This window comes from Hyperolius riggenbachi, chromosome 1 (genome assembly GCF_040937935.1).
Source record: "Hyperolius riggenbachi isolate aHypRig1 chromosome 1, aHypRig1.pri, whole genome shotgun sequence".
NCBI classification, from domain to species: Eukaryota; Metazoa; Chordata; class Amphibia; order Anura; family Hyperoliidae; genus Hyperolius; species Hyperolius riggenbachi.
Window position 1 is genome coordinate 348,176,680 of NC_090646.1, and position 72,089 is coordinate 348,248,768.

The window sequence follows — 72,089 nt, forward strand, 5'->3', positions numbered from 1 at the left end:
CGCGCAGCCGCCGCACGTCATCATACGCGACGCCGCGCAGACGTCTGTGTGAACCAGCCCTAAATGTGACCTACCTTGATGACCCCCGAGTCTTCCTTGATGAGAGCAACGCAATGTGCACAAACTTACAACGCCGCAGCTCTGCTCCCTCCTATTCTCTCTGCAGCGCGCATCAGCTTTCCTCCATAAAGCCCCGTGGCAAAGTCCATAGGGAACCTGTCGCTGGTTGCAATAAGTTTGTAAAAATGTGCAACTGTTCATGTACAATGTCCAAATTGTTGTGTACATACTGTCTGTTCCTCGCATTTTGCAGATCCAATTGAAGTAAATTTAATGTTTGTGTAACGCTACGTTCACAGTGGTGTGTTGCAATGCAGCATAACAGCCTAAAGCGACATTTACTGTGCGAATGCCATGGTCAAATGGCATCTCGTCTGCATTGCGTTACGACCCGTTTCTACTATTTCCAAATCTGCAGCAATTTTGACCAGCATACCGAAGTTTCCTGCGGCATGCACCTGAATCGCTATAGCCATGCATGGCATGGCTAAGCGATTTGGGCTGCAGCTTTTGCAGTAGCATGGGTGCTGCAGCCAAAATGGAAACAGCCGTGGCATCTAGTGGAAATAAGCCCTTACTGCAAAACATGTGCATTAGTAGACACGGGCACATATGCAATTCGGTTTTTCTCCTGAGTGTTCTTCTAGGTGATATTTTCACAGCTTGTCAATAAAATACCTTTTCAACCACAAGCAAGAAAATACTCAAAATAATTTTGATAGTACTTTTTCACCTACTTTTTCAATTGCAAAATGTTGAAAATTATCTCCTAGGAGAAAACTCAGGAGAAGAAATGAATTGCATAAGGGCCACAGCGTAGTATGCTTTCATTGACTGTTGTGTACAGCAAAGGGGGGAAAGTGGCCCTCAGGGTATGATAATACTGTGTTAAAAACAGCTATAGTGAAAAAAAATGAGGTGGTTTATCTCAAGGATGACAAATTTGAATGGTAAACAATGAACTTTAATATGCAATGCATTTCATGGGTCTCAGTCCACTTCCTCAGGCTGAATAAAGTGCCAGAGAGATGAAAGCCAGAGCAAACGCCTTTTTATTTACCTCCAGGGCATTTTCTGTTCACCCTACCCACCTCTGTATTGTACAGTGCCACAGAATATGTTGGTGCTTTTTAAATCAATTATAATAATTGACTGTAAACTTCACTATATGCAATACGTGGATAACGTGTGGTGTGACTTTCCCAATTTTTTTTGCGTTCCTGTTTCCACAGGGAATTACCCGCCATGGACCTACCTAGCCATAAAGCATAATCATTTCACCAGAAACAGGGGAATAAAGTTTAGAGTCAATTAAACACATTTTTTGTAGAGAAATACATATAAAGATGGACAAAGTCCTGAAAGAGGGACAGATGAGGAGGAAAGAGGAACAGAGGAACAGAGGTACAAGGCTCACAAAGAGGGACTGTCCCTCCAAAAGAGGGACAGTTGGGAGCTTTGAATTAATTTTTCGCCCAGTCCGCTTCAAGCTCAAACTAAAGAAAGAATATAGATAATAATAGTACTGAGAAGAAGACATTTCTTCCACTGATATGCCGTAGGTGTTTCTTGGGAATGGGAATTGGGAAGGTTAATAGAAACAGGGGCGTGTCCGGCAGCGTCACGTGATGGGTGGGTTCCCCGAATCCCAGTGGGCGGGATTGTTTCAGTCAGTCTGGTCCCGAAGTTCGGACCGGAGCGGGCTGGCGGAGGATGTTGCCCGGCCGGAGAAACGTGTATGTGCTGCTAGACGTGCTGTGCGTGTGTGTCGGTAAGTCATATGGGGGGGAAACCCAGGGACAGTGTTCTCCCAGTGTGATAGCTGTGCGCTGCTGCTGCCTCCCCAGCGCTCACCTTTCCCCACCTGAATAGTCCGCTCCATTGCTGACCGTATGCGCTGCTTGCCTTTGTGTGACTACAGCGTCCACGTAACTTCTCCCCTGTGCGGCTCCCCTGTTGCTGCTTCTTCCCCCACCAGCAGCAGCTCTCTCCCCATATCTGCTGCCACCACATACTTTCCCTGTTCGCGTATCGTGCGCGCTCGGCTCCCCGTCCAGTGCCCCGTCTGCATGTTGCTCCTCCCTGTGCTTCGCTTGCCTTGCTGGATCGCTGGCTTTCCTATATACTCTTTCCTTGCTGCTCCCTTCTATTTACATACACTGCAGCCTGTTCTTTGTTGTGGTTTCTGACGGTGTCCATGGTGCAACCGAGGTCTCTCCCCATAACAACCCCCGTGGTGCAAGCTTTCCATAGCAAACACCCCCTCCTCCCTGGTGCAGCAGCAGCAGCACTACACCCTGCCCCAGGCATGCAGCCCGCTCCCAGCAGCACCACCACCATACCTGTTGTTGCACTACCTCTTACCAGAACTAGTGACTACTAGCACTTACCTTTTGTTAGTGTAATCTTGTGTCCAGTAAAGAAAGCACTTTATTCAGATTTTGTTTGTTCCACAGTTACAGGAATGATCAGGACCAGAGCTTGGCATAGGACTAAAAAGAGATCAGTTAAAGAGAATCTGTATTGTTAAAATCGCACAAAAGTAAACATACCAGTGTGTTAGGGGACATCTCCTATTCCCCTCTATCACAATTTCACCGCTCCCCGCCGCATTAAAAGTGGTTAAAAACTGTTTTGAAAAGTTTGTTTATAAACAAACAAAATGGCCACCAAAACAGGAAGTAGGTTGATGTACAGCATGTCCACACATAGAAAATACATCCATACACAAGCAGGCTGTATACAGCCTTCCTTTTGAATCTCAAGAGATCATTTGTGTGTTTCTTTCCCCCCTGAGGGGGGAGTTCATAGCAGAACCACAACACTGAAGAACTTGGCAGCCTTCCAGACACAGGCTGACAAGTCTGACAAGGGAAAGATACATTGATTTATTACAGAGACTGTGATAGTACAAAGTGCTGCAGTAAGCCAGAACACATTAGAATAGCTTTTGGAACTTGTAGGATGATAAAAAAACAGGATGCAATTTTTGTTACGGAGTCTCTTTAAGGTGCCCAAACTATTAACTTGGCTGCTGATTGACAATCTAATTTGGTAATTAATGATTTGTATGAAAGTCTGTGCCACCAAGTGCATGCCCGATCCACCATGTGACCATTCTCAGACCAAACCTCCTGCGCTGTCCCGTAATGTCCAATGTGCCCAGTGCAGTATACATTACCTGCCTGTGTCTACCGCTGGCACAATCCTCCTTCCATACATGTGCCCCACATGGTTGCCAAAGTACATGTATACTGTACTGCACTGGGCATATGGGGGGGGGGGGGCACATTGGACATAAAGGGTGACAACAAGGTGGCTCATGCAGTGTCACAAGGCCAATTCCAAATTGATTTGATCATGAATTTGACTGGGAATTGGTCTAGACTGTATGGGCAGCTGACAGATCTCTCTCTACACAGATTCACTTAGTGAGAGTTTTGTCTCTAGATGTATGGCTACCTTTAATGTTGTTTTCTAAAGATATATAAAATTAGTTTGTGTGCATGTGTACACACATATAACACATATTTTTCCAATAGCCTTCCTTCTGAAATCTATTGAAAACGCATGTGCATTGTTTGGTATGATATGATACCCGCTTTGCAAAATGCTGCAGTAAATTGCGGGCAAGTTTTTTTTTACCATGTGCGTTTCTGCAGTTTTTCTTGCTTTTGCCTATTTTCATGCATTTCCGTTTTGAGATTTTTAATATTTACATTTAACAATTGAAAAGGATACATTTTCAGATTTTTTTTTGTGGGGGGAGGGGGGCCCCAAGCACATGGGTTTTTGAATTCCCATAGAGCTAGCATTGTATGTGTATCGCATGCGATGTGCATGCAGTATGTCTGAACAAGTAACTTGCTGTGCAATTTTAAACCGCACATAAAATCACATTTGTTGGTCCTGATTTTTGTGCGAACCATAGGCTTACTTGTATGATTTCACGTGTTTTCCGGTGTGCTGTAAATACGCCAATCAAACAGGTCTCAGTTACACTGGGGTGGTTTTTTTTACATTCCCGTGGCTTCTTCCAACCCCTGATCCGGCCCTCGCGATCCTCCTCCGTTGCCTGGTTCCTCCGCAATGGCACCTTGTAACTTCGGGAGTCTGGGTTTATTGCACATGCGTAGCTTCCCTGTTGTGCTCCCGGTCATTGGAGCGTGCTGATGGAGCGTGCGCTGACGCACTGACTGGCTGAAGCTTCGGGGGGGGGGGGGCTACAGAGGAGGTATAGGAGAACGGCGAGGGAGCGATGAGCCTGAAGGGGGCTTTGAGGAAACCTCAGGTATATCTCAGGTACATTTTAGGGAAAGTAGCACACTTGGGGGCTCCTAAGTTAAAGTTGGCAAGGAAAAAAAAAGTTACATACTTGCCTAAGAAGAGGGGAGCCTATGGATTCTCCAAAGGTTTCTAACTTACTCCTTGATCCCATTGCCACTGGCCAGGACCCTTCTTTAGTTGCGGCAGTAGTGTGGAGCTCGTCCACAGACAGGCAAGATGTAGTCCCGTATATGAATGGGGAGCTATGCACCCCTGTAGGTAAGTGAATGCTTGCGGGCCCCCCTACAGCACACACACTGTTTGCAGCTGATCCTTTCCTTGCCAGCCATCAGTTAGGTGCCTGGTTGTGTCTGGTCGAAACAGATGCCCCAATCTATGTATTTATAGTCTTCTAGATTACGTATGTTCTCTTGTAAAGATATATTCTTTTACTTTGTAAAGGCCTGATGAAGGGTTAACAACCCAAAGCGGACTAGTGTCGTTGCCTGAAATGTACTGTTTCATCAAGCAAAGCACATACTGTCTGCTGTCTTGTCTAAACAGAATGACCTTCTACATTTATATTATGAAGAATTTTTACTGACCGTTTTTTTTTTTTTTTTTTTTTCATTTTTGAAAAATGTTTTTGGATATAATAAATTGTGATATTGAACTTTGGAATCAAAATACTGTCTTGTCGTTTCATCACATATATAGATCCTCCTAGACAGAAACCTGATACTACTTTGAGAATGGTGGTGTGCTCTAGTGTGGATCACTTTGTATGTTTTACTTTGAGGGCCCTCTCTTTTTTTCTGGACTTATTCCCAATAATATCGAAATATGACCACCTACAAACCCACACCATTTACAAACCTCCCGTCGGGGGAAGTTTGAACTACTTTTACAAACCGATGAAACAAACTACTTGTACACACCTGGCAAACCTGCAAGATAGTTGTGCAGGTTGATCTCTCGGAAGGTAAACCGCCTGTTATCAGTTGGTCGTCTTGTTTGCTGTCTGTGCACGCGCCGAACTATCTTTCATCAGACCAATTCCATGCCTGGTACACACAATGAGATTTTCTGGCAGGTTTACTGTCAGATTGATTCTTTCCAACATGTCAGATCTGATTTCCAATCGATTTTCCGTTCACTTCTATGGAAGATTGATCGGAAATCAGATCGGACGTGTTGGAAATAGTCGATCTGGAAGTAAATATGCCAGGAAATCTTGTGTGTACCAGGCATTAGAGGATAGTTGGGCAGATTGTTAGGACATGTGTACGAGCCTTTACTGATGATGATTATTCACTCCCATATCATTAGCTCTATATTGATAGTCTTGTTCAGTCCTCTGTTGGTTCAACTCCTGCAGATATTTCATTTCCTGTAGATGAAAAATTAGTATTTAGTTGAATTAAGTTCTAATCTCTAGTGTTGAGTAGATGCCTCCAGTAAAACCAGAATTTGTTTTGGGAAGAACTTATGCACCGTTTTTGGTAAAGGCAACAGATTGAATGGCATTCTGCACTAGTGATCACCTGAGTTAACTGGTAAATAAGTGCTTTGGAACGCTTACCTGTTCCCTGGATGTTCACTTGTCTTTTTTTTTTTCTGTTTTTGTTTTTGCATTTGGATGTAAAGCCTTGTACATTCATACAAACTTTTGACTTGTCACTATTTGCTTATGATTGCACAAGATAAGTGTTTGCTTTTGTTTTAGGAAGGGCTTATGCACAGTAAAAAGGGGCCCATACACTCAGCCGATTTTCTGACCGATCGATCAAAATCGATCGATTGCAAGTCGGTTGGCCAATCGACCGATCGACGTCCGATTTCGATCGATTTCGATGGATTTCCATCGAACTGGCAGGGTGGAAAACTAGGTCGATCTGATGAGATTGCTTATCATTTTGCATTGGCCATAATGGAAATCTGATGGCAAAAAAATGCCATCAGATCGAATTTCAATAGATTTCAAATTGAAATCTATTGGAATTCTATCCTGGTAAAAAATTTTCTAAAAACACATCAGATAGATAAGAAATGCATCTGATGATCTATCTGCTGCTAATCTGACGAGTGTATGGGCACCTATAGGGAAAGGCAACAGATCAAATGAGATTCCGCCCTAGTGATTCCCTAAAGGTGGTCATACATCAGGCGAGTTGGTGGTTGATCGACCATCTGATTCGATTATTATAATTGGAATCAGATGAAAATCTGTGCTGCCAAGTGCATGCCCAATTGACGGTGCGACCAATTTTGGGCCGAAATTGGTCGCATTAATTGGTTGGACATACTGCAAGATGTAGGGCCGACTTGCTCAATCATGTGCACGACCGTAACGGCAAGTGATATTGGGATAAGTGACGAGGCCTTTGATGCTGTCCCCCCTAATGTGTAATGTACCCCCGGTGCCCAGTGCACATTACCTGTCCGTGGCTACCCCTTGCCCTCCTCTGTCCCCTCGCCTCGCCCAATACACCCGCCCCACGCGGTTGCTGGAGTACAGGACACGTTGGTAACATCACTCGTGTACAACAGCAGCCATGCGGGGTGTGTGTTTGGATGGGTTGGGGGTATTACACATTAGGGGGGCGGCGAGGTGGCGCACAAGGCCGATTCTGGATCAATCTGCCTGTGGTGGATGGGCAGCTGACAGATCTTTCTCTAATCAGATTAGATTAATTTGTCTCTTGGTCGAATCTGCCCATCACCAGGTGTATGGCTAACTGGTAAATAAGTGCTTTGATGCTCTTAGCAGTTCACTGGACGCTCTGTGCAAAGCCTTGTGCATTTACACAAACTTTTGACTTGCCAATGCCTATGATCACACAAGATGAGTGTTTGCGTGGTAAAAACAATTTCTTATCTGCTAGAATAGGAATGAGTGGGGGCTGGATGAGCTTCCAAATCAGATTAGTTCAACGCAGTTTCAGTTCAGCCCTTGCTAAGTATGGTTCTTTGATTAAAAAAAAAGTGAGGTGAAACCTGTAATGATTTATCTTTAGTGGCATTCTGAAGTTTGTGCAGGTGTCCTCTGTACCAGCCCTGTTGGTGGGAGGAGGAAGAGCAGTTTATTGGATTTTTAGGCTAGGTTCACAGTGGTCGGTTGCACAATTCACACGTGATGAGTGTGAACTGCAATGGAGAATGGACATAGACTTTAATACAAAGTCTGCATGCATTGAGTTAGAATAATGCGATCAGTTACAACACAGTACTGTGAACAGGCCCATATAATTATATTGGGCTGTTCTCAAGCAGTATGAGTTCATATGCAATTATTCTGCAATGCAACTGAACACTGTCAACTAGCACTGAATTCAAGTTCTGTGTCTTATCTGCAGAAAGTGTCCCCATGTTTTTCGTCCAGCTCTTTTTGATATAGTTAACCATAATACTAATAAGACAAGCTTGGATTGCATATCTACATAGCTTTCATCTGCATGCTTTACAACAGTTAGTGTTTTGCATTGCTTATTACTTAATGGGCCATATACAAATCAAGGTGAGAAGGGGTTCTTTGTGTGAGCTTCTTATCACCTGACATTGCTCAGGAATTACCAGCAAATTCTATTGCTGGCTTCACCTAAAGCATGTCGAAGCATCAGAGATGTTCCCACTAGTGCGGATGCAAAATGGACACCGTGAGCGCATCCACTAAGCAGATGTGCTTCATCCATTTTGCATCCGCTCTGCGTCTACCTACCGCCCGAAGTGATCGCCACTCACCTTTCACGTCGCCGCCGCTCGGTCCTGCTCTAAAAAAAAACCTGGAGGCCAGCATAAGCATGGAGTTCTCCATAGGCTGCATTAGGCCAATTCTCCCAAGCAACAGGGAGGATGTTCATTGGTTCACCGTGAACCTATGAGAATTCTTACTGTTTCTGAGGATTTCCATCTGCGTACCTATGAAATCGCAGATGGGAGACTTGGGCGCACAATACAGCCAATATACAGCTTACCCTGCTCCTGCACAAGTCCTGGCAGCGTTAATTACTGTTCTCCCTCCAGGTCGACGTGGATAGTGGGGAATGATGCAATTCGGCTTCCAGATATTGCTGGCGGCTGAATGACAGTGTTTTAAAAGTAACTTCAGCACAGTCTTCTGACGGCCCCGAAGTTGCTCACTGTGCACTGCTATAGCCGTAATTACTATTGCACCCAAATCTCCTGCGCTGTGTTCAACGTGTTCATTCCCACTGGTCTTTTGCAGCCCATTGGGGATCCCCATGCATCCCTGCATAAAGGGGTCGAGCAGCAGCGATTTGCGTAGCCCTGGGCAGATGCAGACGCATCCACCTGTCCTGGATTATAGCGGATTGCACAGAAAAGTTATCCACTTACTGCAACGAACAGATCCGCGTGAATGGCTCTTATATATAACTTGGAACCATTCACTGCCCAGTTTCCAATGAGCGAAGAACAGACAAAAAAAGTCCGTTCTCTGCTCTAATGTGCACAGAGCCTAAAGAGCATGCATAATGTGCAATGCCAAGTGATGTGAGGTATTTGTGCAGTGGTACTGTCTCTCTTCCCTGGGAGATGCGTGTGCACCTTTCGTTGTCATAGACATCTGTATGTAGGCTCCTGGGCACTTACCGAACCAGTGCTGCCGTATGCCACCATGTCCCCCCCCCCCTAGGAAACTCCCTTTAAAGTGGACCTGTCTCATTCCCCCTCATCTGTGACTCGTCGCAAGTTGTAATTTGATCACTCAGCTGTGTCGGCTGACTGCCACGGCAGGGGCCTAATTGGTAAACACAGGATGTTAACAATGTCTGCTTCAATGGAAGCAGGAAGTAGACACCCTGCAAGATTTGTATCAGCTGTAAGGCTCTGTTCCCACTTGTCTTCCGCATCACATGCCAGTGGGAGCGACAGCCCAATGTCTACACTGATGCAGCTGGAACCCGGGCAGATGTGCTCCCCCACAGGCTATTTGGGGGAATGCATCAGTTTGGCCCGAGATTATCGCAGACAGCACAGAAATGTAGCCCGCTTACTGCCACGGATCCCGCAGATCCGTGGCAGCGTGACAAGTGTGAATGGTTCCTATGTACAACATAGGAGCCGTTCACTCCTCTTAGCAATGAGCGGAGAATGGACAAGTTCTCTGCTCTAGTGGGAACAGTTTAACCAAGGAATGTCTGTTAGGCAGGGAACGCACTTCTTGTGCACTGTCACAGGACAAAAGCAACTTGCTAAGGATCCGCTCATGTTTCAGGCTGGGAGCACACTAGGCAGTGTGGTTTTCATTTTTTGGTGCATTTTTATTTTTTTTGCGTTTCGTGCGTGCATTTTTACGCATTTTTGGTGCGTTTCACAATGTGTTTTATTGATTTACCTAAATGTTCCATTTTTTTTTAAGCAGTGTATTTTCCTATCCTACTGAGCTCTTGGCTTCAGCTGTTTTGGAGTCACACCTGAAACAAGCATAAACCGTAATTACTGTTAACCTCATTACTTGTGGCCGTGTATTTTCTGTCCATTTCTTTGTATTTTCTGTCCATTAATATTGATTTTCTGTGCATAATACACTGTGACCAAAAATTAGACTCCCTCTTAAGCCTCATATACACACTCAGCAAAAGTCTTTTAAATGCACAATTATCAAACAACTTGAAGAAGTTGGACAACTTTTGTCAAGTAAAATATCACTGAGAAGAGGCGACCAACAACTGATAAGACGCAGCTTGAGTCAATCCAACTGTTCAATTGACTTAAGCTGTGCCTTATCTGTCGTTGGTTGCCTCTTATCAGTGATATTTTATTTGACAAAAGTTGTCCAACTTCTTCAGGTTGTTTAATAATTGTGCATTTAAAAGACTTTTTTTGAGCGTGTGTATGATGCCTAAAGTGGATCCGAGATGAAAAACTAACTATACCAAGTAACTTGTCTATAAATCTTATCTAAAGTTTACTCAGCAAATCCTAGCTGCAAACAGGTTCAACAGTTTGATTATTTTTTCCTGTGATACAATGAGGGCAGCCATGTCCTGTTTGTCACTTTACACACATTCCCTCCAGCCCTCAGCCTGTGAAAACTTCACTCCCCTCTCCTATTCCCTCCTCCCCTCTCCCTATGAAATATCTGGCTAGTAACCTCCTCCTTTTCCTACAGCTGAGAGTGCCAAGGCTCTCTGGAGAAGCTGTGGGCGAGGCTTGTTTAGTTTATAGGGAATTAGAGTATCAAAACAAAACAAAAAAAGTATTTGGCTTGAGGAATGCCCAATAAACTATATGAAAGGAACGCAATTATGCAATGAGTAAAAGTTTATCTCGGATCCACTTTAATAACGAGTTGGTCCACCTTTAGCTCTGATCACAGCTGATATTTTTCTTGACATGGACAACCAGATGCTGGTAACATTGCTGAGGAGTGTTGGCACATGCTCACATGATGGCAGCTTTAAGTTGTAACGGATTGGATGGTGGCGTTTCCAAGCTTTAGGCTACTTTCCCACGAGGACGTTGCATTTTAGGGGACGTTATGGTCTCATAACGTGCCCCTAACGCAACGCCTTGTGGTGCTGGATGTTGACGTCAGACTGAGCCGCGTTGTGCAGCTCACTCTAGCGTCCGTGATGCGTACTCTTGGACGCATGCGCCATCACGTGGTCCCGCCAGCCAATCGCCGCAGAGAGCGGCCGCTCCAGGAAGTAAACACTGCACGTCACACCGTGCAGTGAATATTAATTAGCCATGTGCCTGGCCGCTCTCTTCTTCTCCCCAACATTACTGAGCATGTGCAAGCAGTCTAACGCGGCTTAGCCGCATATAAAGTACTGCATGCAGTACGTTATCTTGAGGTGCAGCGTTACAATGTTAGGCAACGTGGGCACTGTGAACAGCCCGTTGATTGTTCATTACTGTGCGGTGTGGTGCGTTACAGGCTGCTCTAACGTGCACCTGTAACGTCCCACTGTGAAAGCAGCCTTAACCACTTGAGGACCTAGGGCTTTCTACCCCTTAAGGACCGGCCACTTTTTTTCCATTCAGACCACTGCAGCTTTCACGGTTTATTGCTCGCTCATACAACCTACCACCTAAATGAATTTTGGCTCCTTTTCTTGTCACTAATAAAGCTTTCTTTTGGTGCTATTTGATTGCTCCTGCGATTTTTACTTTTTATTATATTCATCAAAAAAGACATGAATTTTGGCAAAAAAATGATTTTTTTAACTTTCTGTGCTGACATTTTTCAAATAAAGTAAAATTTCTGTATACATGCAGCGCGAAAAATGTGGACAAACATGTTTTTGATTAAAAAAAAACCCATTCAGTGTATATTTATTGGTTTGGGTAAAAGTTATAGCGTTTACAAACTATGGTGCAAAAAGTGAATTTTCCCATTTTCAAGCATCTCTGACTTTTCTGACCCCCTGTCATGTTTCATGAGGGGCTAGAATTCCAGGATAGTATAAATACCCCCCAAATGACCCCATTTTGGAAAGAAGACATCCCAAAGTATTCACTGAGAGGCATAGTGAGTTCATAGAAGATATTATTTTTTGTCACAAGTAAGCGGAAAATGACACTTTGTGAGAAAAAAAAAAAAAAAAAAGTTTCCATTTCTTCTAACTTGCGACAAAAAAAAATGAAATCTGCCACGGACTCACCATGCCCCTCTCTGAATACCTTGAAGGGTCTACTTTCCAAAATGGGATCATTTGTGGGGTGTGTTTACTGTCCTGACATTTTGGGGGGTGCTAAATTGTAAGCACCCCTGTAAAGCCTAAAGGTGCTCATTGGACTTTGGACCCCTTAGCGCAGTTAGGCTGCAAAAAAGTGCCACACATGTGGTATTGCCGTACTCAGGAGAAGTAGTATAATGTGTTTTGGGGTGTATTTTTACACATACCCATGCTGGGTGGGAGAAATATCTCTGTAAATGACAATTTGTTAATTTTTTTTACACACAATTGTCCATTTACAGAGATATTTCTCCCACTCAGCATGGGTATGTGTAAAAAATACACCACAAAACACATTATACTACTTCTCCTGAGTACGGCGATACCACATGTGTGGCACTTTTTTGCACCCTAACTGCGCTAAAGGGCCCAAAGTCCAATGAGTACCTTTAGGATTTCACAGGTCATTTTTGTTTCAAGACTACTCCTCACGGTTTAGGGCCCCTAAAATGCCAGGGCAGTATAGGAACCCCACTAATGACCCCATTTTAGAAAGAAGACACCCCAAGGTATTCCGTTAGGAGTATGGTGAGTTCATAGAAGTTTTTATTTTTTTGTCACAAGTTAGCGGAAATTGATTTTAATAGTTTTTTTTCACAAAGTGTCATTTTCCGCTAACTTGTGACAAAAAATAAAATCTTCTATGAACTCACCATACTCCGTACGGAATACCTTTGGGTGTCTTCTTTCTAGAATGGGGTCATTTGTGGGGTTCCTATACTGCCCTGGCATTTTAGGGGCCCTAAACCGTGAGGAGTAGTCTTGAAACCAAATGTCGCAAAATGACCTGTGAAATCCTAAAGGTACTCATTGGACTTTGGGCCCCTTAGCGTACTTAGGGTGTAAAAAAGTGCCACACATGTGGTACCGCTGTACTCAGGAGTAGTATAATGCGTTTTGGGGTGTATTTTTACACATACCCATGCTAAGTGGGAGAAATATCTCTGTAAATGACAATTGTTTGATTTTTTTTACACACAATTGTCCATTTACATAGAAATTTCTCCCACCCAGCATGGGTATGTGTAAAAATACACCCCAAAACACATTATACTACTTTTCCTGAGTACGGCGGTACCACATGTGTGACACTTTTTTGCAGCCTAGGTGCGCTAAGGGGCCCAACGTCCTATTCACAGGTCATTTTGAAGCATTTGTTTTCTAGACTACTCCTCGCAGTTTAGGGCCCCTAAAATGCCAGGGCAGTATAGGAACCCCACAAGTGACCCCATTTTAGAAAGAAGACACCCCAAGGTATTCCGTTAGGTGTATGGCGAGTTCATAGAAGATTTTATTTTTTGTCACAAGTTAGTGAAAAATGACACTTTGTGAAAAAAAACCAATAAAAATTAATTTCCGCTAACTTTTGACAAAAAATAAAATCTTCTATGAACTCGTCATACACCTAACAGAATACCTTGGGGTGTCTTTTTTTTTCTAAAATGGGGTCACTTGTGGGGTTCCTATACCGCCCTGGCATTTTACAGGCCCAAAACCGTGAGTAGTCTGGAAACCAAATGTCTCAAAATGACTGTTCAGGGGTATAAGCATCTGCAAATTTTGATGACAGGTGGTCTATGAGGGGGCGAATTTTGTGGATCCGGTCATAAGCAGGGTGGCCTTTTAGATGACAGGTTGTATTGGGCCTGATCTGATGGATAGGAGTGCTAGGGGGGTGACAGGAGGTGATTGATGGGTGTCTCAGGGGGTGGTTAGAGGGGAAAATAGATGCAATCAATGCACTGGGGAGGTGATCGGAAGGGGGTCTGAGGGTTTGGCCGAGTGATCAGGAGCCCACACGGGGCAAATTGGGGCCTGATCTGATGGGTAGGTGTGCTAGGGGGTGACAGGAGGTGATTGATGGGTGTTTCAAGGTGTGATTAGAGGGGGGAATAGATGCAAGCAATGCACTGGCGAGGTGATCAGGGCTGGGGTCTGAGGGCATTCTGAGGGTGTGGGCGGGTGATTGAGTGCCCTAGCGGCAGATAGGGGTCTAATCTGATAGGTAGCAGCGACAGGGGGTGATTGATGGGTAATTAGTGGGTGTTTAGGGTAGAGAATAGATGGAAACACTGCGCTTGGGTGGTGATCTGATGTCGGATCTGCGGGCGATCTATTGGTGTGGGTGGGTGATCAGTTTGCCCGCAAGGGGCAGGTTAGGGGCTGATTGTTGGGTGGCAGTGACAGGGGGTGATTGATGGGTGATAGGTGATTGGCAGGTGATTGACAGGTGATCAGTGGGTTATTACAGGGAAGGACAGATGTAAATATTGCACTGGCGAATTGATAAGGGGGGGGGTCTGAGGGCAATCTGAGCGTGTAGGCGGGTGATTGGGTGCCCGCAAGGGGCAGATTAGGGTCTGATCTGATAGGTAACAGTGACAGGTGGTGATAGGGAGTGATTGATGGGTGATTGATGGGTAATTAGTGGGTGTTTAGAGGAGAGAATAGATGTAAACGCTGCGCTTGGGTGGTGATCTGATGTCGGATCTGCGGGCGATCTATTGGTGTGGGTGGGTGATCAGATTGCCCGCAAGAGGCAGGTTAGGGGCTGATTGTTGGGTGGCAGTGACAGGGGGTGATTGATGGGTGATAGGTGATTGGCAGGTGATTGACAGGTGATCAGTGGGTTATTACAGGGAAGGACAGATGTAATTAATGCACTGGCGAATTGATAAGGGGGGGTCTGAGGGCAATCTGAGCGTGTGGGCGGGTGATTGGGTGCCCGCAAGGGGCAGATTAGGGTCTGATCTGATAGGTAACAGTGACAGGTGGTGATAGGGGGTGATTGATGGGTAATTAGTGGGTGTTTAGAGAAGATAACAGATGTAAACGATACATTTGGGAGGTAATCTGACGGCGGGTTTGCGGGCGATCTAATGGTGTGGGTGGGTGATCAGATTGCCCGCAAGGGGCAGGTTAGGGGCTGATTGATGGGTGGCAGTGACAGGGGGTAATTGATGGGTGATAGGTGATTGGCAGGTGATTGACAGGTGATCAGTGGGTTATTACAGGGAAGAACAGACGTAATTAATGCACTGGTGAATTGATAAGGGGGGGTCAGAGGGCAATCTGAGCGTGTGGGCGGGTGATTGGGTGCCCGCAAGGGGCAGATTAGGGTCTGATCTGATAGGTAAAAGTGATTGGGGGGTGATTGATGGGTGATTGATGGGTAATTAGTGGGTGTTTAGAGGAGAGAATAGATGTAAACAATGGATTTGGGAGGTGTTCTGATGTCGGATCTGTGGGCGATCTATTGGTGTGGGGGGGGGTGATCAGATTGCCCGCAAGGGGGAGGTTAGGGGCTGATTGATGGGTGGCAGTGACAGGGGGTGATTGACGGGTGATTGACGGGTGATCAGGGGGATTGACGGGTGATCAGGGGGATAGATGCATACAGTAAACAGGGGGGGGTGGTCTGGGGGGGGGGGTCTGGGGAGAATCTGAGGGGTGGAGGGTGATCAGGAGGGGGCAGGGAGCAGGGGGGGGGATAAAAAAAAAATAGCGTTGACAGATAGTGACAGGGAGTGATTGATGGGTGATTAGGGGTGTGATTGGGTGCAAACAGGGGTCTGGGGGGTGGGCAGGGGGGGGGGTCTGATGGGTGCTGTGAGCGATCTGGGGCAGGGGGGGGGGGAAATCAGTGTGCTTGGGTGCAGACTAGGGTGGCTGCAGCCTGCCCTGGTGGTCCCTCGGACACTGGGACCACCAGGGCAGGAGGCAGCCTGTATAATACACTTTGTAAACATTACAAAGTGTATTATACACTTTGTATGCGGCGATCGCGGGGTTAACATCCCGCCGGCGCTTCCGTATAGCCGGTGGGATGTTGCGGCGAGCAAGCGGTGACAGGCGCCGGCGGAGGATCGCGTCACGGATGACGCGATCGCTCCGCCCATGCCCTTAAATGGACCGCCGCCTCTGTGGGTGAGCCGGTCCTTAAGGGCTCCACTTCCCGGCCGCCTCTGTGCGTTAGGCGGTCGGGAAGTGGTTAAAGTGATGTTTTGACTTTGTCCCACAAATGTTCAATAGTATTGAGGTCAAGGCACTGAGCTGGCTATGGAAGCAGCTTAAACTCTGCTATTTCTCAAACCAATTTGAGACCGATCGAGCACGGTGACAAGGTGCATGGTCGTCAATCCTGGACCCACAGGCGTCTCTTCCTATTTTTCTGTGATACCAAATGCACTTTTGATGGTCTCCATCTGCTAAAGCTCATCCTTAGCAAAGTCCATCTTGTTGTTGTGCATTGGGATATGCATTGTGATGAACCTGCATTGAATTCAGCTGTAATTTGTTGTGTTGTTGCCCTTCTGTTGCAGCTACTCTCCTTTCACCTCTCTTGTTCACCAGTCTCTTTCAAATAGAATAGTCATTAACTCTTGCCGTTTTTTGTTTTGTTTTTTTGTTTCCCCTCAACTGCTACTTTAAATACCTGAGCTACTGTTGGGCGAGAAAAACCTAAAAGAGTCATCTTTCAGAGATACTAGCACCAGCTCTTCTTGCACTGACCATCACCCCTCATTCAAAGTCACTTAACCTCCCTGGCGTTCTATTAAGATCGCCAGGGCGGCTGCGGGAGGTTTTTTTTTTTTTTTAATAAAAAAAAAAATCTATTACATGCAGCCAACTGTAATGTTAGCTGCATGAAAGCCCACTAGAGGGCGCTCCTGACGCGTACTTCTGATCGCCGGAGGCGATCAGAAGTAACAAGAGAGGCCGCGATGAGTGGCCTTCCTTGTTTCGCTTTCCTCGTCGCCATGGCGACGAGCGGAGTGACGTCATGGACGTCAGCCGCCTCCGATCCAGCCCTTAGCGCTGTCGGAACTGATTGGTCCGGCTGCGCAGGGCTCGGGCGGCTGGGGGGACCCTCTTTCGCAAAGCGGCGGCGATCAGGTAGCTTACGTGGCTAGCAAAGTGCCGGCTGCGTGTGCACCTTTTTTATTTGTAGCATATCGGCCTAGCAGGGTCTGAGCGGCACCCTCCAGCGGTAATGGACGAGCTGAGCCCGTCCAGACCGCTAAGGAGGTTAAAGGAAATTAAAGTCAACCTAAAAAAATCAGTTTAACTTACCTGGGAATTCTTGCAGCCCCCTGGAGTTGTGTGCTCACAACGGCTGCCCACGCCCCTCTAGGAAGCAGCGGCAACCCCTGCAAAGCTGTCCAGCCACGCTCCTCCTCATCAAAAGATTTTATCAAGTTTTGGCAGTAACTAGTTCCTTTTAAGCGCCGTCTACACGGAGCGATGTTCCTTATCAATCGAGCCGCTGATGCGGCTCGATTGATAAGATCCGTCAGGTCCGATTTTGCCACCGCCGATTCCCTGCTCGTTCCCCATGAGGGGACAATGGTAGGGAATCGAGCGGAAGATAAGCGGCGCGGGGACAAGGGCGGATTGAATCTGGCGAGCGAGGATGCGGCGGGTACGCACGGGGATGCGGACGAGGCTTTATTCTGCAATGGTTTCTAGATTTATTGCAACTGTTTTCCTCTTCATCCCCAGGGGTTTAATTAAATGCAGTTATGGAACTATGGGACGGTTTTTAGCTCAATGTAGGCAGCCTAGTGGGTTCTGCGTGACGACCCCGCATTTAAGTACAACTGGTCTGTTCTGCCCTTCAATTCCTGAATGTGAACATTTCTGGGGCTATTAGTGTTTCTGTAATACCTGTTCAGTGAGTTGCATTAATAGAAAGGTAGGGCTTCTTGACAGAGAAGATATTATCTTGTTGGAAAGCTCATTTTGACCTGTTGCACTGTCTTTACTTTCTGTAAGCTAGAATAATTCTATTCCTGAAAACACTATGACCCTATCTACAATCTTAAAATAAAAATGTAATGATTTGCAAATTAATGTCATATTTAATTGAAAGTAATACAAAAACAGCATGGCAAATATTGATTTGGAAAAATATAGCTACTAGGTATAGTCAACAAGATGCAAATCTGAGTTGACACAGAATTCATCAAATGCCAATTTGCATAATTTTGCATCAACTCAGAATTATTTGCTTGTCATTGACCATCACGAATAGCATTAGGGGCATGTTTATCGCTGTGTTGCATCAGCATCTCTCTGTATAATGTTCCTGCCCGGTGTAGCATTTCTACTACTGCGCTCTCATATTTTTGTTTTTCTATGAAGGTGTCAGATGGTTTCAATTGGTAACTGGTCTGGACTGCAGACAGGCCAGTTTAGCTCATGGTCTTTTTTAATATGCCTTGCTATTGTAACAAGTGCCTGGTTCAGTTTGACAGTGTGTTGCTGCAATAAGTATTGTCTTTATTAAAAAAAGATGTTGGCATGTATTGCCCCAAAACCTGTATGTATTGTTCAGTAATAATGGTACCTTACCAGATGCACTAGCCAGTGTAGCCACTAAGGCTCGGTTCATACTCTGGTCTTGTTATTAATAGGATCTGTTTACTCAGTTTGGAACAGATCTGTATGATCAATTCCAGTAAACACAATGCAAACTCCGGACCCAGACTATTTCACAGACAGTGGATGTGTTTCCCACAGAAGCCTGTGATGGAAATGTATCTGCTTCAGACACAAAATGCCATCATTTGCCTGGCTGTCCTGCTGATCCTCTCTAATGGCCCATACTCACGGGCTACAATTGTCGCCGCAACCACGTGGCGCGCGCGTGTTGCGGCGACAGGTCGCCCGTGAGTATGAGGCGCGCACCCCGAACAGTTGCTCGTCGCTGCTGTCGCCATGCGATTGGCGGCAGTCAATCGCATGGCGACAGTTGCTGCCGCAACTGTTGCTAGTCCGAGTGTGTATGCGGACTAGCGACAGCAACCCAATAGCCGGAGCATTGAGTTTCCGGCAGGGGGGAGGAATGTTGGCAACAGCTTCCATCGCCATCCCTAGTCCCACTTCCGCGTGTGTATACGGAGGGACCTGGCGACGAGCTGTCGCCGGCCTGTTGCGCGTGCGCGCACACACGCTCCCGTGTGCTAGCGACAGGCCAGAAAAGTAGCCCGTGAGTATGGGCCATAATACTCTTAGCCATGAACCTTGAACAAGCATGCAGAGCAGGTGTGGAATTTAGACACTAGTGATGCTAGAATGATCAGCAGGACAGCCAGAGACAACTGCTATTGTTTAAAAGGAAGTAAATATGGCAGCCTCGATAAACCTCTCGCTTCAGGTTCCCCTTAAAGTGAGGCAGAAGGAAAACAGAGAAATGCACCCTGTATGTGTTTTGAGAGTTTAGCCTGTCTAATTCCCCCTCATTTGTGTTGAATCACAAGTTGTAATTTGATCTCTCACCTGTGTCACCTGACTGCCACGGCAGATAAGCTCATTTGAAAGCACAGGATGTTAACAATATGTCTGCCTACATAAATCATTAAGTAGGATCAGTGCAGATTTATTTTATGATTTGTATCAGCTGTAGCAAATACATGTTTTTTGTTTAAAGATTATTATGCTGTTGTGTATCTTTAGAGCAGCCTTTCTCAACCTTTTTATCATGGAGGAACCCTGCAAATACCTTTTGGATCTCAAGGAACCCCTGCAAACAATTTTTTGGTCCTGAGGAACCCCTGCATTTATTTTGCAGCAGGAATGGTCTTTAAAAGTGTGTGTGGCTGTTTATTTCACTACCCCCATTACACTGCCACTCATTATACAGTCTCCTGATGCCCCAATTTAGTGCTTCTTGATACAGTACTACCTATTATAGTGTGCTCTATTATACTTCCCCCACGATGGGGGAAAATGCCAAGGAACCCCTGCAGAGTACTCAAGGAACCCTGGGGTTCCAGGGAACCCTGGTTGAGAAAGCCTGCTTTAGAGCATAGAGGATGTTCCAAGTTCAGGTCTGCTTTAAAATTTACATTCGTCAGACCACAGGACAGTTTTCCATTTTGTTAGTCCATCTTAAGGTAGCCATACACTGGTCGATTTGCCATCAGATCCGACCAACAGATAGATCCCTCTCTGATCGAATCTGATCAGAGAGGGATCGTATGGCTACCTTTACTGCAAACAGATTGTGAACCGATTTCAGCATGAAACCGATCACAGTCTGTGAAGTTGCCGCCGCCCCCTTCCCCCGCACACATTACCTGCTCCCGCCGGCGCGTGTCCCCTGGTCTCCGCTGTTTTCTTCTCCGTGCTCCTCCAACTTCACTGAACTTCCTGCCAGGGAAGTTTAAACAGTAGAGGGCGCTCTACTGTTTAAACTTCCTGTCGGGACACACGCCGGCCGGAGCAGGTAATGTATTGCCGCTAGCGTCGGTCATCGGGCATTCGAACGCCGCTATCTACGCACTCCCGACCTGCCGGCGATCGAGCGAAATCTTCCGTACGGACGGATAGACGGGAATCGGCGGGAACGAATGATTTCGGATGGAAATCGATCGTTTTGTCAGCGTTTGTGCAACGATTTCACAGCAGATTCGATCACAGTGATCGAATCTGCTTTATATCGGCGGGAAAAACGTTAGGTGTATGGGCCCCTTTAGCCCTTTCCGACAAGGAGCAGTATGGCTACTGCTGCCTGCAGCAGGTGTCTGATCTGACTCAGCATCAGGCGCCCCAGACGCTTCTATATACCCTGCACCACGCAGAGCCGGGTGTGTTACACCGGCAGCTGTGCATTGTGGGCCAGTTAGGGAAAGCTCAGCTCTGCATTTTGGATATGTATTGTAGCACCTTGACATGACAGAATTAGTATCTGTTTTTTTTTTTTTCCTATAAGGCCTTTATCAAGAAGATGAATGTTTGCAAGACATTGAACTCTTTCCTGTCACAATACAGTGGTTTAAATGTCCCTGAAGCTCTGTTGTTGCAAACTGAGCTCTAGTTAAAGACCAGTGCATGCTTTCATCTCCCTCCCTTCTGGAGACAGCTTTGAAGAAATCATGTAGAGAAACCTGATCTACAAGATCTGTGAGAACTCACCCAGGTGTGTCAACCTGCCCCTGCACAGGGAGGTCGCTGCCTGTTTATAGGCATTCCTTTGAGAGAGACACACACACACACACACACACACACACACACACACACACACACACACACACACACACAATTATTTCCAGCTGGATGGCATGAAAAAGTAGCCGGGTGAGGTGAGGATGCAGGACCAGTGCTTCTGTGCGCAACTCTGCCTACAGCATAGGAGGTGGTGAGCCGCTATCTATCTCTCTCTCTCGGTCCATACACACGCCGGACTGCAGGCAACGACGGGTCTGTTGTCACCTCCCGCTGGGCGGGTTTTCAGCAGACAGCCCGGCGTGTGTACAGTCTGTCGGCGGGCTGATAAGGCTGTTTCTGAGCGATCCGCCGGGCGGATCGCTCAGAAACAGCCGTATCAGTCTGCAGACAGACTGTACACATGCCGGACTGTCGCTGCAACGCCCGCCCAGCGGGAAGTGACGACAGACCCGTCGTTGCCTGCAGTCGGCGTGTACGGACCTTATCTCTCTCTATATCTATCTATATCTATCTATGTGTGTGTACACACACACACACCCACACACACACTGTTCGCCCCAGGCTCTTTTAGCTGGGTTTTACCCCCGGCTAGTTTTGGTGAGCACCCAGCTGTTATCAGCTCACTTCCTCCTATGCTGTAAGAGTTGTGCGCAGAAGCTCCGGCCTTGCATTCTCTCATCCCACCCCACCCGGCTGGAAAAAAATTCTGGGGAGTGCATGCATGCATGTTTACGGCAGGATGCGCTTTCCAGATTCTGTATGCTCAGCCATTGTGCAGTGTGAACTTCTTGCAAGGTGTTCACCTAGTTTGACACATGTGCGTGAATGTTTTATGCTCCTACATACGTCAAGCTTGTAAATGAAATAATTTGTATAATATATACAGTGGTGTGAAAAACTATTTGCCCCCTTCCTGATTTCTTATTCTTTTGCATGTTTGTCACACTTAAATGTTTTTGCTCATCAAAAACTGTTAACTATTAGGCAAAGATAACATAATTGAACACAAAATGCAGTTTTAAATGATGGTTTTTATTATTTAGTGAGAAAAAAAACTTCAAACCTACATGGAGCTGTGTGAAAAAGAAATTGCCCCCTGAACCTAATAACTGGTTGGGCCACCCTTAGCAGCAATAACTGCAATCAAGCGTTTGCGATAACTTGCAACGAGTCTTTTACAGCGCTCTGGAGGAATTTTGGCCCACTCATCTTTGCAGAATTGTGTAATTCAGCTTTATTTGAGGGTTTTCTAGCATTAACCGCCCTTTTTAAGGTCATGCCACAACATCTCAATAGGATTCAGGTCAGGACTTTGACTAGACCACTCCAAAGTCTTCATTTTGTTTTTCTTCAGCCATTCAGAGGTGGATTTGCTGGTGTGTTTTGGGTCATTGTCCTGCTGCAGCACCCAAGATCGCTTCAGCTTGAGTTGACGAACAGATGGCCGGACATTCTCCTTCAGGATTTTTTGGTAGACAGTAGAATTCATGGTTCCATCTATCACAGCAAGCCTTCCAGGTCCTGAAGCAGCAAAACAACCCCAGACCATCAAACTACCACCACCATATTTTACTGTTGGTATGATGTTCTTTTGCTGAAATGCTGTGTTACTTCTATGCCAGATGTAACGGGACACGCACCTTCCAAAAAGTTCAACTTTTGTCTCGTCGGTCCATAAGGTATTTTCCCCAAAGTCTTGGCAATCGAGATGTTTTTTAGCAAAATTGAGACGAGCCTTAATGTTCTTTTTGCTTAAAAGTGGTTTGCGCCTTGGATATCTGCCATGCAGGCGGTTTTTGCCCAGTCTCTTTCTTATGGTGGAGTCATGAACACTGACCTTAATTGTGGCAAGTGAGGCCTGCAGTTCTTCAGATGTTGTCCTGGGGTCTTTTGTGGCCTCTCGGATGAGTTTTCTCTGCGCTCTTGGGGTAATATTGGTCGGCCAGCCACTCCTGGGAAGGTTCATCACTGTTCCATGTTTTTGCCATTTGTGGATAATGGCTCTCACTGTGGTTCGCTGTAGTCCCAAAGCTTTAGAAATGGCTTTATAACCTTTACCAGACTGATAGATCTCAATTACAGTACTTTTGTTCTCATTTGTTCCTGAATTTCTTTGGATCTTGGCATGATGTCTAGCTTTTGAGGTGCTTTTGGTCTACTTCTCTGTGTCAGATAGCTCCTATTTAAGTGATTTCTTGATTGAAACAGGTGTGGCAGTAATCAGGCCTGGGGGTGACTACAGAAATTAAACTCAGGTGTGATAAACCACAGTGAAGTTATTTTTTAACAAGGGGGGCAATCACTTTTTCACACAGGGCCATGTAGGTTTGGAGGTTTTTTTCTCACTAAATAATAAAAACCATCATTTAAAACTGCATTTTGTGTTCAATTTATGCCTTCTTTGACTAATGGTTAACGGTTTTTGATGAGCAGAAACATTTAAGTGTGACAAACATGCAAAAGAATAAGAAATCAGGAAGGGGGCAAATAGTTTTTCACACCACTGTAGATGGCAGAAATGAATGCATAAGCATCTTGTTTTTCCTGTTTATATACTGAAAATATATTTCTGACTACACATCAGTTTTTCTACTGTAGCATTTCTACTGTAATGATTTGGAACTGGTGTATAAGGAACCTCCGAGGGAGAATAGATACCGGGATGAAGTTAAAGCTCTAGTTCAGGTTTATGTTTTTATTACTTTTTTTATTACTAATCTGCTGTCTGGGCTTGCTTTTTTGCTGATTTCCTGATCTCAACATTGCTAAGGACCCCAGATTTAAAGCGGACCTGAACTTATTACTTCTTCTCTGCTTTAAAAGATAAGCAACAGCATAATAACCTTTAGGCTAGTTACACACCAGGACGTTGCGTTTAGGGGACGTTATAGGGCACATAATGTGCCCCTAATGCAACGCCTGGTGCTCTCTGGTGTGGACGTCGGAGTGAGCCGCGTTGTGCAGCTCACTCTGGCTGCCGTGATGCGCACTCTTGGACGCATGCGGCATCACGTGGTCCCGCCCGGCCAATTGCAGCACAGAGCGGCCGCTCCAGGAAGTAAACACTGCACGTCACTGAGCGCGGTGAATATTAATTAGCCATGTGCCTGGCCGCTCTCCCCTCCTCACCAACATGACTGAGCATGTGCAAACAGTCTAATGCGGCTTAGCCACGTAGAACGCACAGCATGCAGCACTTTGCTGCGTTACAATGTAACGCAACGTGGGCAGTGTGAACAGCCCACTTGTGTTACATTGCTGTGCGTTGGGGGAGCGTTACAGGCTGCACTAACATGCGCCTGTAACGTCCCTGTGTGCAAGAAGCCTTAAGGAAAAATATTTTTATTACAGCTGATACAAATACTGCTATAAATCTGCAGTGTCTACTTCCTGCTTTTATGGGAGCAAACATAGGGTTAACACCCTGTGTTTACAAATTAGCTGCTCTGTCAAGGTAGCCAGCTGACACAGCTGAGAGATCAAATTACACTAGTGATAAGTCAAGGATGAGGGGCCAGTAAAGTAAGTGGAGGGACAGTGTGCAAACACAGAAAAAATAATAGGTGTGAAATAGGCGTAATATCACCAGATAACAAATGCGTAAGGTGGGAAGTAGTTCAGTGCTGCATTTTCAGGGAAACTGGCATGTTTCTGAATACAGTGTATGTTATGAACATTATCTACAAAGCGATGTTGTTTTAAAGAATAAGCGTTTAAACATTGCACAGTGAGTTTGCTAGATGCTGGACTGCTTCCTTTGACTTGAATTAGGCTATGGTTGCTGTGCTGTAAAATGTATTACAAGTGCGTGTTTTTTTATTTTTATCTTCCTTTTGCACATTCAAAATAAAGAAAAATTATTCCATGCAAGGTATTCATAACAGGAATTCTTAATCAGTCTTTCTAAGCCATAAAGGGAACACCTGTCCAAAGTTCGCGCATGAAGATATTGCTAAATAAAAAGTACTTCAAGTGGACCTGAACTCAGAACTTCCTCTCTGCTCTAAAAGATACACAGCATAATAACCTTTAAACAAAAAACATTTCTTTGTTACACCTAAAATAAATCTGCACAGTTTCTACTTCCTGCTTTCATGGATGCAGACATATTGTTAACAGCCTGTGCTTTCAAATGAGCTTATCTGCCATGGCAGTCATGTGACACACGGGAGAACCGGTTAAAATTTTTCCCTAGTACAATGTTTGGCGCCAATATTTTATTTGGAAATAAAGGTGCATTTTTTCAGTTTTGTGTCCATTCCTAGTTACAAGCTCATAATTTTATAAAGTAACAGTAATATACCCTCTTGACATACATATTAAAGTTAGTCCCTAAGGTAACTATTTGGTGTGGTTTTTTTTTTTGGTTTTTTTAATAAAAAAAAAATTGGGGCAACTATTGGGGAGTGTGTGAGATAAGGGGTCAATTTAAAAAGTAAAAATTCATCTTTTTATTTCAAAAAAAATATTTTTGGAAGTTTTACCATTTGCACACAAGATGTCCTTGCGCATAACTTCCCTATGGGTAGTATTACTACGCATAGAGGATGTAATGCTTGTATGTGTAAGTATCGGCTTATGAATGTGGCACGGCAGGGTCATTCATACTGGAACTTAGATCAATGAATGGGAACTGTGTTCCCATTTATTAATCTCCTGGGTAACGATTAGCAGCGGTAATGATCACAGGAGTGCAGAGGGGGGGGGGGGGGGGTGGTCGAGCTGGAAGGGACATAGTAGCTATGTCCTTGCACAGAGATATGGCATTTTGCAGGAATGTAGTTACTCGTCCCGGGGGCGGGGAAGTGGTTAAAGTGGATCCGAGATGAAAAACTAACTATGACAAGTAACTTGTCTATATATCTTATCTAAGGTTTAGATAGTTTACACAGCAAATCTAGCTACAGACAACTTCAGCAGTTTCATGTTTGTTTATTCCTGTGATACAATGACAGCGGCTATGTTTTGTTTATCACATTACACACAGGCAAGCTGCAACTGCATCTCCAGCCCTCAGCTCACTCCTCCCCTCTGCCTCTGAAATCAATGGCTAGTAACCTCCTCCTCCTGTCCAGACTGAGCTCCCATAAGTCCTTGCTACTTGGAGTGCCAAGGCACTATGCGCTGTGGGCGGGGCTTGTTTAGTTTATAGGGAATTAGAGTATTAAAACATAAAAAAAAAGTATTTAGCTTGAGGAATGCCCTATAAACTTTATGCAAGGAACACAATTATGCAATGAGTAAAAGTTTCGGGGATCCACTTTAAACTGGTTAAACTCTCTACATACAGGGTGCATTTTGCTATTTTTTACTTCTGTCCAGTGTAAGAGTTTAGGTCCACTTTAAAGCGGACCTGAATTCAGAACCAGGGCTGTGGAGTCGGCATCAAGGAGGCGGAGCAAACCTGGAGTCGGGGAAAAAATGCGCCGACTCTGACTCCCGTCTCCTAATATATTTAAACTAATTAAAATAGAAAATATGATAAAATGTTCTATTTCTCAGATAAGTCATCATAAATAATTTATACATACAGTAATAGCTGTGCTTAGCCCTCAAAAATGAGATAAACCAATCAAAATTAGTTACTTGTGCTGCTTCAATAAAGCAGTCCCCGTATTTTTAAAGTCAGATATACATATCTGATTGTGACAGTATATATGATGTGTACACAGGAATCTTTTATACATTATATGCTAAATAACATCTATACTGTAAGAATAAAGTCTGATGTGTAGCCGTGTCACTAAGGCAGGGTTCACATTTGCGTTAGCAGTCAGGATTTTCCGGACCGGGTCCGGAACGTATACTGTACAAGCGGAACGGAAGTTTGGCAATCCAATGATAGTCTATGGATGCGTACATACTCGTCCGTTCCACGCGGACTGGATACGGACTCCCGACACTTTTCCAACTTGCTCTATTTTTCACGTACGTCGGATCCGGCCGCCGCACCCGGACCGGATCCTGACTGCACCATCCGCACAGCTGAACCAATGAGAAACGGAAAGGAGGCAACACACTGGCTATAAAAAATCTGGACGTTCTACCCACTTCCTATGCGTTTTCATAGGTCCAGCGTTTGAGAAGTGGAGCAGCAGTGACTTGTGGCTGGAGATATTTGGCAGCATGTCGGACGAAGAGGTGAGGTCCTACACACCTGAGGACCTGATTCTACAGGTGCAGCAGCTACCTGCCTGGTGCACCCACCATCTCCTGCGAGGAGCACGCCTTCTTCCCACATAGTATTGGTAAAAATCAAAAAGTAGACAATTCCCAGGTAAAAGGAGTACAAAAACACTGGATCCATGGTCCAAACTGCAGTCTCTATATCCAAGGATGGTCTACACACGTCAGGCTGTCTCCAACAATGACCCCAGGGCTTCTGCAGACCTCCCAGACCCGAAGAATTTATATAGTCTGTATCTCTTTAAAAACTGATCCGGATATCAACCTGATCACCTACTGATGAAAAACCGGATGCAAACGGAACGGATCCGGAACGGATCCTGAGTGCAACCGTACGCATCCGGTCCAGATGCGCACGGAACGGATCCGGACATCCGTTCCGTTTTTTGCAAAAACACAAGTGTGAACGGGGCTTAATAGAGATGATCAATGAGATGCAAATAATTCTGCGTTGCTGGTTTATGCAAATATATGCACTCCTTTAGCTCATGAATTCAAATAATTTGATATGTTAAAATTTGGATTGGTGACTAAAGGGTACCTGAGACGGATGAAAAGAAAAGTTTTATACATACCTGGGGCTCTCTCCAGCCCCCTTCAGGCTAATCAGTCCCTCACTGTCCTCCTCCGCCACCTGGATCTTCTGCTAGGAGTCCTGGTAATTCAGCCAGTCAGCGCAGTCCGGCTGCGTACCGCTCCCACAGCCAGGAGCGTTCTGCACCTGCGCAATAGTGCTGCGCAGGTGTAGTACGTTCCTGGCGGCGGAGAGTGTGCATGTGCACTACGCCCCGACTGGCTCAAGTACCTGGACTCATAGCAGATGATCCAGGTGGCGGAGGAAGACAACGAGGGACTGATTAGCGTGAAACAGTTCAAAATATTTGTGGCACCGCTGACTTACAGGACTTCCGTTCGCCGCAGGTCACTGCGGATGCTTGCCCAAAATGCGCTGTTGCCGTTGGGTCAGATTGGATGCTTCGGCACAGCGCATTACACCAAATCCTATCTGAAATGCCCCATAGATTTTTAGTGTTACCCTGCAGTAAAAAATAGTAATGCAACACATGCCAGTGACTCTCTGACGAAGGCGCAGACACGCTGAAATGCATTGACCTCACTGGCACATGATCACTGGACGGAGGCAACTCTAGTCCACCGACCATCTAGGACACCCACTCCTGGCCACAGAGGAGGAACAGGTTGCCACCTATGAATATTGATTCGGGTTTTACCCATAACAAACCTTCTTTACACTGCTGTCTAGTAAGTGTGTGTTTTTTTTGTTTTTTTCTTTATTCCTTGCGTTTTATCATTTAAATTTGTAATAACTACTTAGCGTTTCTCCATCTTTATGCATTTTCTCCTTGAGATGCATTTTAAAGGGAATGTCCAAGCAAAATAAAAAAAATGAGTTTCACTTACCTGGGGCTTCTACCAGCCCCATGCAGCCATCCTGTGCCCTCGTAGTCACTCACTGCTGCTCCAGTCCCCCGCTGGCAGCTTGCCGACCTCGGAGGTCGTCGGGACGCATTGCGTACATTTTTACGCATTCCCGCTAGTGCAGGAACATTAACACATGCATTTTTACGCATTACTGGTTCAATGCGTAAAAATTTACGCATTGAACCAGTAACGCATAAAAATGCATGTGTTAATGTTCCTGGACTAGCGGGAATGCGTAAAAATTTACGCAATGCGTCCCGCCGACCTCCGAGGTCGGTAAGCTGCCAGTGGGGGACTGGAGCAACAGTGAGTGACTACGAGGGCACATGATGGCTGCATGGGGCTGGTAGAAGCCCCAGGTGAGTGAAACTCATTTTTTTATTTTGCTTGGACATTCCCTTTAATGACTGAATAAATTATCATTGATGCCAGGCGATTGCTAGCATTTGGCATGGGCATTGAGTGGCATTGGAACACAGCTGCACTTAGATGCGACAGGATGCATTTCACTTTTTTTTTTTTAATTTGCTGCCAGATAACCATACTGCCTGTCAGCATTTGGGGTTACAAATGATGCCAACTGGCTGTGTGAGATTGCATCCTGAAGGCGCTTGGTAGCTGGAGGACTGGAGGTTAAACTGCCCGGCAAGTGCACCATTCAGCCTTCCATTGAAAGACTCCTAACTTTTCTAAATGACTGACCCGAAGTGATATTCTCCTTTCAAAGTATGCACCACCACCAATTTCAAGTATCCGGGCCAGAAATCTGTTACATAATAAAGAGATGGCAGCAAAATTAACCCCACACAGCAGAGCACCAGCATCAGCTAGGTTATAGCTGCACAACAAAAAGATACCGATTCAGGCAGATATGTACGCTTTTCACTCACTATCTAATCTGCAGGTGCATGAAGGGTTACTTTCCAAGCAGTAGCAAAGACCTCTTGCTATCTGCTTCCATTCATTTGAATAGATTTTTTGTTGGGACTTCTTCATAGACTGCTGGATCTGGTACTCTAGCCCAAGGTGGCATTATGCAGATTTGAAATGGGGGGGGGGGGGGGGGGATTGTTTCGGGTGACAGTTTTCATAATGATTCCTGTATAGCTTAGTGACTGAACATTACATTTTTTTAGGAGCCAGCCTCACTGACACCAGGTAAAAGAGAACTCGAACAGTTATTTTTTGGGCTTGGCTCCCTAGTTCCTTGGATTTGCTTAATTACTTCTACAGACATAGATTCTTTGAAGCTTGTTGAATGTACAGATACAGTTTTCCTAATATAGTGCTATTGTTTTCTTGATCATTTTCCACAGAATGAATTGTCATTAACCGATCACAGGAAAAGGCTACGTTAGTAGGATAAGAGAATCATTTCTTCCTTGAGAAATTGCTGGAATGTCCTGCTTCTCATTAGTGTTTGTTTAATGGGCTTGTGCTGTAGCCTCATTTGGACCTGTTGCTGGGTGGATCCCATGTTCAGACTGAAGTAGTGGAATTCCAGCCAGGCATTTCTTTTCTTTGCAAATCTTACTTGAATTGAGGAATGGTTATAAACAATGTTAAGTTGTCTTTTTTTTTTTTTTAATCTCTGCTTCTGTTTGCAGTTTCTTTAAAGCGGACCTGAGCTCAGAAGTCCTCTCTGCTTTAAAAGATAAACCGCATAATAACCTTTAAACAAAAAACATTTCTTTATTGCAGCTAATACAAATACTTAATCTGCACTGTTTCTACTTCCTGATTCATGGAAGCCGACATATATTGTTAGCAACCTGTGCTTTCAAATGAGCTTATCTGCCATCTCTGCCGTGGCAGTCAGGTGACACTGTAGAGCAGTGGTGCTCATCCAATATTCGGGTATCCGAACTACCCAGATAATCCGAACTTTTTCCACTATCTGAACTTTAAATAGCAATTCGGATATTTTTTAAAATCTGAATAGCACTATCCGACAAACTCTGATTTCTCATCCGAAATCCGGGCGGATAGTTAGTTCAGATATCCGAGCAGAAGCCAAAATCACCTTCAATGGCAAAAATCCTTTCGAAGGCAACCAGTCCGAGAGCGAGAGACCTCCGAAAGGGATTTGAAGAGACTTTTGGAAGCATTTTAAGCCATTTTCAGGTCTCTTCCGGTTTTCTATCCGGATATCCGAATCCGGCCTGATATCCAGGATATTAGGTTCGGATATCAGAGTTTACCCGGATACCAAAAAGTTCTGATTCGTTATCCGATTCAGTTCCGGATATCTGGGTATCCAGGTCAATTCGGATTTTGAAAAGGGGTATCCGAGCACCCCTGCTGTAGAGATCAAATTTCAACTTGTGATTAGACACAGATGAGAGGGAATGAGACAGGATAAACGCTCTAAATACTAGTACTAGTAATTCTCAGACGGAGACAGATGCCAAAACAAGAACCTTGCCTAAGTCCCCAAGAAAAGGACTTTGAACTTCAATATTTATATTCTCCTTAATTTTAAGTTAGTGTTAAAAATGAAACATAAGTATCCTATCAAGTTCAAAAACAGAGTACAGAGCCTCGGTTTAGCAAAATATGGGTCCAGCAACAATGAAATGTGTGTATGAGGTGTCCATTATCACAGCTCCCCTCCCCATACATTTTACATTAGTTGTAGCCAGCCAGGGATTTGATAAGAATCATAGAAATACATAGAGGTTACCATATAAATGATTAATTCAGAAAGAACTTGAATGTGGAACAAGAATGTGGAACAAGCATATGAACAGACATGTTTCTTAAAAGGCTTCACTTCCTCAGGAGTGCAGTTGTTAAGATGCTGTTTTAAGGAAGTATACATATAAGGCAGAACTTGAAATTGAGACAATCAGATTAACTTCCTGCCCCTTATTAATGACACATTTCCAAGCAGTATACAATTTGCATTAAATTTGCCTGCAAGGTGGATTTTTTTTTTACACCTCATTGGCCAACTCTAGTGGTGGTAGTGCCTTTTACTGTAACTTCAAAAAGCTAAGTGGAAAAATCCGACTTGGACTTGGCTGTTTATTTTGTTTCCTTCTAAAGATGGCAGCCAACAATACAATTCTAACTGACCAATCGATTCAATCGTAAAAACGATCAGAAATGATAGTTCGAGCCCTCTAACAGAAGGAAAGCTGCTATCCAATTGATAGGATTAATGACGATCAGATTAGTTTCCGACATGATCAGTCACGATGATCTTCATAAATTGTCCGTCTAATTATACCAGTCGTTTTTTTGCTTTTTCATGTAACCATTGTTATTGCTTTAAGTGTACCTGAGATGTCGGAATAAAAATATTTGACACTTACCCCGGGCTTTCCCCAGCCCCACGTGCACCGATGCGTCGCACGCCATCCTCTTGAGTGCCTCAGTTCAGCCGCAATCAGTCCTGGTACCTGGCTCAGTCGGGCTAGTCGGCTCTTCTGCACATGCATGGCCCCTCCCCACATGCACAGAGCCGACTGGCGCAACTGAGCCAGATTACCGGGACTGATTGCGGCTGAACAGAGCCACTCGGGAGGACGGCATTTGACACAGTGGTGCTCATGGGGCCGGGGGAAGGCCTGGGTAAGTATCAAATCGTTTTAATCCGACATCTCTGATTTCCTTTGTCCTTAAACTTCCTCCTTAGGTCATCTAACCAGATCTTGAATGGGGTTAATTGCACAAACCTTATTTTACCCAAAAAAAGGGAAACCTTAGGTCTTGTTTTATTTATGAAGTTATCAGAGGGTAGGTATATGTACATCTGTGATTAGAGACATTACATTGGCATTATTGCCAGATCTGTAGATGGTATTTTTAATGTGATTTGCCTAACGGGGGTCCTCTATTTGCTGTATTCCCTTGGCATCCGTATGTGAACAGGACTGCGCTACAATGCCACAGGCTGCTGAGTGGACATTTGTATGACCCGTCCATTCAGTCCTGGCTCAGTTTTCTTTTTGGGAAAGTTGTTCTGAAAAGGGAAGCTTTTCAGAGGAGATTTAAAAGATGCTTATACGCTTGACAAAAGAGCCAAATCGCTGGCCCTAAATCTAGTTTGGATACAGAAAGCAGCTATGTGACCTAGATTCTGATGGCTGCAGTCTCTGTACTTAAAGCACAACTAAACCCACAACTGAACAGGGCAAGTTATCTTAGCAATCATAACAAGTGAATATAAACCATGTATAGAAGCACACCTGTTTCCAGGGGCTAAATATATTTGCCACTGTAGTATTTTTTCCTCTGAATTCAGCAGTTGGGTGGGTCAATAAGGCATTGCCATGTGACCTACTGACATAGGAAAAAGACTGTATGAGCCTTTAGAAGCTTCCTACGCTGTCCCCGGTCCTCCGTTGCTGCCCAGGACCCTCCTGCTTATGGGGGCACAATATTCTGGCACGAGCCTGCATGATCGGTTCTGGCTTACTGCACAGGTGTAGCCATACACGTGCAGGTGTGGTATGACCACGCTCATGCTTGAGGAGAGGCCTCAATCAGATTACTGACAAGCCCTGGCCGGTAAACTGTGGAGGGTCCGCTCTTGGTAATGGGGCACTGGAGGATACTATGGAAAGCCTATACAGGATACTGACAATTTCCCGTTATTCGGTGTTTATGTCAGGGCTGTGGAGTCGTGGAGTCGGGCAATTTTGGGTGCCTGGAGTCGGAGTCGGGAAAAAATGCACCGACTCCTAATGAATTTGTAACTGTAATTAAAATAGAAAATATGATAAAATGTTCTATTTCTCAGATAATAGTCATTAAAAATAATGTATATATACAGTAATAGCTGTGCTTAGTCCACAAAAATGAAATCAACTAATCAAAATGAGTTACTTGTGCTGCTTCAATAAAGCAGTCCCCGTATTTTTTAAGTCAGATATACATATCTGATTGTGACTGTATATATATGATGTGTACACAGGAATCTCTTATTTATACTAAATAACATCTATGCTGTAAATATAAAGCCTGATGTGTAGCTGTGTCACTAATAGAGATGGTCAATGAGATGGAAATAATTCTGCATTGATGCTGATTTATGCAAATGTATGCACTCCCTTTGCTGATGAAATCAAATAATTTGATATGTTATTAAAATTTGGTTTGGTGACTACAAATTAAAGGGTAACTGAGACGGATGAAAAGTAAAGTTTTATACATACCTGGGGCTTCCTCCAGCCCCCTTCAGGCTAATCAGTCCCTCACTGTCCTCCACCACCCGGATCTTCTGCTATGAGTCCTGGTAATTCAGCCAGTCAGCGATGTCCGGCCGCATGCCGCTCCCACAGCCAGGAACATTCTGTACCTGCGCAATAGTGCTGCACAGGTGTAGTATGCTCCTGGCGGCGGAGTGTGTGCATGCGCACTACCCCCGACTGGCTCAAGTACCTGGACTCATAGCAGAAGATCCAGGTGGTGGAGGAGGACAACGAGGGACTGATTATCCTGAAGGCGGCTGGAGGAAGCTCCAGGTATGTATAAAACTTTAATTTCATCTGTCTCAGGTTTACTTTGTTACACAGTAGTACTATACTCTACATATGCACTCCCCACAGAGCTGCAGGGAATCCACTGAGAATGCTGTGCACATTGAACACAGAGGTGTTGTCTGTCACCCATAAACCTTGTTCAGATTGTGCATGAAGAATGTGTAATAGAGGAAGAATCTCCTCATTCCCCTGCAGAGTACCTGCACATCATTCTTACATGTACCCACACTTACATTGCCTAGGGCCTGATAGATGTTCTTTGTTCCGGTTTGTACCTTTTACAAATACTCTTACCAAGGACTAGTTTTAGTCTAAAGGGAATAAATATAGTAGTCTACATATCCTTCTCACTTCAGTTGTCTTGTAAAATTCCTAAGCGTTGGCAGTTAAGAGACGAATTTCATGTTACATACTTTTAATCAACAAAATTGTAATATGCAAATTAGAGGAGTCTGAGTCGGTGGAATCCTAAACTGAGGAGTCGGAGTCGGTGGATTTTTGGACCGACTCCACAGCCCTGGTTTATGTACCAGAGCTTTGTCTCGGGTACTATTCACGTCTCCATGCAGTATGTAAGCAATTGACCTACTCTAAACGTCACGATCTGAAGTTGGCACAGGAAAATTGCAGTGTTCTCCACTACAACATTTTTTTAGCCTTTTTTAAATATGCCAAAGCTTTTTGTGCCGTGCTGTTATGTTGGTTATGCAGCATGAACTGTAAAACCGTGACCTTTAATTCTCATTCCTTTATAAATTGGCCCCTCAGGCTTTTGAAGCTGACCGAGCAGCTTGAGTACAGTTGAAGAAACTTGATGATTTCACTAATTGCTCTACATTAGATAAAGCTAATATGGTGCAATATCAAACAACCAAAGCACCATCAAGATTTCTTATTCCATTGTGTAATTAAAACAAGTATAAGTGCAAGTATCACAAGTGGGAAAAAGTACAATTCTACATTAATCATATCTGTCTGAAATGAGTTTAGCACCATTTATGAACACTTCTTTTCAAGGAGATGAGCTTTTTTTCTTTGCTATCCAGCTGTTCAGACAAGTTAAATGAAAGTTGCTATATGTGTGACCGAATTCAGAAAATGAGGAGCCAGAGCTCCTATGGATGTGCTGCATGCGTAATGTACTATCACTGCAAAAAAAATAAAATAAAAAATGGCACTCTGCTGTAATGAACAATGATGTGGAGAGAGATGTGAGGCTGAGAGCACAGGTGGATTAGGGAAAATTGATTTGCAGGCTGCAATGCAGTTTGTGGCTATGGCCATTGTGTAATTTGGTTCATGGTGTTCGCTCATAGTATAGGTAAATTTTTGTTTACAGGTGGAGCAACGGGATTGTAATATATGCTCAGCAACGGTATAGCCAAGTACCGGTAGGTTGTAGCAGCTTGGTCCCATTTGGCTCCAGTGGCAATCGGATTTGGAAGCTCAGCTTTACCGGTATTATAGCCAAGCACCATGGTACTACTTTGCGGGTGCCAGGTTTTAAGCAATTGCAGAGGTTGCTTTTCTACACTGTGGCCGGGCTAGGTGTAGGTAGAGGGGAGGTTAGGTGTAGCTAGGGGGAGGTTAGTGTTACTAGGTAGGGAAGGGTTAGTCTGAGGGTAGGTTACAGAGGGGATAGGTAAATTTATAAATATTCCAGAAATTACAGATATTCTACTATTGGGAACATCTCACACCCATTTTAGTGGGAACCCCAATTAAATGTACGCACATGTGGATTTGTGAGTTTCCAGATGTTTTAAACACCTTTAAATGAACAATTTGTTAGTCAATGGGTGTGCTAACATTTTAATGCATTTTTGCATGCTGGTAAAATACTGCTGGTATGCAATTATTAAAATGTTCCTGTTTTTGCAGCTCCCAACCTTAAAGGATACATCCAGCAACTGTAAAGTGCATCCGAGATAAACTTTTACTCATTGCATAACTGTGTTCCTGTCATATAGTTTATAGGGCATTCATGAAGCCAAATACTTTTTGTGTTTTGTTTTAATACGCTAATTCCCTATAAACTAAACAAGCCCCGCCCACAGCTCCTTTTGTGCCTTGACAGTGTAGCTTATGGGGAGCTCAGTCTGGGCAGGAGGAGGAGGTAACTAGCCATTGATTTCAGAGGCAGAGGGGAGGAGGGAGGTGGAGGGGATTGAATTTACACACATGCAAGCTGATAACATCTCCAGCCCTCAGCCTGTGACAATGTAACAAATGGAACATGGCTGTCCTCATTGTATCTCAGGAATAATCATACACTTTTGAAGCTGTTTGCAGCTAGATATGTTGTGTAAACTTTAGATAAGTAGCTTGTCTAATTATCAGGCATGCCATGTGCCTCTCGCGATCGGGGTCTTGCCACCGGGAGCGCAAACACGAGGGGCGCGCAAGTGCAGAAAATCATGGCTGCGGGTCGCGATCTTACGGAAGGGAGAACAGAGGACTAGCTGAGAGTGCCGGTGGACCTACAAGACCTCTAGAGGCTGGAAGGTAGCCCAAGGCGAGTTAAAAAAATTTTTTTAATTGCTGGATGCATCCTTTAAGCACAGTGCCATCCTATTAAGTGCAACCTGAGATGATTAACCACTTGAGGACCTCTAGTGAGCAGGCCATTTTTACAAAATAGGCCATTGCAGCTTTAAGGCCTCGCTGCAGGGCCGTGCAACAGAAGTGATTAAATCTCCCACCCTTCCCCTTTCTCCTCACCAACAGAGCTTTCTGTTGGTAGGGTCTGATTGCTCCCCCAGTGTTTATTTAATTTTTTTTACAAAATTTTTTATTTTTATATTAAAATTGCCTACCGGTATTTTTTTTTTAACCACTTGCCGACCGCGCACTCATACCGCGCGTCGGCAAAGTGGCAGCTGCAGGACCAGCGACGCAGTTCTGCGTCGTCGGCTGCAAGCTAATTAATCAGGAAGCAGCCGCTCGCGCGAGCGGCTGCTTCCTGTCAATTCACGGCGGGGGGCTCCGTGAATAGCCTGCGGGCCGCCGATCGCGGCTCGCAGGCTAAATGTAAACACAAGCGGGAATAATCCGCTTTGTTTACATTGTACGGCGCTGCTGCGCAGCAGCGCCGTAAGGCAGATCGGCGATCCCCGGCCAATCAGCGGCCAGGGATCGCCGCCATGTGACGGGACAGCCTGTCACTGGCTGCACAGGACGGATAGCGTCCTGTGCAGCCCAGATCACCAGGGGGAACAGGGAGGAGAGGGAGGGGGGGAATCTCGCTGCGGAGGGGGGCTTTGAGGTGCCCCCCCCCCGCAACACCCATCAGGCAGGAGCGATCAGACCCCCCCAGCACATCATCCCCCTAGTGGGGAAAAAAGGGGGGCGATCTGGTTGCTCTGCCTGCACCCTGATCTGTGCTGGGGGCTGCAGAGCCCACCCAGCACAGATCAGCTAAAACGCCGCTGGTCCTTAAGGGGGGGTAAAGGGTGGGTCCTCAAGTGGTTAAATTCCTGCCATCTCTCTGGGGATCCCACGGCTGTCCCCAGTACAGCGCTGCCTTAGATCGCAGCACTGTACAATGTTATTAGACGGCGGTTTCGCCGTCCAACAGTCGCCGCTGGGAGACTGATGAATGAGTTCCACCCTGTCATTCAAGCGGGGATGGGCGCGCGATCTCCTTCAAAGTCCATTCCCAGCCATTCACACCAATCGACCTGGAGTGGTTCTTTGGGCTTCCACGCTGCTCACTACAATCGGCCTGGAGCAGTCGTTAGGCAGTTAAAGAGGAACTCCAGTGAAAATAATTTAATAAAAAAGTGCTTCATTTTTACAATTATGTATAAATGATGTAGTCAGTTTGCCCATTGTAAAATATTTTAAATCCCTGATTTATATTCTGACATTTATTACATGGTGACATTTTTACTGCTGGCAAGTGATGTAGCTGCTGCTTGCTGTTCTGGCAGTAAGAAACAGCTGTAAACAGCCATTTCCCACAATGCAACAAGGTTCACAGACAGGAAACTGCCAGAAGTATCATGGTCCTCAGAGTTTCTTGTGGGAGGGGATTCACCACAATATCAGTCATACAGAGCCCACTGATGGTCTGTTTGTGAAAAGGAATAGATTTCTCATGTAAGGGGGGGGGGGGTGTATCGGCTACTGATTGGGATAAAGTTCAATTCTTGGTCGGAGTTTCTCTTTAAGCACTGTTAATACTACTGATTAAACTGCATGAGTCTACCAGCTAAGCTGCTCAGTGTAGATCTACACAAGAGGCGTGTTAAGAGGAAACCTTTTATTTTTCCCAGAGACTGGTGCACCAGTAAGCAATATCAGGTATTTGTTCCTGTTTCTATGTAGAAGCAGTTATTTCGTGCTTAGACAATTCCTATTAAGTGCAGAAGGCTCAAGAGAATAATTATCAAAATTGCAAAAGTGCTACAAGTAGCATTTTTTTCAGCGATTGCAATTGTGACATTAGTTTAAAAAAAAGCATAAAGGATTTTTGTTGTGAAACAGCCCTAAAAACTTAGAATTGTACATTGTGCAAACAAAATGCTAGTTTTAGTGCCAGTTACACCTATGCCATGCATGTAATATTGCTGTAATATGCTAGCTTAGAGTGTCTGCTAGGGTGCAAAACACCTTAGCTGCATGTCCATTGTCATTCTCTTCAAGGTGGGAGCTTCTGGACAGGGTTGTAGCAATTGTACTCCTAACAGTGTTGCCATATTTTTTTGTGTTAAAATCACAAAACACTGGGGCAAGTAAAAAGCAGGAGCCCTGGGCTCTGCCACTACCCGGGACCCCCACTCCACATGCAACACCAAGGGCAGTGCAGGTAGCAGAGTAATCACTTGCAGCTGCAAAACAATATTAGTTGCCTGGCAGTCCTGCTGAGCTATTGGACTGCAATAGTGTCTGAATACCACCAGGAACAAGCATGCAGCTAATCTTGTTAGATCTGACAATAATGGCATAAACACCTTATCTGCATATGCTTGTCCAGGGTCTATGACTAAAAGAATTTAGAGGAGGACGAATAGCAGCATAGCTAGGTAAAAGGTATTGCTTTAATGGAAATAAATATGGCAGCCACCATATCACTCTCAGTTCAGATGTGCTTTAAAGTATGATCAATGGAAAGTTGCAGCAATTTGGATTTAATTAATCGTAGTTGGCTAGCAGAGCAGTTTTGTGTTGTCAGGAGTAACACATGGCTGAAGCCATGTATATGTAGTAGACCTATGTAGCCTTACAGGATTGTGATCATAGCTCCTAACTGTCCCTCTTTTGGAGGGACAGTCCCTCTTTGGGAGCCCTGTCCCTCTGTCCCTGTTTCCTCCTCATTTGTCCCTCTTTCAGGACTTTGTCCCTCTTTCTATGTAAATATATATATTTCTCTACTAAAAAATGTTTGACTCTAAACTTCATTCCCATCCTTTAAATTAATATATTACTTAATTTTGAAATGTTAAAATAAAGGAAAATGAACCAGGATTGAAAGGATCAGTGTGGTTTGAATTATAAAACCACATATTTTTCTTATGAAATCTTTATCATATGCGTGACTAGGGGTGTGACGGGGCGTGATTAGGGGTGTGGCAGGGTTGTGGTTTAAGTGTCCCTCTTTCTCATCTCAAAAAGTTGGGAGGTATGATTGTGATGTTTAGAGTAAAAATAACTTCTACAGGTTCTTCTCAAAAAATTAGCATATTGTGATAAAGTTCATTATTTTCTGTAATGTACTAATAAACATTAGACTTTCATATATTTTAGATTCAAATACACACAACTGAAGTAGTTCAAGCCTTCTATTGTTTTAATATTAATGATTTTGGCATATAGCTCATGAAAACCCACATTTTCTATCAACAAATTAGCATATTTCATCCGACCAATAAAAGAAAAGTGTTTTTAAAACAAAATAAGTCAACCTTCAAATAATTATGTTCAGTTATGCACTCAATACTTGGTCGGAAATCCTTATGCAGAAATGACTGCTTCAATGCGGCGTGGCATGGAAGCAATCAGCCTGTGGCACTGCTCAGGTGTTATGGAGGCCCAGGACGCTTCGATAGCGACCTTAAGCTCATCCAGTGTGTCGGGTCTTGCGTCTCTCAACTTTCTCTTCACAATATCCCACAGATTCTCTATGGGGTTCAGGTCAGGAGAGTTGGCAGGCCAATTGAGCACAGTTATACCATGGTCAGTAAACCATTTAGCAGTGGTTTTGGCACTGTGAGCAGGTGCCAGGTCTTGCTGAAAAATGAAATCTTCATCTCCATAAAGCTTTTCAGCAGATGGAAGCATGAACCTACTTTGGAACCAGAAACAGCGGCAGAAGCGCCCAACCTGGGCTACCGAGAAGCAGCACTGGACTGTTGCTCAGTGGTCCAAAGTACTTTTTTTTGGATGAAAGCAACTTTTACATGTCTTTCGGAAATCAAGGTGCCAGAGTCTGGAGGAAGACTGGGGAGAGGGAAATGCCAAAATGCCTGAAGTCCAGTGTCAAGTACCCACAGTCAGTGTTGGTCTGGGGTGCCATGTCAGCTGCTGGTGTTGGTCCACTGTGTTTTATCAAGGGCAGGGTCAATGCAGCTAGCTATCAGGAGATTTTGGAGCACTTCATGCTTCCATCTGCTGAAAAGCTTTATGGAGATGATTTCATTTTTCAGTACGACCTGGCACCTGCTCACAGTGCCAAAACCACTGGTAAATGGTTTACTGACCATAGTATTACTGTGCTCAATTGGCCTTCCAACTCTCCTGACCTGAACCCCATAGAGAATCTGTGGGATATTGTGAAGAGAAAGTTGAGAGACGCAAGACCCAACACTCTGGATGAGCTTAAGGCTGCTATCGAAGCATCCTGGGCCTTCCTAACACCTGAGCAGTGCCACAGGCTGATTGCCTCCATGCCATGCCGCATTGAAGCAGTCATTTCTGCAAAAGGATTCCTGACCAAGTATTGAATGCATAACTGAACATAATTATTTGAAGGTTGACTTGTTTTGTTTTAAAAACACTTTTCTTTTATTGGTCGGATGAAATATGCTAATTTTTTGAGATAGGAAATTTGGGTTTTCATGAGCTGTATGCCAAAATCATCAATAAGAAAAGCAATAAAAGGCTTGAACTACTTCAGTTGTGTGTATTTGAATCTAAAATATATGAAAGTCTAATGTTTATCAGTACATTACAGAAAATAATGAACTTTATCACAATATGCTAATTTTTTGAGAAGATCCTGTATATGTATGTGTAGCTTTATACTGGTTGAGAGAAGTTAGGTAGGCACATGGAACTCTATCAGCTAAAACCAGCTATACCAGATTCAGGAAAGTTTGGACCTGCCCTAATAATCCATGTGCTGCACCCTCTACATGGATTTAACACACCTAATGCCAAGCGCATTGTTGTTTATCGTTACAGCATTCAGTTTTCATTTTGTTAGCAGTTCATTACAGCTTTTATGGCAGTCATGCTACTTAGTATCCCTTCATACAAAGGGAAAACATCTTGTTGCCTTAATGAAACCTAAGCCAAGACTTGTACTTAGAGTACAATAAGGGTGTGAAACCACTTTTTTTTGTTCTTCTTGCTGCTGGTTGCATCTTAGTTACAGTACTTCATTTCCTGTCCTAGCCGTGGGTGTAACCAAGAATGGGAAGTGAGAGGAAGTGTCCCAAAGAAGCTGTGAAGATATTCCCATTATGAAAAAATGAGGAAGGTTAGCATTTCTCAGGTTTTATTGTCGACTATGCTCCTTTTCACGAGATTTACCTCGTGGATGTCACTGAGAAATGATATGTTGGGAGATCTTGCTAATAGTGACGTAGGCAGCAAAAAACCTGGGAAGGTTAGACTATCCAAAACAAAAAAGAAAAATAGATTTTTAATTCCAGGAATTTTTTTCCCTGTGTCCATACCCTGTTCTCTAATCTGGATGCCATGGTCATGTGACCACATAACATTGTAAACAACTGGCTTACTGACTGCTGCACTGTTGCAGATGACTTTTTCTGGCATATCCAAGGAGGAGGTTCCACAGCACCAACTGAGCTACTCTCTGTGCAAACAATAGGGAAATACTGTACAGTGTATGCATGACTTGCCATCCATACCACAACTTTAGAACTACAACTTTGCATGCAATACATGAATAGTGTATATGTAATTCTGTATTTTTGCCATAAATGAGCTTTATTCAGATATATACCCTTTTCTTTTTTCCCCCCAGCGTCCTTGCCGTTTATTATTATGACACTGGTAAATAGACCATACCAAAGGGGATTCTATTGTGATGATGAATCAATTAAATATCCATATCGAGAAGACACTATAACTCATAGTTTGATGGCTGGCGTCACCATTTCCTGCACAGTTATAATTGTAAGTATTTATAGGTTCCTTTTGAAAGTTTACAAACTGCGGTTTTCCTGAAAACTTTATTTTAAAAGTGCAGTAAAATATGTCATAGACTTTATGATGCATACTCGTATTTTGCAAAGCGTGCTGGATCGTTCAGTCTGAAATTAACAATGCCTGTATTATCATTATTCATTTATAAAGCACCAACCTATTCCATGGTGCTGCACAGAGCAAAAACAAATATGGGGAACACTGAACAGTGTTCTCCCCAGAAATTTTTTCCAGCTGGGTGGCACGAAAAAGTAGCCAGGTGGGGTGCGAGCTGCGACGGGGGGATGCAGGGCTGATGCAACTCTGCTTACAGTATGAGGAGGAGAATGAGGAGTCAAGCCAGGTGCTCCTCAAAATTAGCCAGGTGAAGCATCTGTCTTAAAGTGAATGGGAACCCATATTTAAATAAAAAAGTCACATACTCCCCTTAGGAGAGGGAGGCTCTGGGTCCCATAGAGTGTCACCTCTCCTCTCCCGGTCCCCACTGTTGCGCTGGCTCCCCCGTAGCGGTATTCGACCGTTTCGGTCAAATACCGCTGTCTCCTGGCCGAAGGGAGGCTTCGGAAATGCTTCAGGAGTCTGAGTGCTCCTGATGACGGGCCGCTCTACACTGCGCGCGTGCGAGCGCCCTCTGACTCACTTGCACATACGCAGTGTGGAGCCGCCTGTCTTCGGGAGGACTCTGCTCCCGAAGACTCCTGAAGTCCCCTCGGCCGGGGATGTGAGCGGAGGAGCCAGCGCAGCACTGGGGGCACCGGGAGAGGAGAGGGAAGGCTCATTAGGACCGAGCCTTCCCTCTCCTTAGGTGAGTATCTGACTTTTTATATGGGTTCCCATTAGCTTTAAAGAGCCTGGGAAGAACACTGCAAATGGGTGTTACAGTTGCATTTCATACTGGGGAGACTGGTTTGGACAGCATGATGGTGTATGGGCATCATCGTGGCGTAGTGGTTAGCACTCTTTCCTTGCAGCGCTGGGTCCCCCGTTTGAATCCCAGCCAGGGCACTATCTGCAAGAAGTTTGTATGTTCTCTGTGTCTGTGTGGGTTTTCTCCAGGCACTCTGGTTTCCTCCCACATCCCAAAATCACACAGATAAGTTAATTGGCTCCCCCCTAAATTGGCCCTAGACTAGAAAACATACACTACACCAGGGGTCCCCACTGCCGGTCCGTTGGCAGTTTTCAACCGGCTGCGGCGGGTCTGTCATCTCGCCCCTCCCCCCTCTGCGGCCGCTGCTCCTGTTAGCTTATGAGCGGACGGCCGCTTCCTTGTATTCCCCCGCAGCCGCTCTCCTCTTAACAGCATCGCCTATTCAGCAGCGCATCTTGCAGCTGCTGTAAGGAGGGAAGGAAGCAATGGAGCGGCTTCCAGTAGCGGCGATATGCATCGCCGTTACCATGGGAACCGCTGCCCTGCTTCTTTCCCTCCTTACAGCAGCCGCAAGACGCGCTGCTGAATAGGCGATGCTGATGAGAGGAGAGCGGCTGCGGGGGAATACAAGGAAGAAAGCGGCCGCCCACTCATAAGCTAACAGGAGCAGCGGCCGCAGAGGGGGGAGGGGCGAGATGACAGACCCGCCGCGGCCCGGGGGGGGAAGGAGGGGCACCGCCTACCCCATACTAGGGCACTATGCTAGCTATGTACTGGGCACTATGCTAGCTATGTACTGGGCACTATGCTAGCTATGTACTGGGCACTATGCTAACTATATACTGGGCACTATGCTAGCTATATACTGGGCACTGTGCTAGTATAGCTATATACTGGGCACTATGCTAGCTATATACTGGGCACTATGCTAGCTATATACTGGGCACTATGCTAGCTATATACTGGGCAATATGCTAGCTATATACTGGGCACTATGCTAGCTATATACTGGGCACGATACTAGCTATACTGGGCACTACCTACCCATACTGGGCACTATACTAGCTATACTGGGCACTACCTACCTATACTGGGACTATACTAGCCATACTGGGGCAACTAAACTCCCTTTACTGGGGCAACTATGCTAGCTATGCCGCCGCACCCCAGCCCCCGTAACCCGCTGCGCATGACACTGTCCACTAGGTCGCGCGCAGCGATGACTTTTGCTATCGTGCCCCAGCTGAGCGCTGATTGATAGCAGGCTATGGAGCGCTCCTGCCTGCAGTTTACAGCAGTGACATTTGCTAGCTACGCAAGTGCATGCCAACAGGCGGGCAGGGTTTCAAAACACCCGGGCAGCCCACCCACCTAATTAAGCCTGGAGAGAACACTGCTGTAATTCAAACAATGGTATACACAAAATGGACATTGGTACATGGTAATTGCAGTGACAAATGTAACATAGTGATGAAAATGTATCTCAAGAGCCAAGACAAAAGGGTGAGAGAGGCTAGCCCTTGCAAGCTTACAATCTGACACATGCTTGGAAACGTCCTCACTTTCACACGGGAGGCTGATGGCCTCAATTGCTGCCTGTCAGCTGCTCTGGTCCACCAGTTGGGCACTTGCTAGCATTCTAGAGAGCCCCCCTATTAATGAATGTGAGTGCAACAGTACACACCATGCATTTTTCCATCAAATTGATGGTTACATAGATTATTTCTGACAGGTCTGATCTGATTTCCGATCATTTTGCTGATCGATTTTTTTTATTTTTTTTATCACCTCTATACAAAATCAATCAGAAATCAGGTTGGACCTGTCAGAAATTGTCGATTTAATGGACAATCTGATGGAAAATTGCATGGTGTGTACGTGGCAATAGTTTTCAGCTGGCTGGATTAGAAAGAGAAGGATAAGGCTGGCCATGCACTGGTTGATATGACTAACAAATAGATCCCTCTACAATCGTTATCTGAGAGGGATCTTTCTCCCTCCACACATTAATAGTAGAACAAATGAGTTTAAAATTGATTTGTTGGAGGAGCAAAAGACAGATGCTCCTGCTCTGGCCAAAGAGACTTGCAGAGCACATGCATACAGAACTGACCTTCATTGGATGTTTGCCATTGCTGAAAACACATACATTGCAGCTGGCAGAGGTGGGTGTTTTTTTTAGAATAAATAGACGGGACATATTTAAATAATAGTGGGCAGTAGGCACTTTCTCTTCCTTATTCAAACACGCCATCATCATACCACTTATCAAAAAACCCTCTCTTGATCCAAATTCTCTAATTACCATCCTGTCTCGCTCCTCCCCTTTGCTTCTAAACTGCTGGAATGTCACATCCATTCAGAATTGTCTGCTTTTCTCTCTTCCAACTCCTTACTTAACCCCTTTCAATCTGGATTCCGCACACACCATTCCACTGACACTGTCCTCACTAAAGTTGCTAATGACCTACTGGTAGTTAGATCCAAAGGCCAGTTCTCCATTCTAATACTCCTTGACCTTTCCTCTGCCTTTGACACGGTTGATCATGCTCTGCTTCTCCAGACGCTGTAATCTTTAGGAATCAAGGGCCTAGCACATTCCTGGATCTCCTCTTATCTCTCTGGACGCTCTTACACTGTCTCCTTCTCTAACACTAATTCCTCCCCACACCAACTGTCTATTGGTGTACCTCAAGGCTCTGTTCTTGGGCCACTTCTTTTCTCAATCTACACTCGTGGCCTGGAACATCTAATTAACTCTTTTGGTTTCCAGTATCACCTCTATGCGGAAGATACCCAAATCTATCTCTCAGCCCCTGACTTTTCCTCACTACTATCCAGAGTCCCAGACTGTCTGTGCCGTTTCTGCATTCATGTCCTCCCGCTGCCTCAAACTCAACATGAGTAAAACAGAAATTGTTTTTTTTTGTTTTTTGTTTTTTTTTTCTCCACCATCACAATCTACACCCCCACCAATTGCAACTATAACTGTAGACCACACCCCAATAACCTTGACCTCTAAGGCCTGCTGCTTGGGGGTTATGCTTGATTTAGAGCTCTCCTTTAAACCTCACATTGCCGCACTAACCACCGCCTGCTATTTCCAGTTTAAAAATATATTCCGGATCAGTCCTTTCCTCACACAAGAGGCCACCAAAATGCTTGTACAAGCCTTAATCATATCTCGTCTAGACTACTGCAACACCCTGCTTTGTGGTCTACCAAAAAAGGCTAGCACCTCTCCAATCCCATCTAAATGCAGCTGCCTGGCCCATTCACCTTTCCACACACTCCACTGATGCAGCCCCCTGTGCTGTTCCCTCCACTGGCTACCCATTACCCAGAGGATCCCGTTCAAACTCCTGACTAACATACAAAGCCCTTCACGAGTTGTCCCCTCCATGCATCTCCTCACTAATCTCTAGATATTGTCCCTCCCGCAACCTTCGCTCCTCCCAAGAAATTCTCCTGGCCTCTAAGCTGATCAACTCCTCGCATGCTCGCATCCAGGACTTTACACAAGCATCACCCCTCATTTGGAACTCTCTTCCACAGCCTGTACGTCATGCTCCAAACCTAGACATTTTCAAACGCTCACTTAAAACACACCTTTTCAGGCAAGCTTATAACATTATTTTTTTTTTATTTTTTTTAGCCCATTTACTTATCTGTTCAGTGTAATCCGAGGCAAAGGCTCACTGCCTCATCCATTCCCCCCACGTCTCCTTACCTAGTGTTTCTCCCACTACCCTTTAGATTGTAAGCTCGCAAGCGCGGGGTCATCCTTCTAACGTTTACTGTTTTTATTGCAATATTTGTGCTGCTTGAGACTGCTGTATATTTTTAGTTGTACCTACCGGTATGTTCCCTGTGTTGTCTTACTGTGTTTTGTAAAGCGCTGCGGAATATGTTGGCACTATATAAATAAATAATAATAGTGTCTGTCTTATGAGAGAAGTTTTTAGCAGACAGCACTGTATTCTAATCAGGATAGCACATAAAATACACAGATCTGTCAGTTCCAAACCTCTCCTAAAGGTGGCCACACACGATACAATACAATGATCCGATTTTACGGCAATTCGATAACGATCGTATCTCCCGAAAAAATCCAAAGCTTTTTTTTTTCATTCGACTGAAATATCCGATCGGATTTCCAGCTTTCTTTGATTTTTATGCCAAATATTTTTCTTCAATCTTTCTAAAGATTGTATGGTGTGTGTTAGATTGTCAATTTATTAATATACACACCCTAGCAATTTTGTCAGTTTCCAATCATTTTTATGATAATTGGGGAAAAATTGAACATAGGTGTGTGGTACATTGGTCAGATTTTTGAAATGTTACAATCAGTGAGAAAAATTGATTGCAATTCTTAAATTGAACAGATATTTAAAAAATTGTATGGTGTGTGGCCACCTTAAGGCAGATAAGGCTAGTAAACCATTTGCCCAGTTGGCCTAGAATCTTAATGGTTTCTTACTTTCTTAGTTACAAAAAAAAAACAAAAAAAAAAAGCAAACCATTTTCACTGCACATATATTGCTGTTTATTTCACTGCTGTATTTATTGCTTTTTTGCAGATCACTTCTGGAGAGATGTATATGGTATTTTCAAAGCGCCTGTACTCTCGCTCAGAGTGCAATAACTATGTTGCTGCCCTTTACAAGGTGATTGGTACTTTCCTATTTGGTGCCTCTGTCAGCCAGTCCCTCACAGATCTAGCGAAGTACATGATAGGCCGGCCACGTCCTAATTTTCTGGCTGTGTGTAACCCTGACTGGAAAACTGTCAACTGCTCCGGATACGTCACCGAATTCGTATGCCGTGGCAGTCATTCCAATGTTACAGAATCAAGGTAAGATGCTGAAGCAGAGACATTTCTGTTTGCACAAGCATATAGTTAATACAATATACTTGCCAGTAGATTGTTATTGGAGGCTGCCATCTTGACCTATCTTAAAGCGTACCTGAAGTAAAGAAAAAGTTAGATATTTACCACAGTAATGGGAAGCCTCTATCTGTGTTGCCCAACCCTGTCCTCAAGGCCTACCAACAGTTCATGTTTTGTGGAAATCTACAGTTAGTTAATCAGCTCTGCTGAGACGATAATTACCCCACTGGTGAATGTGTGTGGTTTCCTGCAAAACACGTACTGTTGTTGGATCTTGACAGGGTTGGGGAGCTCTGCTCTAGTCTAGATGGTCCAGGGGATTCCTCTCACAGCCCTTTGTTGCAATGCATGGTCCCTGTAAACCTATTTGACAAAAGCTTGTGGTTATGCTTCTACCCGCGGACAAGCTTTTGGGTTGGGCATATTTTCATACATAGAACAACAATATGCTTGTGCACAGAAGAATAAAGCAGTGCAAAAATGGCTTCATTCTACTGGGCATGTGCTAACCTTGCCAGCCCATGCACAATCCAGTTGTGTTCATCCATGACTAAGAGCATGACCAGAAGATGAAGAGGGACCATGTGGTGGCTGGGTTTTACTAAGATCTGAGAAGCCTCTGGACCAATCTGGGGCTTCCGTCTACTAATGTAAGTGTTACTCCTCCCACCTCACTTCAGGTTTGCTGTAGAAATGCTAATTTTGTGGCTGCAGTGCTGATCACATGGGTACAATTCTTAAGTCACTCTCCTGGAACTAGTATCCAGATGAGGAATGTTACCACTTGATCTGTATTCTTGCTTCATGTAAGTGTGTTAGAAAATAGTCCATCCATCTCCTAAGATGCTAAACAGCTACCAGGGCTGTGGAGTCGGTACAAAAATCATCCAACTCCTTAGTTTGTGAATCCTCCGACTCCAGTTACCCAAAATGGCTTGACTCCGACTCCTTAGTCTAATACTTACTAAGGCTGTGGATTTGGTACAAAAATCATCCGACTCAGACTCCCGACTCCTCAGTTCATGAAACAATGACTCCAACTCAGACTCCACAGCCCTGACAGCTACTACTAGTGCTATCCAATGCAGCTGCTAAGAACTATGTAACACTAGAGCAGCAGCATTTTAGTGCGTACTGCATTGGGTAACATTTGTAGCAGCTGAGTCTCTTGTGTGGCGAGGCTCTTGTTGGCAGCTTCTTTGTTTGTTTTTAGAATGTGACATGAATGTACTGTGATAAGACAGCTCTTGGGAAGCAGAACTTCCTGGCTGGGATGATGTTTGGGGGACTTTAGTTATTTTATTTTTAACCATTTATATTGTGTTTCAGGCTGTCATTTTATTCTGGACACTCTTCTTTTGGAATGTACTGCATGCTGTTCTTGTCGGTAAGTAGGTTTACCATCCACTGTGGATTACTTTTTCGTATTTTTTGTTTTGTTTTTGAACATACAAATTTTGAGTTTGTTACAACCAGACATTTTGAATCCGGATGATACCATTATATTGGCCAACTTGAAAGAATTAGGAGAAAGCTTTGAGCTATTCAGCCTTCATCAGACTAATCCTGTATACTGACAAGTTGTTGGATCACACAGCTATATCTATGCTATGTCACTTGTCTTCAGTTTGTCAACCTGCATAAATTATAACACTGTATTTCTTTAAGTCTAGCTTAAAGAGAACCCAAGGTGGTTTCTAAGAATATTTGCACACAGAAGCTGGGTCTGCCTATACAGCCCAGCCTCTGTTGCTATGTGGTGTGTCCCCCAGGCCCCCCCCCCTTCCTGCGATCTGTTATGCCCCCATAAATCACAGCCGTGCAGTTTTTACCTATGTAGTGTCACTCTCACCGCTCCCCCCCCCCCCCCCCCCGCCTCCTGCATAGCTCCGGAGCTATGCAGGAGGCGGAGGGAGCGGCGAGAGTGACACTACATAGGTAAACACAGCCCGCTGCGTGTCGACAGTGTGGCTGTGATTTATGGTGGCATAGCAGAGTTCAGGGTGGGCCTGGGGGGACACTACATAGCAACAGAGGCTGGGCTGTATAAGTAGACCCAGCCTCTGTGTGCGAATATCATTCATAGAAACCACCTCGGGTTCTCTTTAAAGGGCAACTGAAGATAGAGGTATATGGAGGCTGCCATATGTATTTCCTTTTAAGCAATACCAGTTGCCTGGCAGCCCTGCTGATCCTCTGCCTCTGCGATTTGCGATCAGAATCAAATCGCAGGCTAGTGGAAAAAGGCCCTAAGCAAGGTATTTAGCCTCTCTACCATGAATTCCACTGCTATAATACGAAAGCCACCACTATGTAAAATAAATGTGTTTGCTAAATACTTTGTTGAGTAATATTGCTATCATGCCACTTTTGAAAATGACTAACCAATTAAATTTTGTACTCTGGAATAAAAGTTCTACCCCTATATCTTTAGCTTTCAGTGGTTTGTTAAAGGGAAACAAAGTGAACCAGGGATGGTTTACTAGCACTTTTTTTTTTATACTTACCCAGAGCTTCCTCCTGCCCCATGAGTCCCTTGCTTTCCTCCTTGGCCCCTCCGTTAAGCCGGCATGACTCCCAGTAATCCGGGCAGTCGCGGCTATCTGTGCATACGCAGCTTGGCAGTGCGTGCACCCCACATCGCGCTTCCATGCCAGGGGACAGGAGCACGCCGGCGCAGAAGGCCTTGACTGGCGGCGACTGACCGGATTACCGGCAGTGGTAGTGCCAAAATGGAGGGGACGTTGGCGAGGGACTCAACGCTGCTCATAGGGCTTGAGGACGCCCAGAGTAAGTATAACTTAAGCCTAGTGAACCATCTCTGGTACACTTTGAGAAAAAGATTTTAACTTGCCATTTTCCAGCCCCCTGGACTCCTACTGTGCCCACTGTGTCCTCCTGATCACCTCCAGGCAGTGGCGGCAACCCCTGCAAAGCTGGGTTGTTGATGCCCTTCGTCGACTACTGCGCACACGCGGCCCCTAGCCAACCACACCCTGGTCGCACTCCTGTCATTGGGAGCATTCTGCGCAGTAGCGAAAACCGCATACTGCAAATGTGCAGAATGCTCCCGGCCATGTACGCGGGGGTCGCTGCCACTGCCCAGATGGGATTAGGAGGGGGGGGGGGGGTGGAAGAAACCCCAGGTAAGATGCATTTCTTTTTCACTTTAAAGCTAGTCATGTAATTATTTTTAAACCTGCAACAGGCAGCAGAGTCCCCTCCTAGCATATTTAGCAGGTTTGCCTTTGTGCTGAATTTTAGGGAAATGCAGAAATTACCCTGGAGCTTCCCAATTTTTTTAATTCCACCATGCTGTTTACATTGTTTGCATTTGCAACAACTGGAGCTTCTTAAAATGTCCTGCCTGGAGGAACCCCTTTAGGGATCAGTAACAGTTCAACACTATTCTAAAAAAGAAAAGAAAAGGTTTGGGCTGAAGTGATGGTAGGTTAGAATCATGGTCAGGTTGTTGTGGCTGTCTGAGTTTCCACCGTGGCTTCCCTCACTCCCTGTGCTTCGTGATCACAGATGAGGACCTACTGAGCAATAAAAATCTGTCTTTATTTTTCCCAAATTGTTTTCTTATATTGGAAACTGTCATTGAGTTAGAAAGTGAAGAGAAATATCAATCACCTAGTACTAAGGTTGCAATAGTGCCAGTGTCAGTGGTTTTCGCCATTTTCATACAATCTATATACAGTATAAAATCGGACGTGTGCGCCCTGCCATCACTCAAACGCAATGATCAATGTCAACTGTGTGTGTGCCCCATCTCTCAAATGCCTTGAAGGATTTCAACAAAACTTTGTACACAGATCCCTTAATACCAGGAAAAATATGTTTTGGGGTTTTCACGCTCTACCCCGCCCCCCCCCCCCCCCCCCACCCCCATTGGGAAAAAATGTAAGAGGCTGCCAATCTCAAATTAATAAAGCCCCCAAACCTGGTAGAGTTAGTCACTTGGTAACAGGTTAAAAATTCAGGGAAAGTGGGTGGAGCGTAAAACAGCCAATCAAATTTCAGCCATTCAATTTACACGAGAAAATGTAAACGGCACCCATTAGTATTATATACTGTATAGGCTCCCTATCTCCTTTTTCTACACAGCCATTCTTACTGTTAATGGCAGGTTTCTCAAGCTTGGCACATTTGCTCACTGGGTGACTGGGATAAATATTCATGAAAGTGGGCGGAGCCTACAACAGCCAATCAAAATTCAAAAGTCTGTCACAACCTTGGCCATAAAATCCCCATTAGATGTTCCCTTTAACCTCTTGAGGACTGCAGTGTTAATCCCCCCCCCCCCCCCCCCCCAGTGACCAGGCCATTTTATGTAAAATGGGCCACTGCAGCTTTAAGGCCAAGCTGCAGGACCACACAACACAGCACACAAGTGATTCCCCGCCCCCCCCCCCTTTTCTCCCCACCAACAGAGCTCTCTGTTGTTGGGGTCTGATCGCCCCCATCGGCGTGACGTGGTCAGCAAGCGGTTAAGGCAGGGCTTTTCAACCCTGTCCTCAAGTACCACCAACAGTGCATGTTTTGTGGAAATGCACAGAGGTAGTTAATCAGCTCTGCTGAGACACTAATTACCTCACCTGTGAATGTTTGTGGTTTTCTGCAAAACATGTACTGTTGGTGATACTTGAGGACAGGGTTGAAAAGCCCTGCCTTAACCACTTGAGGACCCACCCTTTACCCCCCCCCCCTTAAGGACCAGCGCTGTTTTAGCTGATCTGTGCTGGGTGGGCTGTGCAGCCCCCAGCACAGATCAGGGTGCAGGCAGAGCGACCAGATCGCCCCCCTTTTTTCCCCACTAGGGGGATGATGTGCTGGGGGGGGGGTCTGATCGCTCCTGCCTTGCCTGGGTGTTGCGGGGGGGGGGGGCACCTCAAAGCCCCCCTTCGCGGCGAAATTCCCCCCCTCCCTCTCATCCCTGTCCCCCCTGGAAAGCTGGGCTGCACAGGACGCTATCCGTCCTGTGCAGCCAGTGACAGGCTGTCCCCTGTCACATGGCGGCGATCGCCGGCCGCTGATTGGCCGGGGATCGCCGATCTGCCTTACGGCTGCTGCGCAGCAGCGCCGTACAATGTAAACAAAGCGGATTATTTCCGCTTGTGTTTACATTTAGCCTGCGAGCCGCGATCGGCGGCCCGCAGGCTATTCACGGAGCCCCCCCCCCCCCCCCCCCGCCGTGAATTGACAGGAAGCAGCCGCTCGCGCGAGCGGCTGCTTCCTGATTAATTAGCCTGCAGCCGGCGACGCAGAACTGCGTCGCTGGTCCTGCAGCTGCCACTTTGCCGATGCGCGGTATGAGTGCGCGGTCGGCAAGTGGTTAAAGGAACAGTATGATGAAAAGTGTTGCAGTAACAGCTCACCTGGGGAAATTAAAGGGGAATACAGTAGCTCTTATTTGTAGAAAGTCCAACAAGGTGAATGCTTGCCCCCACATTCAGATGGTCACATGTCACCCTGTCTGAATTCAGAGTTAGTAACAATAGATACGTTTGCAGTCCTTTTTACCATGAACTTGGTGTCATTTTTTTTTTTTTTTATTTCTTGTGCAGTTATATGTCCAGGCCAGATTGCGGGGAAAATGGGCTCGTCTCCTCAGGCCCACTGTGCAGTTCTTCCTCCTGTCCTTTGCTCTGTATGTTGGATATACACGTGTGTCTGATTACAAACATCACTGGAGTGACGTGCTGGTGGGGCTGCTACAAGGGGCCCTCATTGCTGTACTCACAGTAAGTTTCCTCTTATTCTTTCTTGTTCAGAAACCTCAATAGTGATTATACTGCACACGTTACATAACATGATATGACAAAAGCACGCAAGGAAAAATGTATGGTACTTATCCGTTAGCCGAGCGCACCCTCTAGGTGGCGATAATTACTATTCCTCCTCCAGGCCGGCATGGATAGTAGGGAAAGATGTAACTCTGCTGGAGTTCTATCGCCACCTAGAGGATGCGCCCGGCTAACGGATAAGTACCAAATGTTTAATGAAAAGTTTGTAGCGATAAAATCTGTTAATATGTAGTAGTGTGTTGATTAACATTTTTTATTTTTTTTAAACTGTACTTATTCCATGACAAAAATGATTCCCCTCATTTGTACTGCTTACTCAGTGTTAAATCCCATCTGCCTTTTATTATGTAGGATCCCCTTGTGCTATCAGAACGGCACTGATCCTCTGAGGCATGGGCTCAAAATAACCTTTATGCTTTCTGTTACCATTGTGGTAGTTACTAACTACTGCATCCCAGGAACATGCCGACGCCCTGTTTGGGAGTCATCAAGCCATAATATTTCCTGCTTTCACCTTATCACTTTTAAGAGCGGAGTGTTCCTTTGCTATCTTAAGGTATCTCACTGCATCATAGTAGCATTGTAATGAGGGCAATTAAATTCCACCTGTAGGTGGTTTTAGTGTTGTGGATGATCAGTGTATTTTTTTTCTCTTTTTATAGGTACGCTACATCTCGGATTTCTTCAAAGTCAGACCACCCCTTCAGTGTACCAAGGATCCTCTTGAGACTAAGCCCAGTCTCCAGCTGTGTGAAACTGAGCAGAATCACTTTGGATACCTGGGAGGATCATGAGACTATCAAACCAATCTGCACCAACAATATTGTGGTGTACTCCCAGGCCAATGTCAGCTGGCCACTGAAAGGGACTATTGGACTGAACTGGCGGGTTTCTACTGGTCAAAACACGCTAAATGTTTTGAGGGTTTTTGTTATGATTTTTTGTGTGCGCATTTTTTTTAGCACAAAAGCCAAAGTAACTTTTTATATAAATTAATGTATGAAGAGATATCAAGTAATGTTGGTATCTCTATTTGGAATGTTTATAAGAATGAATGTCTGTATGTTAGTTATGCAGAGTGAGTGAGACTGGAGTTCTGTGTGCAATATGAACAGGTGTGTGTGTATACCAGATTGATATATTGTGAATGTCCCAGCTCCCGTCCAGCCTGTGGTTGGCATGAGTTGGGTATTGTAGACCGTGGAGAGAACCATTTCTGCTCTCCTCTTCTGCATTGTACATTCATGTAATGGAGGAGGGGAGAGGATGCTACGCTGCAGCTATGCCCACTTATTCCTAGGTTGAATAGGAGTGTGACTTGCATTTAAACCACTGCTTTATACCTCTCCATTTTCAAAAAATATAATCGGAACCTATGGAGCTGTGGGGAGAGGTTAAAGGAAAAGAAGCGCCTTAACACTCTTGTATATATTTAGATTATTGGGTTGAACTGTGTAAGTATTTTACCCTGTGTTTGGGGGCTGTAAATAAAGCAATCACCACATCCTCATTTGGCTGTAATGGGTTTCACATTTTTGTGTTTAGTATCCCTGTGTTTTTCTCCCCCTATTGCTGTGCTTTCATTTTATGATTCTTTTTATAAATCAGACCCTTGTGTGTAATTTTTCCCTGGTGCCTGCCTGACACTGCACTGTTTGGACTCATGTCACTCTGTATCCCTGTCCTTCCCATTTCCCGCTGTGAGCAGTTTCTCACCCTTCTTGATTTGCTGTATGATGCTAGTTTTGTGAGGTGATAAGGTAGCCTCATTACTGCAGGAAACCTGTTCTGCCAGTGAGTCATTAATAACCACACATGCATTGGGCAGGCACAGAGTTTCTTTTGTAATCATTTTAATATGTATATGGCTAAATAAATTGCAGCTGCAGGCAACACCCTGCTTTCATTTTTATTTTTTAAAGTGACAATTGTTTAGTGTCTAGTTGCAAATCGGAAGATCACCAGATGAAACAGGCCATGGTGGGATGAGGCTTTTATCTGCATACTAGGTATTTGTATGAGTAGGATATTAAAAAAATGGCAAGATTTTTTTTTTCTTTATGTAATTGGTGTGGCATATGATGGAAAGAAGGGATGGTCCTTGAGATGCTAGTTTTGAGTTGATGCTAATATTATGCAAAATTATGCTGCTGCATTTGATGGTCCATTTCCAAGTTTTTTTTTTTATATTTGCATTAACTTAGAATTTTTTATTTCTTTTCCATGCATTAACAGGTAATGTTGAGTGGAGCAGTATAGTAGCACTACTGTTATATAGCAATTTCTATCTTAAATTTTTGTTTCATTCATGAAGTTAACATACTAAAAATTAATTCTTTAAGTGAATTAAATCAAAGTATTAAATATCATGAAATTCTGACATTTATGTAGAGATAGTTATGCCACCAAGGTTGGGGACTTTACTGCACATGACTCTATCAGTCAAACCAGCAGGAGCTCCACAAAACAAATACAAATCTACTAATATAATACCTTGTGAAGTACAAGTAAACAATTTGAGTTAAAAAAAAAGATGTGAAATCCATGTATAAACCAAATGTATTGTAAACGTTTGATTCTTCAAAGTAGCCAGCTGTGGTAGATAGAACTGCAAAACACACTTATGACATTGAAATCAACCAATCTTCAGAAAGTTCTTCATGGCACTGTTGCAAAAGTTCTCTTAACTCTTCTATCCAGCTTAACACAAACCTACTTGATGGGGTTTGTCTGGAGACTGTGCTGGCTACTTCATGGGTACTGTCTTACCATCTTGTTCTTTTTTTTTTTTTTTTTCCTAAGGAAGGTCTGGCATAGTTTGGGTTAATGTTTTTGGTCAATATCTTGCTGTAGGTTAAACCTCTGACCAATTAGGAGCACACTGGAGGGTACTGCATGGGCGTACGAGAGGAATTGGCGCGGGAGACTTGGGCGCAGAATACAGCCGTTATATGGCTGATCCTGCTGCTGCACAAGTTCCGGCCAAGTTAAATACTATTCCCCCTCCAGGCCGCCTTGGATGGTGGGGAATGAAATAATTTGGCTTCCAGCAATTGCTGGAAGCCGAATTATTGTGTTTTAAAAGCATCTTCGAAGTTACTCCCTGTGCGCCCAAGTCTCCTGCGCTGGATTCACTGTGTTCGCTGCATAGTGCTGCAGAATGCTGTGGTAGCGATTTTTTTTTGTTTGTTCACGGTGCCTCTCACTCTGTACAGGTTACAGACCCTGGCTCAAGCAAGACAACCCCATACCATCATGCCTCCTCCTCCATGTTTGACAGTTCATTAACCTACCCTTTCCCCTATTCACTGATGTGCTAAAATTATGCCGGATTAAATAAGTGTCAGATTTTGACTTCCCTGTCCGCAACACCTGCTTCTAGTCTTAAGTAGTCTATTGCCTGTTTTCATAGCCCAGGCAAGCCACTTTTTCTTATTCACTTTCTCTTGTTCCGATATCTCAGCAATGGGTTTCTTTCTGCAGACTGACTTGTCAGACATGCATTTCAGTCTTCTCTTGAAGCTGGGTCTACACGGAGCGATGTGTCTTATCAATTGAGCCTCTGATGCGGCTCGATTGATCAGATCCGATCTCGCCGCGGCCAATTCCCTGCTCGTTCCCCACAAGTGGACAATGGCAGGGAATTGAGCGGAAGATAAGCGGCGCCGGCGGGGAAGAGGGAGGATCGAATCCGACGCGTGAGCAGGGATGCGGCAGAGTCTATTCGACGGCTAATCGAGCCGCCGGATTGCTCCGTGTAGCTTAGGCTTTACAGTTAAAACTGAGACTTGTTTACCACAACTAGCTTAAAGCTGTGGTCCTGTGAGCCACCTATCACACAAGCTGTTGACTTGCAGCAACGTATCTTCTGATGCTGTTGTGGATTTGTGTGTGCCAGACCTCTTCTTGTGAAAGGTTTGAGTGCCTTTTGATTGTGAAGGATACAGTACTCACGGACACCTTGACATTATTGGCAATTTCTCTGTAAGAAAGACTTAAACTTTTTGATGATGGTCTATCTCCTGTTGTTGTACTGTATTTTTCACACCATCCTTATAGCAACATACTACTTGCTGCAGTATCATGATCAAATACTGCTCAAAATGTGTTCCAACAATACATTATTGCATACAGAAGAAAAAGTTGGGGCACATGTAGATATTAGCAGCAGCAGGTGTGATCAAGCTCTATTGCTGCAGAACAGCTGTAAATGTTAACCCATTTCTTGTTCCCTGTTAACAGGCCATTTTGTATAATTCTGAATTGTATTTTATTTTCCAGTTTATAGTGGCTTACCTTTATTTGTAAAGACCAGATGTACAGGCAGATTATTATTTAACCATTGGCAGTTCACTACTTACCTTTGTAACATTTCAAGCTATTTATTGGACTTTAATTTCAATAAAAAATTTGGGGTGTTTGAAAACGCTTGACCTATAGTGTATATACTTTTGTTCACATAGGGTTTTGGTAATCATTTACTTAAAGCGGATCCGAGATGAAAAACGAACTATAACAAGTAACTTGTCTATATATCTTATCTAAAGTTTAGATGGTTTACACAGCAAAACTAGCTGCAAACAGTTTTAATAGAATATGATTATTTATTCCTGTGATACAATGACAGCCGCCATGTTTGTAAATATTACACAGAGGCAGGCTTATCTGTATCTTGAGCCATCAACCTAATCCCTTCTCCTCCTCCCTCCTCCCCTCTGCCTCTGAAATCAATGGCTAGTAACACCTCCCCCTCCTCCTGCCCAGACTGAGCTCCCATGAGCCCTTGCTACTGTCTGAAAGTGCCTTGGCTCTCTGAAAACCTGTGGGCGTGGCTTTTTTAGTTTCTAGGCAATTAGAGTATTAAAACAAAAAAGTATTTGGCTTGAGGAATGCCCTATAAACAATAGGAAAGGAACACAATGTGTAAAAGTTCACCTCGGATCCACTTTAAAGGAATTCCAAGGTCACATAAGGGTATAAAACATTACTTACATGGGACGACTTCCAGTCCCTAGAAGTCTCTCTGGTCCCGCAGTCAGACTCATAAGGGTCGGCGTCTTCTGAGCGGTGGCAAGCGCTGCTATAGGTACCATGAGTGCAAGCAGCGCACACAAGCTGCCCACCCAATATGTCTGAGATCATTACAACAGGACCCTTGCGAAAGACTGAACTGCTGCAAGGGACCAGAGACTCTTTGGGACTGGAAGAAGCTCCAGGTAAGTAAAGCTTTATACCCTTATGTGGCCTTGGTGTTCCTTTATAGGGAAACGAAGGTGAGATGGCTTTTAAACATTGCCTGGCTGTCTTGCTGATCTTCTGCTTGTAGCCATAGACCCTGAACAAGCATGCAGATCAGATGACAAATCTGACAAGATTTGCTGCGTACTTGTTTAAGGAGTGTGATTTAGACCCTATGACCAGAAAGATCAGCAGCATTGCCAGACAACTGGTATTGTTGAAAAAGAAATAAATATGGCAGCTTCTATAGATCTTGCACCTCGGATTCTTTTTAAAAGACAACTGAGGTGACATGATGAGATAGATGTGTATGTACAGGGCCAATCACACAAATGAGTATGCTGTGTTCCTTTTATTTATTTCTCTGCCTGAAAGTGTTAAAAATCAGGTATGCAAGTGACAGTTTCTGTCCGGGTCGAACTATAGCGTAAGGCCTGGTTCACATTAGCGTTCCCTGTCCGGATCTGCCTGATCGGATCCGGACCGTATACTGCACAAACGGAACATACGTTCTGCATAGCAATGCAAAGGCTATGCGGACGTTCACACGCGTCTGTTCCGTACAGTACGGAGCCGGATCCGGACTCCGGACACTTTTCCAACATGCGCTATTTTTTGGTCCGGCTCATCCGGCCCACGCACCCGGACCGGAGCCTGACTGCACCATCCGGATAAAGAAAACCAATGGGAAACTGAAGCACAGAACACACTGGAGACCACACCGGACGTTCTACCCCACTTCCTATGAGGATTTATAGCGGCCATTTCGGATGGGGACACATGGGCCCAGCATATCTGGAGTGGAGCAGCAGTGACACACGTGCTGGAGCTGTTTTTGGCAGTATGTCGGAGGTGGAGGTGAAGCCTACAGCGGAGGACCTGATTCTACGGGTGCACCTTCTGCAGACCCCAACAAATTTTAAGGTATTTTTGTTCCCCCCCCCCCCCCCCCCCCCCCCCACACGGATCCAGATGGCAGCCTGAAGCAGTCCTGATGCAAACGGTCCGGATCGGAACCGTATGGTTCCAATCCGCATCAGGTCCTGATACGATCCGGATCCGGTCCGTTTGCATGCCAAAACGCAAGTGTGAACGGGGCCTAACCCTCACTGATGAGGAATTACAGCTATAAAACACTTTCCAGTCACTAAATGGCTACTGAGAGCAGGAAAGAGAGAGATAGTCAGTAGTTCATAGATTAGAGCTCTGGCATACGTCAATGAAGGTGTCATTGAGCAGAGACAATGGAACAGTAAAAACTCTGTTCCATTTAAACTACATTTAAATATAAAATAAAGCTGTGTAGTTTATCTTAAAAAATCCTTTTTAGGAGGAGGATAGATAGAATGGTTTATTTCATCCGTTTATTTTCACCTCGGATGTCCTTTAAGGCAACTTGATTTATAGTGTTCTAATATTCTTTTGATACAAATGGCAATACAGGTAGTCTGCAACTTAAAGGGAACCTTAACCGTGGTTAAAAAAAAAAAAAAAGTTTCACTTACCTGGGGCTTTCCCAAGCCTCCTGCAGCCATCCTGTGCCCCCTCAGCTCCTCCAGTGTTTTCCGGTTCCCCGCCTTAGTTTCATTTTTGGCCGACTGCCAGTCGTCTTCCTGCAACACGTCCTATTCTTCCGCATTCCCCGACGGAAAGTGCCGTAAAGCACGTCCATGGAACGCATGCCCCGCCGTAAAGCGCGTCCGAATGAAGCACTTTACGTCTGGGAATGTGGAAGAATAGGACGTGTTGCAGGGCGCCGACAACGAAGCCGCGGCGGGGCACCGGAGGAAACTGGAGGAGCTGCGCTGGCACAGGACGGCTGCAGGAGGCTTGGGAAAGCCCCAAGTAAGTGAAACTTTTTTTTTTTTTGTTTTTACCACGGTTAAGGTTCCCTTTAAAGAACATACGAGGTGACGTGACATGATAGTACAGTGCCTAGCACACAAATAACTATGCTGTGTTCCTTTATTTTCTCTGCTTGAAACAGTTAATCAGGTATGCAAGTGACAGTTTCTGCCTGGGTCATACTATAGCATAACCCTCACTGATAAGGAATTACAGCCATAAAACATTTTCCTGTCAGAAAATGGCTTCTGAGAGCAGGAAAGTGATAAAAAGGGTCAATAATTTATAGATTTGAGCTCTGAATACTTCAATGAAGGTGTCATTGAGCAGAGACAATGAAACAGTAAAAACTAGATTTAAATCTAAAATAAACAAAAGTTTGCTTTCTTAAAACAGAAATAATTTGCGATAATTCAGGTTGGAGTGAGCTTGAGATGTCTCTCAGTGCAACACTGCTGAATATGCAAATTAACCATTGTACCCTTAGAAGCTAAACACACCTCCAGAACCGCTGGAATGCAATGATGTGTCAGCTTGTTAATTTGTACAGAGCCATAATAATCCAACATGCATACAGACTGTTTCGGATTGTTTGATCCTCATCAGTGCATGCCATGGATTAATTTGGCTCTATGCCGTAGGGCTTGTAACACCGAGAGGCACAGACAAATCTAAAATAAAACTGTGGGGTGTCTTAAAAAAGAAGTCACTTTTAGGAGACAGAGGATGGATACAATAGTTTTTCTCATCAGTTTATTTTCACCTTGGATGTCCTTTAAGAATACCTGACTTATAAATGACCCACCAATATGCATATCCTGAAAATGTGAAATTTGATGCTGTGGGAATAAGTAAAAAATAAAATAAAAAGTCAGCAAAAACCTTGTAGTTTTTGAGACTATATATTAAAAAATAAAAGAAAAATAGTTAAGCCAGTAGAATGACATTCTGCTGCGGTATACTGAGGGTACAGGGGGACAGAGGTGGCACAGAGGGTGAAGCTGAAGGCACGGAGGGACATAGAGGTACAGGGGACAGAGATGGCACAGTGTTGACAAGTCCTCGTCTCATTTGTGTGTAAGCAACACTGTATTCAGATTAAAATTGTTTTTTTTTAATGTTATAGGAAATGGGGAGTCATCTAGTTCAAAAATCACCTTTTCTTTTGAATTTGGCCTTGTTTTGGCAATTGAGAAGCAGAAAATCAGCAGTCTTTATACATTTTATTTGAACTGTCAAAGTGAAGCCTTGGAATAGCTTGACTAGTCGGATAAAGGCATGCTTCATGAAACAGGATTCTATAATAAGATTCCTTATTACAGGTATGAAAATATACACATGTGGTTTTGAGCTTACTAGGAAGGAATGTCCTAATTTCTAGCCTATAAAGAATTATGCAGGCATGAGGAAGATTTAGCTTTCTTTGTATCTATTTACCTTTTGAATCTCTCAGGATGTTCTTACAGACTTTTCCAGCTAGATTATACTACAATATATGCCCACTCAATATCAGTTTGTGCTGAGCAATTTTTCGGATGCGTGAAACCAATCTTTCCGTACCTCTTACCTAACACTAACCTTCCGTTCTCTACTGAACACTAACCTACCCCTGTCCTATGCCTAACACTACTCCACCCAATCCCCGCCCCCCTTTCCTCTGCTTAGCAGAATCCAATATAGAAGAGGACACCCAATATAGTGTAATATGCACTGGCAAAGTGAATTTCTGAAAGTAAGTAGAAGTATACTCACAAACTAGTGTTACCTCCTAGGTAACCACTGTAAATGCAGGTGAAGAGATTAGACCTGTCCCCACTCAGGATTATGAAGTCGCTCTATGTAGATCAGGAAAGAAAAGTGGGTATGTCACCCCTCCACCCGGGGTGGACTTGATTGTGACGCAAAGCAAACAGAGGCACCAACAGGATAAAAAGTAATACAAATCTTAAAATTGCTATGGAGGCAGTGGTGGACTTACCTCGCAGAAGCAGACACAGGAACTGTCAATTTCAAAACAAATGTAAATGTATTGGCATACTCCAAAAACAAGGTTGCAATGCATTTTGCAGGTTTGAGAGGCGCTGAACCCCGGGTGGACCAGTCATATCTTTAGCATCAGCATATTAACCACTTGAGAACCGTGGGCTTCGACACCTGGTGACCAGGCTATTTGCCACTGCAGCTTTAAGGTTTCCCTGCAGGACCGTACAACTAGGCACACAAGTGATTTTCCCCCCCTTTTCTGCCCACCAACAGAGCTTTCTTGTTTTTTAAAATTTTTTTAATATAAATCTATGTTAATTTTCTAACCCTCCCTTTTTCCCGCTGCCAGCCTATGACAGCGATCGGCTGTCATAGACATCACCCTACGAGAGCCGATCTCTCTTGACTCCCCCAGGGGGACAGCCGTGTCACACAGCTGTCCCCAGTACAGCACTGCCTTGGATCGCAGCGCTGTACATTGTAAATAGACGGCATCTAACAGTCATCTTGCGGTGATTGCCGCTGGGAGACTGTTTGATGGAGCGGAGCTCCGTCATTCTTGTGGAGATGCACGATTTCCTGTAAAACCCAGCCCCAGGACTTGACGCCAGTTGGCGTTAGACGGTCCTGGGGCTGCTGCTGTGTTCACGCCCATCCGCGTGATGTGGTTATTGGGGAGCTGCTATACAGGCACAAACAGGTTGTAGAAAACCCTTTTTTCCTGAACTGGGGCTTTAAAGCCTCTTATTTTTAAAATGCACATTGTGGAAAATTTGAATTAATTAGAAATCGAAATTGTTTTCTGATTCTTGTATTTCCCCCAAGCTGCTACAACTCTGAGGCGGAATAGCATAAAACGCCACCCAGGAGTTTGCCTGCAGCAGGATGAGTCGTCTTTCGGCTTCACCCTGCGCAGAAATCTGATCGCGTCCATTTGAAATGTACACCGCTAGCTGGAAGCACACACGTGCCAGCTCCATGCTTGCTGGAGGATTTCCTGGTCAAATTACTTCATATTACTATTTTTTACAGGGAAAATTTCCCAGAAACTGCTGCATCTATAATGAAATTTGAGTGATGCCAATGAAAAATGTGGATTGGTAAACTAGATTTTCTGTATAGTTTTTTGCTTTTGTATTTTAAGGACTTATGGTATCACGCTTTGTAATGCTTTTAACTGTAACCTGGTGTAGTGGAGCACACTCCTGCATTATTTAGTATTTATATAGCGTCAACATCTTCCACATTGCTTTACAGAGCACAGTATATAATCTTACTGTCCCTCACAGGAATTCACAATCTAATGCCTACCATAGTCAGGTGTCCATCATAGTCTAGTGCCAATTAACTTATCTGTATGATTTGGGGATGTGGGAGGTAACCAGAGAGCCCAGATGAAACCCACACATACATGGGGAGGACATACAAACTCCATGCAGATAGTGTCCTGGCTGGCAAGAGTGCTATCCACTATGCCTTCCCCAGCATTAAACTGGCAGGTCCTCCTGAAAAAAATGGCCTAAAAGTGCACATTACCTATACAATTTAGTGCATGATTGACCTGCCAATCGATCAGATGAGTTGATGCCATTGATTGTTTAATCAATCTGTTTTTGTGGATCCGTTTCATTTGAAATTATTGGATTGGTTACATTTTTTTTATCCCGTTTATGGGCCCAATTTATTATTTCCTTCCAATCACAATTATTGAATTGGTAGGTCGATTCTTTGCTAAATTTTTAGTTAATGTGCACCTTTAGATTACAAGAGGTACATAAGACTGACTACAGTAGGGAATACAGTGCGAGTCTCAGCTGAGGGCTAGTTAAAGGAATCCTGACGTGAGGGATATGGTGGCTAAATATTTTTTTCCATTTTAAACAATACCAGTTCCCTGGCTGTCCTGCTGTTTGTTTTTGGCTGCAGTAGTATTTGGATCACACTCCTGAAACAATCGTGCAGGTAATCCAGTCAGACTTCAGTCAGAAACATCTGATCTGCATATTTGTTCAGGGTTTATGGATAAAAGTATTATGCCTGGTAAACACAAGATTTTCGGGCAGATTTACTGTCAGATCAATTATTCCCAACATGCCTAATCTGATTTCTTATCAATTTTCCATTCACTTTTATGGAAAAATCGATCGGAAATCAGATCGGACATGTTGGAAATTATCGACCCGATAGTAAATCTACCAGAAAATCTCATCTTGTGTACCTAGCATTAGAGGCAGAGGATCAGCAGGACAGCCAGGCAATCTGCATTGTTTTTACAAGGAAACAAATATGCCTGCCTCCATATCCCCCTCACGTCAGGTTCAGGATACCTGAGGTGACCTGTGACATGAGGTAGACGTGTATGTACAGTGCCTAGCACTAGCACACAAATAACTATGCTGTGTTCCTTTTTTCTTTCTCTGTCTGAAAGAGTTAAACCAGGTATGCAGGTGGCAGTTCCTGTCAGGACTGGGTCAGATTACAGTGTGACCCTCATTGACTAGAAATTACAACTATAAAACACATTCCTAGCAGAAAATGGCTTCTGAGAGCAGGGCAGAGATATAAAGGGTCATAAGTTCATAGATTTTAGCTCTGGCATTCTTCAATAAATGTGTCATTGAGCAAAAACAAAGTAAAAACTTAAAAAGTAGATATAAATATAAAATATAACTATGGAATATTAGTCATTTTTAGCAGAAGGGGATAGATACAATTGCTTATTACATTAGTTTATTTTCACCTCGGGTGTCCTTTAACCACTTTGCTGCCCGGGTACAGTATATCTACGCTCCTTTAACCACTTGCCGACCGCCCCCAGCCGATGGGCGGCGGCAAAGACTGGGCCTAAACGACCGCAATGCGCCCATCGGCGGAGGCGGACGTGGTTATGCGGCGATCGCGTCATTCGTGACGCGATCAGCCACGGGCGACTGGCTCCGCACCCCTCGCGCTGTAACCCGCCAGCCGTTCGGAAGCGCCGGCGGGTTACTAGCACCCGGATCGCCGCATGGATTAGGTATAATAGGCTTTGTAATGTATACAAAGCCTATTATACAGGCTGCCTCCTGCCCTGGTGGTCCCAGTGTCCGAGGGACCACCAGGGCAGGCTGCAGCCACCCTATGTCGCACCCAAGCACACTGATCTCCCCCCCCCCCCTGCCCCCTGATCGCCCACAGCACCCCTCAGACCACCCTCCCCGCCCACCTCCCAGACCCATGTCGACACCCAATCACTCCCCTAATCACCCATCAATCACTCCCTGTCACTATCTGTTAACGCTATTTTTTTAAACCCTAAACTGCCCCCCCCGCTCTCTCCTGATCCCCCCCCCCACCCCCCTGTGTACTGTATGCCTCTATCCCCCCTGTGATAACCCACTGATCACCTGTCAATCACCCCCTGTCACTGCCACCCATCACTACCCATCAATCAGCCCCTAAACTGCCCCTTGCGGGCAATCTGATCACCCACCCACACCAATAGATCGCCCGCAGATCCGACATCAGTTCACCTCCTAAGTGCAGTGTTTACATCTGTTCTCTACCCTAAACACCCACTAATTACCCATCAATCACCCCCTATCACCACCTGTCACTGTTACCCATCAGATTAGACCCTAATCTGCCCCTTGCGGGCACCCAATCACCCGCCCACACGCTCAGATTGCCCTCAGACCCCCCCCCCCCCCTTATCAATTCGCCAGTGCATTATTTACATCTGTTCTTCCCTGTAATAACCCACTGATCACCTGTCAATCACCTATCAATCAACCCCTGTCACTGCCACCCATCAATCAGCCCCTAACCTGCCCCTTGCGGGCAATCTGATCACCCACCCACACCAATAGATCTCCCGCAGATCTGACATCAGATCACCTCCCAAGTGCAGTGTTTACATCTGTTCTCTCCTCTAAACACCCACTAATTACCCATCATTTACCCCCTATCACCACCTGTCACTGTTACCCATCAGATTAGACCCTAATCTGCCCCTAGGGCACCCAATCACCCGCCCACACCCTCAGAACGCCCTCAGACCCCAGCCCTGATCACCTCACCAGTGCATTGCTTGCATCTATTTCCCCCCTCTAATCACACCTTGAGACACCCATCAATCACCTCCTGTCACCCCCTAGCACACCTACCCATCAGATCAGGCCCCGTGTGGGCTCCTGATCACTCGGCCAAACCCTCAGATCCCCCTCAGACCCCCTTCCGATCACCTCCCCAGTGCATTGATTGCATCTATTTTCCCCTCTAACCACCCCCTGAGACACCCATCAATCACCTCCTGTCAACCCCCCCCCCCCCCAGCACTCCTATCCGTCAGATCAGGCCCAATACAACCTGTCATCTAAGAGGCCACCCTGCTTATGACCGGTTCCACAAAATTTGCCCCCTCATAGACCACCTGTCATCAAATTTTCCAGATGCTTATACCCCTGAACAGTCATTTTGAGAATTTTGGTTTCCAGACTACTCACGGTTTTGGGCCCGTAAAATGCCAGGGCAGTATAGGAACCCCACAAGTGACCCCATTTTAGAAAAAAGACACCCCAAGGTATTCTGTTAGGTGTATGACGAGTTCATAGAAGATTTTATTTTTTGGCAAAAGTTAGCGGAAATTGATTTTTATTGTTTTTTTTACAAAGTGACATTTTTCACTAACTTGTGACAAAAAATACAATCTTCTATGAACTCACCATACACCTAACAGGATACCTTGGGTGTCTTCTTTCTAAAATTGGGTCACTTGTGGGGTTCCTATACTGCCCTGGCATTTTAGGGGCCCTAAACCGTGAGGAGTAGTCTAGAAAACAAATGCCTCAAAATGACCTGTGAATAGGACGTTGGGCCCCTTAGCGCACCTAGGCTGCAAAGAAGTGTCACACATGTGGTATCGCCGTACTCAGAAGAAGTAGTATGTGTTTTGGGGTGTATTTTTACACATACCCATGCTGGGTGGGAGAAATCTCTCTGTAAATGGACAATTGTGTGTAAAAAAAAAAAAAATCAAAAATGTGTCATTTACAGAGATATTTCTCCCACCCAGCATGGTTATATGTAAAAATACACCACAAAACACATTATACTACTTCTCCTGAGTACGGCGATACCACATGTGCCACTTTTTTGCACCCTAAGTGCGCTAAGGGGCCCAAAGTCCAATGAGTACCTTTAGGATTTCACAGGTCATTTTGCGACATTTGGTTTCAAGACTACTCCTCACGGTTTAGGGCCCCTAAAATGCCAGGGCAGTATAGGAACCCCACAAATGACCCCATTTTAGAAAGAAGACACCCCAAGGTATTCTGTTAGGAGAATGGTGAGTTCATAGAAGATTTTATTTTTTGTCACAAGTTAGCGGAAAATGACACTTTGTGAAAAAAAACAATTAAAATCAATTTCCGCTAACTTGTGACAAAAAAAAAATCTTCTATGAACTCACCATACTCCTAACGGAATACCTTAGGGTGTCTTCTTTCTAAAATGGGGTCATTTGTGGGGTTCCTATACTGCCCTGGCATTTTAGGGGCCCTAAACCGTGAAAAGTAGTCTTGAATACAAATGTCGCAAAATGACCTGTGAAATCCTAAAGGTACTCATTGGACTTTGGGCCCCTTAGCGCACTTAGGGTGCAAAAAAGTGCCACACATGTGGTATCGCCGTACTCAGGAGAAGTAGTATAATGTGTTTTGGGGTGTATTTTTACACATACCCATGCTGAGTGGGAGAAATATCTCTGTAAATAGACAATTGTGTGTAAAAAAAAAAAAAAATCAAAAAATTGTCATTTACGGAGATATTTCTCCCACTCAGCATGGGTATGTGTAAAAATACACCCCAAAACACATTATACTACTTCTCCTGAGTACCGCAATACCACATATGTGGCACTTTTTTGCAGCCTAACTGCGCTAAGGGGCCCAAAGTCCAATGAGCATCTTTAGGCTTTACAGGGGTGCTTACAATTAGGCACCCCCCAAAATGCCAGGACAGTGAACACACCCTACAAATGACCCCATTTTGGAAAATAGACACTTCAAGGTATTCAGAGAGGCGCATAGTGAGTCCGTGGCAGATTTCATTTTTTTTTTGTCGCAAGTTAGAAGAAATGGAAACCTTTTTTTTTTTGTCACAAAGTGTCATTTTCTGCTAACTTGTGACAAAAAATAAAATCTTCTATGAACTCACCATGCCTCTTTGTGAATACTTTGGGATGTCTTCTTTCCAAAATGGGGTCATTTGGGGGGTATTTATACTATCCTGAAATTTTAGCACCTCATGAAACATGACAGGTGGTCAGAAAGTCAGAGATGCTTGAAAATGGGAAAATTCACTTTTGGCACCATAGTTTGTAAACGCTATAACTTTTACCCAATCCAATAAATATACACTGAATGTTTTTTTTTATCATCAAAGACATGTAGCAGAATAACTTTCATGCTCAAATGTATAGGAAATTTTACTTTTACTTTTGAAAAATGTCAGCACAAAGATAACAAAACTCATGTCTTTTTTGATGAATATAATAAAAACTAAAACTCGCAGCAGCAATCAAATAGCACCAAAAGAAAGCTGTATTAGTGACAAGAAAAGGAGATAAAATTCAGTTAACCACCCTGGCGTTCTATTAAGATCGCCAGGGCAGCTGCATGAGGGTTTTTTTTAAATAAAAAAAAAAATATTTCATGCAGCCAACTGAAAGTTGGCTGCATGAAAGCCCACTAGATGGCGCTCCGGAGGCGTTCTTCTGATCGTCTCCGGCGCCCGGAATAAACAAGGAAGGCCGCAATGAGCGGCCTTCCTTGTTTTGCTTAGATCGTCGCCATAGCGACGAGCGGAGTGACGTCATGGACGTCAGCCGACGTCCTGACGTCTGCCGCCTCCGATCCAGCCCTTAGCGCTGGCCGGAACTATTTGTTCCGGCTGCGCAGGGCTCAGGCGGCTGGGGGGACCCTCTTTCGCCGCTGCTCGCGGCGGATCGCCGCAGAGCGGCGGCGATCGGGCAGCACACGCGGCTGGCAAAGTGCCGGCTGCGTGTGCTGCTCTTTATTTCATGTAAATCGGCCCAGCAGGGCCTGAGCGGCACCCTCTGGCGGTAATGGACGAGCTGAGCTCGTCCATACCGCTAAGGTGGTTAAGTGGTAGGTTGTATGAGCGAGCAATAAACCGTGAAAGCTGCAGTGGTCTGAATGGAAAAAAAGGCTCTGGTCCTTAAAGTGAACCTAAAGCTGATAAAAAAAATGAGATTAACTCACCTGGGGCCTCCCTCAGCCCCCTGCAGCCGATCGGTGCCCTCGCAGCTCCGCTCCGATGTCCCAGGAGCCGCCGGCGAGCACTTCCGGTTTCGCCGTCACCGGCCGACAGGCATAGGAACGCGAGTGATTGTTCGCGTTCCCAGCCTGTATATCGCCCCCTATGCTGCTATTGCGGCCATGCCTGTCGGCCGGTGACGGCGAAACCGGAAGTGCTCGCCGGCGGGTCCTGGGACATCGGAGCGGAGCTGCGAGGGCACCGATCGGCTGCAGGGGGCTGAGGGAGGCCCCAGGTGAGTTAATCTATTTTTTTTTGTTTGTTTTTTTGTTTTTTATCGGCTTTAGGTTCACTTTAAGGGGCGAAAAGACTGTGGTCCTCAAGTGGTTAAACTTGATTTCCCCGCCCGGAGCGTAGATATACACCCCCCCGCCGTTGTCCATGCTCCCGCTCGGACGTGCTCCCGCGCTCGTGCACACCGCCGCCTGCTCGCACGGAGATCAATGAATGGGAACACAGTTCCCATTCTTGATCTAGGTCCCCGCAGCAATGATCGGCTGCTTCCAGGAGAAGCTGCGCGATCATTGTGTAAAAAAAACGCTTTTACGCTTACAGGACCATTCACAAAAAATTACTGTGGCCAAAAAGTAAAACTACAGTCACTTTTGTATACAAATACATATATTTTTGCATTTTAAATTAACTCATTACTTCCCAATTGTTAGTATTTTTTTTTTTTTGGTAAAAAAAAATAAAATTACAATAAGGCCTCTTTCACACCAAGACTTTGCGTTTTAGGGGACGTTAAAGAGTAACTGTCAGGCTACAAAAGCTAATTTAAACCTCTATTCTCCTGTCTTAAACAGTTTAGAAGGAAGCCAAAAAGGCATTACTGAAGATAAAAATCTCTTACATTTGATGTGTGCTTATCAGCAAAGCTGTTATTCCCAAGCTCTTAAGAAGACGCAAGCCGCATACCATACTGCAAAGCATTCTGGGGCTCTCCCCTCGGCTGCTAATGAGAAGTTACAGGGTCAAGTAACTCAGTCCAGTGCACAGCACTGATAAATCTCCCGGCAGAGTACACTGCAGGAGTCCGCTATTGTTCCTAGCCACATGGCTCATTAATATTCACTGCACACTAGTGTTATTCAGTACGAGCTTTTCTGTGATCAGGAAGCAGGCAGGACATGACTACACATTTGGCTTCATAGGAGACAGACAAACATGGAACCTGCCATGAGCTGTCAGGAGCATCATTCTCTGCATATACTATATAAAAATTCTGTGAAATCCAAACGTGGACAGTGAAATGCAAATGTAATGTAAGTACAGCCTATATTTAGCTACTGATATATGTGTTTATTTTCTCTGAGACCTTATACCTAACCGCTCCTCTTTAAGGTTGCATAACGTGCCTCTAACGCAATGCATGGTAGTGTTGAAGTTGGATGTCAGATTGAGCCGAGTTATGAGGCTCTTGGTGCTATCCTGGAAAGTCCGGATCTTTTCAATGGTTCGGATGATTCAAATCGGATCATTGAAAAGATCTGGATCTTTGAACCGAATCTTTGAATCATTTTACTAGGGAAGCAGGGGTGCAGCGGAGTGAGAGGTGCAGGAGAATGAGGATGCAAATGGGGAAGGGAGAGATGCAGCAGGAAGATTGTGCTTGTGCACAGAAGCTGCAGTTCC

The 72,089-nt window shown here is 44.8% G+C and overlaps 1 protein-coding gene across 1 annotated transcript; it reads left to right on the forward strand.

Annotated features, from left to right (window-relative positions):
- Positions 1-1,710: 1,710 nt before the first annotated feature.
- On the forward strand, positions 1,711-58,497 carry PLPP2 (phospholipid phosphatase 2). The gene is made up of 6 exons (XM_068234076.1): positions 1,711-1,831; positions 42,315-42,466; positions 47,951-48,225; positions 49,591-49,648; positions 53,832-54,008; positions 54,734-58,497. The coding sequence occupies exons 1-6, from the start codon at positions 1,774-1,776 to the stop codon at positions 54,863-54,865; spliced, it is 852 nt and encodes a 283-aa protein (XP_068090177.1). The 5' UTR covers positions 1,711-1,773; the 3' UTR covers positions 54,866-58,497.
- Positions 58,498-72,089: the final 13,592 nt, after the last annotated feature.

What these genes read in the sequence shown, in the direction of transcription:
- PLPP2 (XM_068234076.1), top strand. Translation starts at nt 1,774, where the DNA reads ATGTTGCCCGGCCGGAGAAACGTGTATGTGCTGCTAGACGTGCTGTGC. An exon ending in CGTGCTGTGCGTGTGTGTCG is followed by an intron (nt 1,832 to 42,314) that starts GTAAGTCATATG and finishes TTTTCCCCCCAG; the next exon opens with CGTCCTTGCCGTTTATTATT. An exon ending in ACTGCATGCTGTTCTTGTCG is followed by an intron (nt 49,649 to 53,831) that starts GTAAGTAGGTTT and finishes TTTCTTGTGCAG; the next exon opens with TTATATGTCCAGGCCAGATT.